General features: G+C 45.9%; 6 pseudogenes across 1 annotated transcript; all 6 read left to right on the top strand.

The window, feature by feature from the left end:
• The first annotated feature begins 1036 nt into the window (after positions 1-1036).
• LOC147650227 (uncharacterized) lies at positions 1037-2288 on the top strand (annotated as a pseudogene).
• A 10644-nt stretch (positions 2289-12932) lies between these two features.
• LOC147650226 (uncharacterized) lies at positions 12933-17995 on the top strand (annotated as a pseudogene). Its single transcript, XR_015277131.1, has one exon. The product of XR_015277131.1 is annotated as an uncharacterized LOC147650226 (transcript).
• A 6838-nt stretch (positions 17996-24833) lies between these two features.
• LOC147650225 (uncharacterized) lies at positions 24834-26428 on the top strand (annotated as a pseudogene).
• A 10312-nt stretch (positions 26429-36740) lies between these two features.
• On the top strand, positions 36741-37992 carry LOC147650224 (uncharacterized; annotated as a pseudogene).
• A 10647-nt stretch (positions 37993-48639) lies between these two features.
• Positions 48640-49891, top strand: LOC147650223 (uncharacterized; annotated as a pseudogene).
• Positions 49892-60526: 10635 nt separating this feature from the next.
• LOC147650222 (uncharacterized) lies at positions 60527-62121 on the top strand (annotated as a pseudogene).
• The last annotated feature ends 9428 nt before the right edge of the window (positions 62122-71549 follow it).

Genomic DNA, 71549 nt, shown 5'->3' with positions numbered 1-71549 from the left:
GCATGTTAGTGCTGATGAGCACTCAATAAAGTGTGTTTTGCTGTTTAAGTCCTTGGTTTAAGTCCCTGATAATCTTCTGTACACTGAGATCGAATGAAAGAACCACATCACGAATCCCACCTTGCGGATCGTGACACTCAGACTGATGAGTTTGGGAGACTAAAGCATGTACATGTCTATTTATTGATACTTTTCTCACTTTGCTATTGTAGCAACTGCACATGCAGGAGAAAAAGCTTTGGATGTTATTTGTCATTTTCAAAGAGCATTTGCAATTCTAGGAGTACCTCCAAAAATAAAAACTGATAATGGATCTTGTTATATATATCTCAGAAAACACAAGATTTTTTGGCTGCATGGGGAATTGTATATGATACAGGTATTCTTCATTCTTCTGCTGGACCAGCTATTGTTGAACATGCCTATGGCACTCTGAAGCATCAGCTTCAAAAAGAAAAAAGGGGAATGCAAGGAGAAACCCCCCAGGCACGACTGCACAAAGCAGTTTATGTGTTAAACGTTTTATCCTACAGGGAGAAAACTTCTTGCCCTCCTTTATTTCCTCATTTCTCTACTTTGATTTCAAAATCCGAGTTGCAAAAGCCTGCTCGGGTGCAGGTGAGGTGTTGCAATGCAGTTAGAAAGGATGGTATGATGCAAAGAATGTACCCCCAAAAATGTAGAATTGTAAGCTTCTTTCCCTTATCTCTTTCTCCCCAGTTCCCCTTATTGGTTGTGTGAATGTAAGGCAGCCTCTTCCCCCTGCCTTCAAGAAGGGGTGCTTATCGATAGCTCTTGCTCTTTCCCTCCTGCTCTTCTCCACGGGACCCCAAGAAATAATGCTGCACTTGCATCTCAGCTAAGGGAAAGGGCCTCGTTTTTAAGTTCTTCTTTTCTATGCTATACTATCTCCCCTGTTTCCCTGGCTGCAGCTGGGCGGACAGTGGTAACAGAGAAGCAGGGGACATAGAAATTATAGCAGAGAGGGATTTGGTAAGTGGCCAATGGAGTGGTGCTGTAGATTTAATAACCTGGGGAAAGGGTTATACTTGTGTTTGCACAGAAAACGGACCACGCTGGATTCCTGCTCATTGTGTCAAGCCTTCTTTGGAGCACACAGGAAGGAACAGGATGGATGGCTCCGCAGCCAAAACGGAACGTGTGAGTGACACTGGCTAAAGCCGTACATCAGGATACGCTGTGTTTAGCAATCGCCAATCCTGAAAAGCCATGCTCTACATGTCTTGTTGGTGCTCCTCCTAACAACTGGCCTTGTCCCTCACAAGCTTTTAATTGTAAATCAAGAAATCCTGTACATAATGTAGACTCCCGGGATAGCATTTAGGCCCTCTTGCCTCAGGTTACAGCTGAGCCACAAGAACTAGAATTGCTAGGATCATTGCAAATGGATGCTTGTGTAATGTCTAGTTACAGGGACAAAGACAAGACCACAAGGGGGTTACCTCCGAATGTAAATGCAGCCTTAGACGTATATAGAAATGCAAGCTGATGGTGTAACTCTACCTCATGCTGTACATCACGTGCCTCTCATGTGCCTTTGCAGCTGCCAAAGGGTGTGTTTTTAATCTGTGGTGATCGTGCTTGGTTTGGTATTCCAAGTAAAGTAACAGGAGGTCCCTGCAGGTTGGGGCGATTGACCTTATTGACACCCAACAGAACAATGATAGATCAAGAGGTAAGAAGAACATGATCACTTTGACACACATTTACTTCTCAGTGTCAGGATGCTGTGGCCTTTTGGGGACCTGGTTCTGTTATTTCTGCATCTGTTCTGGCACCTGGAGTGGCTGCAGCTCACACTTTAACCTCGACACATAGACTTGGTTGTTGGCTAGCCAAACAAAGCAATGACACATCTGTAGCTTTAAGTGGGTTATTAATGGATGTAGATAGCATTAGACATGCCACTTTGCAGAATGGAGCCACTATGATTTTCTGTTATTGGCACATGGTCATGGGTGTCAGGATTTTGAAGGAATGTGTTGTATGAATTTATCAGATCACAGTGAATCAATCTACAAAAGCACTGCAAACTTGAGAGTTAATTACACGTGAATGAAGGACGGATAGATGATCTTTTCAAGGGCTGGGCCATCACGGGGTGGCTTGGATCTTTGTTGAAGACTGGACTGCTAATCTCGTTAGTGATTGTAATTATTGCTTTGTGTCTCCCCTGCCTGCTTGGATTTTAGCAAAGGGCCCTGCAAAAACCCTTGACAGCTGTGTTTGTAGCTCAAATACAAAAAGGGAGAAGTGTGGCTGGACTTAGCAGCTGGTCTGCAGGCTCATCAATTGGGTTAGCAGAAGAAGAAATTGATAAAATACAAGTTTATCCATAGCAAGGAAGAAAGCAAGGCCTTTAGCATGCAAACCAATAAATTAGATACATAAGGGATATTTGCAGTTAGGGGACAGTTATGCCTTAGGAGAGCATATGTGCCTTAATAATCTGTTGTAAGCTCTTGCCAATTAATTATTGACATCAATTGCTTTGTACCAATAAAATACAATGAGCTATTGCTTTGTCCAATGAATATAATGAGCTGTTTCGATGTAACTAATGACTTCAGAGCACGTTTTGTTAAGGGCGTAAACTTGAGATAATGTAATAAAGAGGAGCCGTTGTTGTCTCTACTCAAGTGTGGGTGGGTGGGTGTGTGTGTGTTGTGTGTCTGTCTCTACAATGACCCAAGGTGACCTCCAGAAGTGCCTCCAAGCTCACCCAGCCTGAGATTCTGTGACTCTCAGAATAAAGCAGGTTGCAGTTTCCTAAGGACAAATGAAAAAGCTCCACACATGGCAGGGTTCTCCTGACCTCACCAAAGTGGATTATGGCACATGTCTCCCTTCTGCAGATTCCTCCCTGGAGTGATCATGTCCCTCAGTGTCACTCCTTGAGGCTGAGAGAAATCTTTGCCCACGATCATTGGTCTGGGTGATCAATCTCTAATTCAGAATTGGTTTTCCGGGCTTGAATAGAATTGCTTCAAAGCTCCTTCAAATACAATGCACTATACTGGAAGTTTTATATATAGCTATCTATCTATCTATCTATCTATCTATCTATCTATCTATCTATCTATCTATATATCTATATATCTATATATCTATATATCTATATCTATCTATCTTCGGAAGGTATATATAATTATATACCCTGTACTGGGTAGTAAGTAATTCTGATAAAGATCTTTTAGTTTAATCGTGATCATAACAACCTCTTTATTTGTCTATAAATACATCCTACATCCTATGGAACACTGTTGTATAAAGTTCACTTACACCTATAACTATCCTTTAAACATAAACTACTGACAAATTCTAAGGCTAATTCTACATCCAGCTGCATTCTGGCTCCTCTCTGAGAAGTTTAGGAAGCAAGGAGATCCCTTCTGCTCCCTGTGACTCGACGGGAGTGTCTCGTGCCTGCTCCCTGCACAGCTCTCCAGGTGGTGCTGTCGGTCTCGGGCCAGCTGTGACTGCAGCAGGGACACCTGAAAGAGGCACAAGGCCCGGCTCAGACAAGCCCACGCTGGCAGCAGCATCCACAGCCCCACGGTACCGGCTGTCAGGGCAGACACAGCCTCCAACTGCAGCCCTCACCAACACTCTGCCCTCGGGGAAGGGGAAAGGAACAGGCTCCCAGACTGGCCCTGAACAGAGCTCAGATGATCAACAAGTCCATTCCAAGGCTGCCAAACCCTTCCCACGTACATCCCTCAGCCCCCACAGGTCTAGCAGAGAGAGTTCCAACAGCAGTGAGGAACCCAACTCTCATTTCCAAAGGACACATTTGGGCCACTGACCCCTTGCTCCACAGGCTGTGCATCAGCAGGAGGGCTACTGCTGCTCCCCTGAGCTGCTGGAGAACTCTTCTCTTTGAGAAGTCAAGGTATTTTGCTGGTCAGACTTGGGGACACGCGACCTAAGAGAGTGTGGTGGGAACATTCTCCTAAAAATTCCGATTCCTCTCCCCTCAGGTTCCACCTCCACATTGGATGGGAGAAAAGGCCACAGAAATCCGTCAGCAAACATGGGGCAAAAGAACCTCTGGACATCAATGCAAGATCTCTGCTCTGAGATCCTGAATTGCACCAGACAACACTGGGGGCAAAAAGTTCTCGCTGGGGGCTGCACAAGAGAGGCCAGGGTGTGTCCAGGGACACGGGGCCAGGGAGGGAGACAGTGCAGTGAAGGCACCTTTGAGAAAGCCATGGGCTGCCGCAAGAGACAGAACAAAAGGCTGTGCCCAGAGCAGGGAAAGGGAGAGGCAAGGAAACAAGCAGGGCACTGCAAAGCATTGCCTGGGCAAACGTGCTGTGCTCCAGAGGAGCCTGAGGCTCCGTGGAGGCACAGAAAGCCCATTTTACCTGCTCAAAAGTTCTCCTGGGCTCAGTGGTTAGTTCAGGAGTCTCTGTCTTTTCCTGAGCTGATGCAACCGGCTGATTTGGTTCCAGCATGGTCTGTGAGACACGTAACAGCTGCTCTTCTTGTGCTCCAACAGCCTGCTGGGGATTCAGAGGGGAGATGATTGCCTTATTTCAAACACCACAAGAGCTGTCCCTCAGAAATCTCCATCTTGGCAAGCATCCTCGAGGCACCAGCAGTGCAGCTGCTGCTGCTCAGATCTCTTGGTACAAAACTCTGCTGGGTTTAGTCCATCGCCCTGCTCACCTGCTCCATTCCTTCCCACACCAAATCCAAATCCCCACGTGTTGCCATGATCTTGTGTGGGCACAGGAGAAGCAGCTCCCCATGCCCAGCATTTGGCCTGCAGCTGATTTGAACAGCAGACTCCAGAGCTGTAGCAGTCATTCTGGGCATGCCAGGAAACAATCTGCCAGTCAATGGTCTCTGGCTGGGGCCAGGCAGACAGACAAGGCTGCCTGCCGCAGCTTGGGCTGCTTTGGCCAAGCAGGCCTGGACTCACAGGGATATAGAGTCCCACTTCTTTATGGGAAATATCACTGGAATCCTTCAGGGACATTGGAGTGGACTGAAGGTCAGTGTCTCTGCCTACCTGGAGATGAGACTGGCCCATGCAGTTGTCAGGAGATTTTCTCTGCAGGATTACAAAGTTTTTCTTCAGAGTCCCTTTGGCCATTTCGCTCTTCCTCAGTGCAGCGCTCAGGAGTTGTCCATTCTCTGTCCCTTTGATTTCTTCTCTTCCTCTCTTCTTCAAGGCAGCAGCAGCAGTCCCATGGTCCAACTCTTCTTGCATGTCTTCCCTCTCTGCTTCCAATTCCTGGGTTATCTTCTTCCGACTCTGCGTGTCAGATGCAGCCGTTTCCATCTTCTTTTCCAGATCCCTCAGCTTCTGTTGGCACAATTCCCGTTCATGCTGCCAAAACAGGGAGAAGAAGACTCACCCATTGCCTCTCTTGGTTTGCTTCTCATACCAGATCTGGACTCCTGCTGCAGGGGCAGGCACGTGCTGCCCCCCTCTCTCTCTGCCTCTCGGGCTGCTGCAGACCTTGGCTGGGCCCCCCGTGACGCTGCCTCTTTCCCAGCTCGCTCAGCCCATCCCAGCTTCCTTTCTGCCCGTCCCCGACCTCTGGCAGCTCCACTCCTGTGTTCCTTTGGGCACGAGCTGCCAGAACTGCAGCCAGGATTTCAAGTCAATGCAAAGCAGGATTTAGGCAGTGCCATGAGGATGCGCTCTGCATCAGGAAGGAAGGAGACAGCAAACACCTTCAGCATTTCATTCCCTTGGCTTGGGGCAACAGGAGTGGTTTTCCAACACTCCTGTGTAGACTTTCCATGGCAGCATCCCCGAGAGCCCCACTGCCCTCTCTTGCAGCACCAATGGCCAGATCAGTCTGTCATTCCCTGCTGCCACTCAGGACGAGTTCTCCCATTTTCTTGTTTTTGCCAGGTTTTAGTGCACAAGCTGCCTTTTCAACCTTCCACTGTTTAAATGTAATGAAAAGATAGCCTGAAATATTTCATACTTATTGGAATTTATTCCATTTTTGTCAGCTTTGTTGAAATTTGGAGGAGGTTTTGAGGCTTTTCCCAGCCAGCCAATGACTGAGGGCAGTTTGGCAGAGGCGGGAACCCTCAGCCCCGCCCCCGTCTCGCCCAGCCAATCCCTGAGGGCACTTTTCCCGGCCCGCGGTTTGGGCGGGAGCCGCCCCCCCCATTGTCAATCACTGAGGGGCTTCGGCTGAGGCGGGAACTTCTCCCCGGCCTCCCCTCGCCGGTCACTGCCGCCCCTCCCCTGCCTCGCTCCCAGTGGCTCCTTGTGACTCTGAATTTTCCCCAGCTGCCCCAGTCTGGGCTGGTTTGTACTGGTTTCTTCTCCCCGCTCCCCAGGTAGAGGAGCTCCGCTACCCCCAGCGCCCAGAGCATACAAGTCATGTCGCTAGAGCTTCCTGACCACAAAGGAGACAGAGGAGTCCTGTAGAAGTCCTGTGATTCGAACAAAGGGAAAGAATCCATTAGGCGTGTCTCCAATGGGATCTCTCTGAATCAGTTGGAGCAAGTGGCCTTCTTTTCTTCTCATTCTTTTTCCCTGTTGGCCGGGGTACTTGGAAGGTGCTCGAGACATCCTGATCCACCTATCCATGTCCCTCTTATTATGCGCCCTCTGTAAAACACATGACCCATGATCATTGCAACTGGCTAAATCAATTGATATTTTTCAGTGAGCTTTACTAATGGACATGGGCTGCTCCTCAGCCAAGCTCATGCTAAACTGTTGAACTTTGGGAAGAAGAACAAAGACTTTATAGGATTGTGAGAGATGAGGTGATATTTTTTGCTGAAGCCAAAAGGTTATTAGGTGAAAGAATTATGAAAAACGAGGTTCACTCTCCTGTAACATTTTAAAAGGTTTAATAAAGACAATAAGAGACAGAAAATAAAGCAAAGAGTAAGGGCTGGATGCCTTGGCTCTCTGCCAAGAGCACACCTGGTGCTTTGGAAACACCCTTTATATACCATTTGTACAGTATGGACTATATGCATATTCAGACTTTTCTAGGAAATGTTTTGCATGGCCACTCTTTGGGTCCACCTTTCTAGAGCATGCGTGTTCCTTGACTTTGTGCATTTAATTTCTCTCTTATCGTCTTTGACTTTGGGCCATGGCTCGTTCTTCCACAGGCAGTAAGTGCTGAGAGCAGCCTGGGCCCCCTCATCTGTTCACTGGAGGTTATCCTGCCCGTTCTGACAGGACTTAAACCTAACGTCTAAAATTCTTCTGACCTACGCCTCAGTTCTAGTTAACAGCAGGAGAGTGAGAAAAAGACATCGCAAAAGCTATTCTAACATTATACATGCACCGTTCATCTTAATACTTGTGAAAAGCCAATAGCATAGTATGCATTTATAACAGAATGAAAGTTGCTGGTTCTGTGTGTTGCCATTTGTGGTTTGGATATGTTCTGCTTGGTTTGTTTGGTGCTGTTGTGGGCTCGGAGAGGGGAGGGGTTGAAGACCTGAAGACAAAGGAAGTAGAATGAGAGAGGAGGGCACAGAAAAGTAGGCAGCTGGGAGAGAATGTAAAGTCCAGTGTACCCAGCCGTGAGGGATTAGCATTTAAGAAAACAAAGGGAAACACCTAAGGAAGATCAGGCTGCTGGAGGCTGATGGGAGTTTTTCTCCTGGCCAATAACTGGCCATTTCTGACAGCTGACAGTAGTTTTCACCATTGAAAAGTGAGATCAACCTGTGAACACCACCTTAAGATCTAAGCCCGAGAATTTCTGGTTCTCTTTGGTTTCCGGCTTTTGAAGAAGTAACAGGGTTTCAGCTCAGCCTCCTCCTCCCCCGACCCAGGCCGGACAAGGCCGCAGGGGGGAGCAGGGCTGGCCAGAGTTCTGCGCTTCCCGGGGATGATGGAGAGTGTGAAGCGTCAGGAGCCCCTTCTCGGAGGGCTCGCTGGGCCTTGTACAGCAGGCCTGCTGGGCCAGGCCGGTCCCTGGCTCGGCTGCAGTTTCTGCCACTGCTGAGTTTCACCAGAGACTGCCAAGTAAAGAGAAGAAAGCCATTGACCTGCAGCACTCTGAGACAGTGGCCACACTCTCCAGAGCAGCCATGAAAAATCTTCCATCGCAGACAGCTCCAGCCGCCGCTCCGGCAGAGATCACAAGACCGTCTACAAGGCCTGGGCAAGATTTGAACCCTTTCACTACCCAGATGAGACTTGCTGGTTAATATTTTTTTTTTTTTTCCCCAGAGAGAGGGGAAGAGAGAGTGTGATCAACAGGTAAAGAGGCAACATAAACTATCAAAGACAGTGAAAAAAGGAATTAAGCTTCAGACGGGAGAGAGAAATAAGGAGATGCTTTAATAAGCTGAAATATTCTTTTGCTAAAACTATAGAGATGGACAATAAGTGTTCTGAAAAAACTCCTTTAATTCATGAAAGAGTATTTGCGGGGGGAGTAGAATATTTCAAAGTGTGGATTTAAGCAAATAGTGAAGTAGTTGTGATCTTATGTGATGCTGGAACAGAAATGGAGAAGTGAGAGTTGTTAAAAATTTGCAGCCTTTAAGAGGCAAAGAGAAAACTTCTGGTTCCAGAAATGCTTTCAGAGACAGATGAAGAGAACTTTTGCCTTTGAATAACTCATCCTTGAAATGACACCCCCTCTTGACTCATTAGCCCATAGCACACCTCAGAGTGGTGTGAAATGGGAGGAGAGAACTGATGGCAGAGTTCTCCGGGTGGCTTGCATCAGAAAAATAGAAAACCATTAGAAAACGTTTTTCTTCTGAAAAACTCCATAAATCAGCAGAAGAGAGCTTCTTTTTCTCTACAAAGACTGATGAAGAGACTATAGCAAAGTTGGGACTGTTTTAACCACCAAGGTTTTGTCTCTGTGTTGTCATGTGAACAAGACAATGGTTGTGTGGTAAAGAAAAAGGGTTCTAGAAGTTGCAGTCTGGTTTCTTATTCTTGTAGTTAGGTTAAGAAACCTTCTTTGTTCCTTGTAAGTTTTAAGAGTTTTAAGCCTGTTTTGCTCTTGTTCTAACCCATATCTCACAGCAAGAAATAAGTAAGTTTTCTAGTGATTTTTTAGCTGGTGCTTTAAAACCACGACAGGCTTAGAATGATAATGTGCAGTCACCATCATTGGCAACTATCATTGCAATATCTTTCCTTTTACCAGGGGGAACGGCTGCCATAAATGCAAAAAAATATAGCTCCTCTTGCCTGTTGGGGAGAAAAACAGCTTCATTAGATTTTGAAAATGTTGAGTGAGTTGCTAACTGATGTTGATAGTATTAGGCATGCTACCTTGCAAAATCACGCAGCTATGGATTTTTTGTTGTCAGCGCACAGACGCGGCTGTGAAGACTTTGAAGATTTCCGACTGGCTTGCTAGGTTAGGTTTAAAGGGTTGGTGGCAGACCTTGATCAAGGGGGCAATAATGTTACTGCTTGTATTTCTAAGTTTTATGCTGATTCTTCCTTGTTTTTTACAAGGCCTTCAACAAATGTTGCACCATTTAGTTACTCCAATTTTTAAGAAAAGAGTGGGAGCTGTAAGAGTCTGGGCTGTGTTAGAACAAATTTGACCATAAAGAGGAACACTTAAGAACAAGAGCAGGGTTATCAGACAGGGAAGGGGCAGTCGTGGTCAGCAAGAGAACACAAAGAAAGAGCTAAACAGGATGAGAAATAGAGAAATTGAACAAGTTGCGGTCCGATATACGCAAATGTAATTATCCAATAAGAATGCTTCTAAGGGTGTGTGAACAGCTGTCGCGCTATATCAGGAACGGCGAAGCCCTACGTGACTCTCTCAGCTGCATTGTCCAAGAGAGCAAAGTTAATTATTCTTAATCTTCTTTTATACACATGTTCGAGAAGGTCTGAGAGGTAAAACTCTCCTTGGCCATTAAAGCAACATACCCACCATCATTGGTTAAGTGGAACACCGCCCCTTGCCTAAACAACACCTGTAGATTGTTGTCCTTTACCAAGGACTGTTTGGACTCTTTCTCATGCTTTCTCAGGCGTGAGTGAGAAGCCTCTGTGACTTAGTTTTACACTTAGTTTCTGTTCCCTGCTTACTTTTTACAATTAAGTGACAACGAACAACACACATGCAGTCGATTGTAGAAGAAATACTTGTGTGTAGATTTGTGTACAGTATAAATGTACCCAAACTTAGAGAATAAATGAACGATCCAATCATCATATTGGTGCTGTGTCGTTCCTGTTCCCGCGTGAAGAAATGAAAGCCCTGGCAATCAATTAATTGGATAAGACCTTATTTGGGACTTACCAATTCACAATTGCAACCACATTTAGAAATGTTAAAGGGGTCAGAAAACACTACTGATACCCGTGAGTTGACCCCAGAAGCCCTTTTTGTTCCTGAATTGGTTGTCAAAGCTTTGCTTGAGAAATTTGTCTCTCGCATTGAGCTATTGGCACAAATAGTACGATTATTTGTTTTGAAATTCTTGTGCAATGGAGTGATCAGTGGGAAGATCCTTTACATATGTTAGAATGGCTATTTTTACCTTTTTGATCTATAAAAACTGCCCCTGGTCTTTTTGAATTAATTGCTGAACTTATTAAGTGTCCTAAACAATGTGTTGGATTGACTGGTCAAGATCCTGAAAGAATTGTTTTGCCTCTTCAGAACTGGTACTTTGAGTGGTGTTGTGCCAACAGTTACTGGCAAGCTGTGATAACTTACAAGCTGCTAGGCTTACATTACAAGCTGCTATGGCTGCTTTTACAGGGCAGGTGTCTTACCATTTACCAAGTCACTCTTCACTGAAATTTTTTCAGCAAGTACCAGTTGGCCAAAAGCAGTTAAGTATGGAAAGCCCTGTAGATGGACCCGGTGTTTTTACAGATGGCTCTGGAAAAACAGAAAAAACTGCAGTTGCATTGAAAATCAATGGTAATTGGCAACCTGTGGTAAAATATCAAACTGGTTCACTGCAAATTGTTGAACTGAAAGCCACGGCCACTGCATTTCAATTGTTCCCTCAAGCTGTAAATATTGTGACAGATTCTGCCTATGTAGCAAATTTGACTGGAAAATTAGATCAAGTTGTTTTATCTGAAATTGATCACCCACCTTTATTTGATGTGTTGGTGGAATTGTGGGATACAATTCAGCAACGCACTGAATCATATTTTGTGATGCATATTCACAGTCACACTTCTCTCCCGGGGTTTTTCACTGAAGGAAATGCTGATGCTCTTGATGATCATTGTTGCCAATGTTGCCTTAATGGTTCCTCACCACAGGCAACAAGGTATCTTATCCATTTGACCATCAAGGTTTTCAAGCATTACCACGACAATTTGGTCTTAGTAACAATGACGCTCGTTCAATGATTTGTTGTATGCCCTGACAGTCACGGTTCACGTGTTCCTATGTATTATGGGACCAAGCCCAGAGGGTTGCAAGCGTTGCAACTTTGGCAGACAGACACAACTCACAGTCACAACGTCACAACAGACGGTCCGAACATTCTCTCACCTGTCTCACAACCGTCTCAAGGACAGAGACTGAGATCCTGAATATCGCAAGGGACTTGGCTTAGGGGTTTGGGCCTAGCTGAGGTGGATGTTTGCTAAGTGATTGTTTGCAGGTGGTTGCACGGTACACTGCCCTCGTTCCTGCTGGTGAGCAAAGGCTTGCAAGACGTGGTTTGCTCTGGACCCTACACCTTCCCCCTGCGCAATGGAATTCATCATCAATCTCCTCTGGTTTTGGCCCTGTGCCCCTCGCTTTGTAAAAGACTAGAAAATCACACCCCAAATTTACCTTCCTTTGAGATCTCCCCAACAGACAGAAGACTCTGCGTCTTTGGACGGCCGAGTGGACTTCGACGTTGGTAACTATAATCCCCTTACTCTCTTTTTCTTATGCTTTGCTTTCTCCTCTTTTCCCTCTATCGCATGTTAGTGCTGACGAGCACTCAATAAAGTGTGTTTTGCTGTTTAAGTCCTTGGTTTAAGTCCCTGATAATCTTCTGTACACTGAGATCGAATGAAAGAACCACATCACGAATCCCACCTTGCGGATCGTGACACTCAGACTGATGAGTTTGGGAGACTAAAGCATGTACATGTCTATTGATACTTTTCTCACTTTGCTATTGTAGCAACTGCACATGCAGGAGAAAAAGCTTTGGATGTTATTTGTCATTTTCAAAGAGCATTTGCAATTCTAGGAGTACCTCCAAAAATAAAAACTGATAATGGATCTTGTTATATATATCTCAGAAAACACAAGATTTTTTGGCTGCATGGGGAATTGTATATGATACAGGTATTCTTCATTCTTCTGCTGGACCAGCTATTGTTGAACATGCCTATGGCACTCTGAAGCATCAGCTTCAAAAAGAAAAAAGGGGAATGCAAGGAGAAACCCCCCAGGCACGACTGCACAAAGCAGTTTATGTGTTAAACGTTTTATCCTACAGGGAGAAAACTTCTTGCCCTCCTTTATTTCCTCATTTCTCTACTTTGATTTCAAAATCCGAGTTGCAAAAGCCTGCTCGGGTGCAGGTGAGGTGTTGCAATGCAGTTAGAAAGGATGGTATGATGCAAAGAATGTACCCCCAGAAATGTAGAATTGTAAGCTTCTTTCCCTTATCTCTTTCTCCCCAGTTCCCCTTATTGGTTGTGTGAATGTAAGGCAGCCTCTTCCCCCTGCCTTCAAGAAGGGGTGCTTATCGATAGCTCTTGCTCTTTCCCTCCTGCTCTTCTCCACGGGACCCCAAGAAATAATGCTGCACTTGCATCTCAGCTAAGGGAAAGGGCCTCGTTTTTAAGTTCTTCTTTTCTATGCTATACTATCTCCCCTGTTTCCCTGGCTGCAGCTGGGCGGACAGTGGTAACAGAGAAGCAGGGGACATAGAAATTATAGCAGAGAGGGATTTGGTAAGTGGCCAATGGAGTGGTGCTGTAGATTTAATAACCTGGGGAAAGGGTTATACTTGTGTTTGCACAGAAAACGGACCACGCTGGATTCCTGCTCATTGTGTCAAGCCTTCTTTGGAGCACACAGGAAGGAACAGGATGGATGGCTCCGCAGCCAAAACGGAACGTGTGAGTGACACTGGCTAAAGCCGTACATCAGGATACGCTGTGTTTAGCAATCGCCAATCCTGAAAAGCCATGCTCTACATGTCTTGTTGGTGTTCCTCCTAACAACTGGCCTTGTCCCTCACAAGCTTTTAATTGTAAATCAAGAAATCCTGTACATAATGTAGACTCCTGGGATAGCATTTAGGCCCTCTTGCCTCAGGTTACAGCTGAGCCACAAGAACTAGAATTGCTAGGATCATTGCAAATGGATGCTTGTGTAATGTCTAGTTACAGGGACAAAGACAAGACCACAAGGGGGTTACCTCCGAATGTAAATGCAGCCTTAGACGTATATAGAAATGCAAGCTGATGGTGTAACTCTACCTCATGCTGTACATCACGTGCCTCTCATGTGCCTTTGCAGCTGCCAAAGGGTGTGTTTTTAATCTGTGGTGATCGTGCTTGGTTTGGTATTCCAAGTAAAGTAACAGGAGGTCCCTGCAGGTTGGGGCGATTGACCTTATTGACACCCAACAGAACAATGATAGATCAAGAGGTAAGAAGAACATGATCACTTTGACACACATTTACTTCTCAGTGTCAGGATGCTGTGGCCTTTTGGGGACCTGGTTCTGTTATTTCTGCATCTGTTCTGGCACCTGGAGTGGCTGCAGCTCACACTTTAACCTCGACACATAGACTTGGTTGTTGGCTAGCCAAACAAAGCAATGACACATCTGTAGCTTTAAGTGGGTTATTAATGGATGTAGATAGCATTAGACATGCCACTTTGCAGAATGGAGCCACTATGATTTTCTGTTATTGGCACATGGTCATGGGTGTCAGGATTTTGAAGGAATGTGTTGTATGAATTTATCAGATCACAGTGAATCAATCTACAAAAGCACTGCAAACTTGAGAGTTAATTACACGTGAATGAAGGACGGATAGATGATCTTTTCAAGGGCTGGGCCATCACGGGGTGGCTTGGATCTTTGTTGAAGACTGGACTGCTAATCTCGTTAGTGATTGTAATTATTGCTTTGTGTCTCCCCTGCCTGCTTGGATTTTAGCAAAGGGCCCTGCAAAAACCCTTGACAGCTGTGTTTGTAGCTCAAATACAAAAAGGGAGAAGTGTGGCTGGACTTAGCAGCTGGTCTGCAGGCTCATCAATTGGGTTAGCAGAAGAAGAAATTGATAAAATACAAGTTTATCCATAGCAAGGAAGAAAGCAAGGCCTTTAGCATGCAAACCAATAAATTAGATACATAAGGGATATTTGCAGTTAGGGGACAGTTATGCCTTAGGAGAGCATATGTGCCTTAATAATCTGTTGTAAGCTCTTGCCAATTAATTATTGACATCAATTGCTTTGTACCAATAAAATACAATGAGCTATTGCTTTGTCCAATGAATATAATGAGCTGTTTCGATGTAACTAATGACTTCAGAGCACGTTTTGTTAAGGGCGTAAACTTGAGATAATGTAATAAAGAGGAGCCGTTGTTGTCTCTACTCAAGTGTGGGTAGGTGGGTGGGTGTGTGTTGTGTGTCTGTCTCTACAATGACCCAAGGTGACCTCCAGAAGTGCCTCCAAGCTCACCCAGCCTGAGATTCTGTGACTCTCAGAATAAAGCAGGTTGCAGTTTCCTAAGGACAAATGAAAAAGCTCCACACATGGCAGGGTTCTCCTGACCTCACCAAAGTGGATTATGGCACATGTCTCCCTTCTGCAGATTCCTCCCTGGAGTGATCATGTCCCTCAGTGTCACTCCTTGAGGCTGAGAGAAATCTTTGCCCACGATCATTGGTCTGGGTGATCAATCTCTAATTCAGAATTGGTTTTCCGGGCTTGAATAGAATTGCTTCAAAGCTCCTTCAAATACAATGCACTATACTGGAAGTTTTATATATAGCTATCTATCTATCTATCTATCTATCTATCTATCTATCTATCTATCTATATATCTATATATCTATATATCTATATATCTATATATCTATATATCTATATCTATCTATCTTCGGAAGGTATATATAATTATATACCCTGTACTGGGTAGTAAGTAATTCTGATAAAGATCTTTTAGTTTAATCGTGATCATAACAACCTCTTTATTTGTCTATAAATACATCCTACATCCTATGGAACACTGTTGTATAAAGTTCACTTACACCTATAACTATCCTTTAAACATAAACTACTGACAAATTCTAAGGCTAATTCTACATCCAGCTGCATTCTGGCTCCTCTCTGAGAAGTTTAGGAAGCAAGGAGATCCCTTCTGCTCCCTGTGACTCGACGGGAGTGTCTCGTGCCTGCTCCCTGCACAGCTCTCCAGGTGGTGCTGTCGGTCTCGGGCCAGCTGTGACTGCAGCAGGGACACCTGAAAGAGGCACAAGGCCCGGCTCAGACAAGCCCACGCTGGCAGCAGCATCCACAGCCCCACGGTACCGGCTGTCAGGGCAGACACAGCCTCCAACTGCAGCCCTCACCAACACTCTGCCCTCGGGGAAGGGGAAAGGAACAGGCTCCCAGACTGGCCCTGAACAGAGCTCAGATGATCAACAAGTCCATTCCAAGGCTGCCAAACCCTTCCCACGTACATCCCTCAGCCCCCACAGGTCTAGCAGAGAGAGTTCCAACAGCAGTGAGGAACCCAACTCTCATTTCCAAAGGACACATTTGGGCCACTGACCCCTTGCTCCACAGGCTGTGCATCAGCAGGAGGGCTACTGCTGCTCCCCTGAGCTGCTGGAGAACTCTTCTCTTTGAGAAGTCAAGGTATTTTGCTGGTCAGACTTGGGGACACGCGACCTAAGAGAGTGTGGTGGGAACATTCTCCTAAAAATTCCGATTCCTCTCCCCTCAGGTTCCACCTCCACATTGGATGGGAGAAAAGGCCACAGAAATCCGTCAGCAAACATGGGGCAAAAGAACCTCTGGACATCAATGCAAGATCTCTGCTCTGAGATCCTGAATTGCACCAGACAACACTGGGGGCAAAAAGTTCTCGCTGGGGGCTGCACAAGAGAGGCCAGGGTGTGTCCAGGGACACGGGGCCAGGGAGGGAGACAGTGCAGTGAAGGCACCTTTGAGAAAGCCATGGGCTGCCGCAAGAGACAGAACAAAAGGCTGTGCCCAGAGCAGGGAAAGGGAGAGGCAAGGAAACAAGCAGGGCACTGCAAAGCATTGCCTGGGCAAACGTGCTGTGCTCCAGAGGAGCCTGAGGCTCCGTGGAGGCACAGAAAGCCCATTTTACCTGCTCAAAAGTTCTCCTGGGCTCAGTGGTTAGTTCAGGAGTCTCTGTCTTTTCCTGAGCTGATGCAACCGGCTGATTTGGTTCCAGCATGGTCTGTGAGACACGTAACAGCTGCTCTTCTTGTGCTCCAACAGCCTGCTGGGGATTCAGAGGGGAGATGATTGCCTTATTTCAAACACCACAAGAGCTGTCCCTCAGAAATCTCCATCTTGGCAAGCATCCTCGAGGCACCAGCAGTGCAGCTGCTGCTGCTCAGATCTCTTGGTACAAAACTCTGCTGGGTTTAGTCCATCGCCCTGCTCACCTGCTCCATTCCTTCCCACACCAAATCCAAATCCCCACGTGTTGCCATGATCTTGTGTGGGCACAGGAGAAGCAGCTCCCCATGCCCAGCATTTGGCCTGCAGCTGATTTGAACAGCAGACTCCAGAGCTGTAGCAGTCATTCTGGGCATGCCAGGAAACAATCTGCCAGTCAATGGTCTCTGGCTGGGGCCAGGCAGACAGACAAGGCTGCCTGCCGCAGCTTGGGCTGCTTTGGCCAAGCAGGCCTGGACTCACAGGGATATAGAGTCCCACTTCTTTATGGGAAATATCACTGGAATCCTTCAGGGACATTGGAGTGGACTGAAGGTCAGTGTCTCTGCCTACCTGGAGATGAGACTGGCCCATGCAGTTGTCAGGAGATTTTCTCTGCAGGATTACAAAGTTTTTCTTCAGAGTCCCTTTGGCCATTTCGCTCTTCCTCAGTGCAGCGCTCAGGAGTTGTCCATTCTCTGTCCCTTTGATTTCTTCTCTTCCTCTCTTCTTCAAGGCAGCAGCAGCAGTCCCATGGTCCAACTCTTCTTGCATGTCTTCCCTCTCTGCTTCCAATTCCTGGGTTATCTTCTTCCGACTCTGCGTGTCAGATGCAGCCGTTTCCATCTTCTTTTCCAGATCCCTCAGCTTCTGTTGGCACAATTCCCGTTCATGCTGCCAAAACAGGGAGAAGAAGACTCACCCATTGCCTCTCTTGGTTTGCTTCTCATACCAGATCTGGACTCCTGCTGCAGGGGCAGGCACGTGCTGCCCCCCTCTCTCTCTGCCTCTCGGGCTGCTGCAGACCTTGGCTGGGCCCCCCGTGACGCTGCCTCTTTCCCAGCTCGCTCAGCCCATCCCAGCTTCCTTTCTGCCCGTCCCCGACCTCTGGCAGCTCCACTCCTGTGTTCCTTTGGGCACGAGCTGCCAGAACTGCAGCCAGGATTTCAAGTCAATGCAAAGCAGGATTTAGGCAGTGCCATGAGGATGCGCTCTGCATCAGGAAGGAAGGAGACAGCAAACACCTTCAGCATTTCATTCCCTTGGCTTGGGGCAACAGGAGTGGTTTTCCAACACTCCTGTGTAGACTTTCCATGGCAGCATCCCCGAGAGCCCCACTGCCCTCTCTTGCAGCACCAATGGCCAGATCAGTCTGTCATTCCCTGCTGCCACTCAGGACGAGTTCTCCCATTTTCTTGTTTTTGCCAGGTTTTAGTGCACAAGCTGCCTTTTCAACCTTCCACTGTTTAAATGTAATGAAAAGATAGCCTGAAATATTTCATACTTATTGGAATTTATTCCATTTTTGTCAGCTTTGTTGAAATTTGGAGGAGGTTTTGAGGCTTTTCCCAGCCAGCCAATGACTGAGGGCAGTTTGGCAGAGGCGGGAACCCTCAGCCCCGCCCCCGTCCCGCCCAGCCAATCCCTGAGGGCACTTTTCCCGGCCCGCGGTTTGGGCGGGAGCCGCCCCCCCCATTGTCAATCACTGAGGGGCTTCGGCTGAGGCGGGAACTTCTCCCCGGCCTCCCCTCGCCGGTCACTGCCGCCCCTCCCCTGCCTCGCTCCCAGTGGCTCCTTGTGACTCTGAATTTTCCCCAGCTGCCCCAGTCTGGGCTGGTTTGTACTGGTTTCTTCTCCCCGCTCCCCAGGTAGAGGAGCTCCGCTACCCCCAGCGCCCAGAGCATACAAGTCATGTCGCTAGAGCTTCCTGACCACAAAGGAGACAGAGGAGTCCTGTAGAAGTCCTGTGATTCGAACAAAGGGAAAGAATCCATTAGGCGTGTCTCCAATGGGATCTCTCTGAATCAGTTGGAGCAAGTGGCCTTCTTTTCTTCTCATTCTTTTTCCCTGTTGGCCGGGGTACTTGGAAGGTGCTCGAGACATCCTGATCCACCTATCCATGTCCCTCTTATTATGCGCCCTCTGTAAAACACATGACCCATGATCATTGCAACTGGCTAAATCAATTGATATTTTTCAGTGAGCTTTATTAATGGACATGGGCTGCTCCTCAGCCAAGCTCATGCTAAACTGTTGAACTTTGGGAAGAAGAACAAAGACTTTATAGGATTGTGAGAGATGAGGTGATATTTTTTGCTGAAGCCAAAAGGTTATTAGGTGAAAGAATTATGAAAAACGAGGTTCACTCTCCTGTAACATTTTAAAAGGTTTAATAAAGACAATAAGAGACAGAAAATAAAGCAAAGAGTAAGGGCTGGATGCCTTGGCTCTCTGCCAAGAGCACACCTGGTGCTTTGGAAACACCCTTTATATACCATTTGTACAGTATGGACTATATGCATATTCAGACTTTTCTAGGAAATGTTTTGCATGGCCACTCTTTGGGTCCACCTTTCTAGAGCATGCGTGTTCCTTGACTTTGTGCATTTAATTTCTCTCTTATCGTCTTTGACTTTGGGCCATGGCTCGTTCTTCCACAGGCAGTAAGTGCTGAGAGCAGCCTGGGCCCCCTCATCTGTTCACTGGAGGTTATCCTGCCCGTTCTGACAGGACTTAAACCTAACGTCTAAAATTCTTCTGACCTACGCCTCAGTTCTAGTTAACAGCAGGAGAGTGAGAAAAAGACATCGCAAAAGCTATTCTAACATTATACATGCACCGTTCATCTTAATACTTGTGAAAAGCCAATAGCATAGTATGCATTTATAACAGAATGAAAGTTGCTGGTTCTGTGTGTTGCCATTTGTGGTTTGGATATGTTCTGCTTGGTTTGTTTGGTGCTGTTGTGGGCTGGGAGAGGGGAGGGGTTGAAGACCTGAAGACAAAGGAAGTAGAATGAGAGAGGAGGGCACAGAAAAGTAGGCAGCTGGGAGAGAATGTAAAGTCCAGTGTACCCAGCCGTGAGGGATTAGCATTTAAGAAAACAAAGGGAAACACCTAAGGAAGATCAGGCTGCTGGAGGCTGATGGGAGTTTTTCTCCTGGCCAATAACTGGCCATTTCTGACAGCTGACAGTAGTTTTCACCATTGAAAAGTGAGATCAACCTGTGAACACCACCTTAAGATCTAAGCCCGAGAATTTCTGGTTCTCTTTGGTTTCCGGCTTTTGAAGAAGTAACAGGGTTTCAGCTCAGCCTCCTCCTCCCCCGACCCAGGCCGGACAAGGCCGCAGGGGGGAGCAGGGCTGGCCAGAGTTCTGCGCTTCCCGGGGATGACGGAGAGTGTGAAGCGTCAGGAGCCCCTTCTCGGAGGGCTCGCTGGGCCTTGTACAGCAGGCCTGCTGGGCCAGGCCGGTCCCTGGCTCGGCTGCAGTTTCTGCCACTGCTGAGTTTCACCAGAGACTGCCAAGTAAAGAGAAGAAAGCCATTGACCTGCAGCACTCTGAGACAGTGGCCACACTCTCCAGAGCAGCCATGAAAAATCTTCCATCGCAGACAGCTCCAGCCGCCGCTCCGGCAGAGATCACAAGACCGTCTACAAGGCCTGGGCAAGATTTGAACCCTTTCACTACCCAGATGAGACTTGCTGGTTAATATTTTTTTTTTTTCCCCAGAGAGAGGGGAAGAGAGAGTGTGATCAACAGGTAAAGAGGCAACATAAACTATCAAAGACAGTGAAAAAAGGAATTAAGCTTCAGACGGGAGAGAGAAATAAGGAGATGCTTTAATAAGCTGAAATATTCTTTTGCTAAAACTATAGAGATGGACAATAAGTGTTCTGAAAAAACTCCTTTAATTCATGAAAGAGTATTTGCGGGGAGAATAGAATATTTCAAAGTGTGGATTTAAGCAAATAGTGAAGTAGTTGTGATCTTATGTGATGCTGGAACAGAAATGGAGAAGTGAGAGTTGTTAAAAATTTGCAGCCTTTAAGAGGCAAAGAGAAAACTTCTGGTTCCAGAAATGCTTTCAGAGACAGATGAAGAGAACTTTTGCCTTTGAATAACTCATCCTTGAAATGACACCCCCTCTTGACTCATTAGCCCATAGCACACCTCAGAGTGGTGTGAAATGGGAGGAGAGAACTGATGGCAGAGTTCTCCGGGTGGCTTGCATCAGAAAAATAGAAAACCATTAGAAAACGTTTTTCTTCTGAAAAACTCCATAAATCAGCAGAAGAGAGCTTCTTTTTCTCTACAAAGACTGATGAAGAGACTATAGCAAAGTTGGGACTGTTTTAACCACCAAGGTTTTGTCTCTGTGTTGTCATGTGAACAAGACAATGGTTGTGTGGTAAAGAAAAAGGGTTCTAGAAGTTGCAGTCTGGTTTCTTATTCTTGTAGTTAGGTTAAGAAACCTTCTTTGTTCCTTGTAAGTTTTAAGCCTGTTTTGCTCTTGTTCTAACCCATATCTCACAGCAAGAAATAAGTAAGTTTTCTAGTGATTTTTTAGCTGGTGCTTTAAAACCACGACAGGCTTAGAATGATAATGTGCAGTCACCATCATTGGCAACTATCATTGCAATATCTTTCCTTTTACCAGGGGGAACGGCTGCCATAAATGCAAAAAAATATAGCTCCTCTTGCCTGTTGGGGAGAAAAACAGCTTCATTAGATTTTGAAAATGTTGAGTGAGTTGCTAACTGATGTTGATAGTATTAGGCATGCTACCTTGCAAAATCACGCAGCTATGGATTTTTTGTTGTCAGCGCACAGACGCGGCTGTGAAGACTTTGAAGATTTCCGACTGGCTTGCTAGGTTAGGTTTAAAGGGTTGGTGGCAGACCTTGATCAAGGGGGCAATAATGTTACTGCTTGTATTTCTAAGTTTTATGCTGATTCTTCCTTGTTTTTTACAAGGCCTTCAACAAATGTTGCACCATTTAGTTACTCCAATTTTTAAGAAAAGAGTGGGAGCTGTAAGAGTCTGGGCTGTGTTAGAACAAATTTGACCATAAAGAGGAACACTTAAGAACAAGAGCAGGGTTATCAGACAGGGAAGGGGCAGTCGTGGTCAGCAAGAGAACACAAAGAAAGAGCTAAACAGGATGAGAAATAGAGAAATTGAACAAGTTGCGGTCCGATATACGCAAATGTAATTATCCAATAAGAATGCTTCTAAGGGTGTGTGAACAGCTGTCGCGCTATATCAGGAACGGCGAAGCCCTACGTGACTCTCTCAGCTGCATTGTCCAAGAGAGCAAAGTTAATTATTCTTAATCTTCTTTTATACACATGTTCGAGAAGGTCTGAGAGGTAAAACTCTCCTTGGCCATTAAAGCAACATACCTACCATCATTGGTTAAGTGGAACACCGCCCCTTGCCTAAACAACACCTGTAGATTGTTGTCCTTTACCAAGGGCTGTTTGGACTCTTTCTCATGCTTTCTCAGGCGTGAGTGAGAAGCCTCTGTGACTTAGTTTTACACTTAGTTTCTGTTCCCTACTTACTTTTTACAATTAAGTGACAACGAACAACACACATGCAGTCGATTGTAGAAGAAATACTTGTGTGTAGATTTGTGTACAGTATAAATGTACCCAAACTTAGAGAATAAATGAACGATCCAATCATCATATTGGTGCTGTGTCGTTCCTGTTCCCGCGTGAAGAAATGAAAGCCCTGGCAATCAATTAATTGGATAAGACCTTATTTGGGACTTACCAATTCACAATTGCAACCACATTTAGAAATGTTAAAGGGGTCAGAAAACACTACTGATACCCGTGAGTTGACCCCAGAAGCCCTTTTTGTTCCTGAATTGGTTGTCAAAGCTTTGCTTGAGAAATTTGTCTCTCGCATTGAGCTATTGGCACAAATAGTACGATTATTTGTTTTGAAATTCTTGTGCAATGGAGTGATCAGTGGGAAGATCCTTTACATATGTTAGAATGGCTATTTTTACCTTTTTGATCTATAAAAACTGCCCCTGGTCTTTTTGAATTAATTGCTGAACTTATTAAGTGTCCTAAACAATGTGTTGGATTGACTGGTCAAGATCCTGAAAGAATTGTTTTGCCTCTTCAGAACTGGTACTTTGAGTGGTGTTGTGCCAACAGTTACTGGCAAGCTGTGATAACTTACAAGCTGCTAGGCTTACATTACAAGCTGCTATGGCTGCTTTTACAGGGCAGGTGTCTTACCATTTACCAAGTCACTCTTCACTGAAATTTTTTCAGCAAGTACCAGTTGGCCAAAAGCAGTTAAGTATGGAAAGCCCTGTAGATGGACCCGGTGTTTTTACAGATGGCTCTGGAAAAACAGAAAAAACTGCAGTTGCATTGAAAATCAATGGTAATTGGCAACCTGTGGTAAAATATCAAACTGGTTCACTGCAAATTGTTGAACTGAAAGCCACGGCCACTGCATTTCAATTGTTCCCTCAAGCTGTAAATATTGTGACAGATTCTGCCTATGTAGCAAATTTGACTGGAAAATTAGATCAAGTTGTTTTATCTGAAATTGATCACCCACCTTTATTTGATGTGTTGGTGGAATTGTGGGATACAATTCAGCAACGCACTGAATCATATTTTGTGATGCATATTCACAGTCACACTTCTCTCCCGGGGTTTTTCACTGAAGGAAATGCTGATGCTCTTGATGATCATTGTTGCCAATGTTGCCTTAATGGTTCCTCACCACAGGCAACAAGGTATCTTATCCATTTGACCATCAAGGTTTTCAAGCATTACCACGACAATTTGGTCTTAGTAACAATGACGCTCGTTCAATGATTTGTTGTATGCCCTGACAGTCACGGTTCACGTGTTCCTATGTATTATGGGACCAAGCCCAGAGGGTTGCAAGCGTTGCAACTTTGGCAGACAGACACAACTCACAGTCACAACGTCACAACAGACGGTCCGAACATTCTCTCACCTGTCTCACAACCGTCTCAAGGACAGAGACTGAGATCCTGAATATCGCAAGGGACTTGGCTTAGGGGTTTGGGCCTAGCTGAGGTGGATGTTTGCTAAGTGATTGTTTGCAGGTGGTTGCACGGTACACTGCCCTCGTTCCTGCTGGTGAGCAAAGGCTTGCAAGACGTGGTTTGCTCTGGACCCTACACCTTCCCCCTGCGCAATGGAATTCATCATCAATCTCCTCTGGTTTTGGCCCTGTGCCCCTCGCTTTGTAAAAGACTAGAAAATCACACCCCAAATTTACCTTCCTTTGAGATCTCCCCAACAGACAGAAGACTCTGCGTCTTTGGACGGCCGAGTGGACTTCGACGTTGGTAACTATAATCCCCTTACTCTCTTTTTCTTATGCTTTGCTTTCTCCTCTTTTCCCTCTACCGCATGTTAGTGCTGATGAGCACTCAATAAAGTGTGTTTTGCTGTTTAAGTCCTTGGTTTAAGTCCCTGATAATCTTCTGTACACTGAGATCGAATGAAAGAACCACATCACGAATCCCACCTTGCGGATCGTGACACTCAGACTGATGAGTTTGGGAGACTAAAGCATGTACATGTCTATTTATTGATACTTTTCTCACTTTGCTATTGTAGCAACTGCACATGCAGGAGAAAAAGCTTTGGATGTTATTTGTCATTTTCAAAGAGCATTTGCAATTCTAGGAGTACCTCCAAAAATAAAAACTGATAATGGATCTTGTTATATATATCTCAGAAAACACAAGATTTTTTGGCTGCATGGGGAATTGTATATGATACAGGTATTCTTCATTCTTCTGCTGGACAAGCTATTGTTGAACATGCCTATGGCACTCTGAAGCATCAGCTTCAAAAAGAAAAAAGGGGAATGCAAGGAGAAACCCCCCAGGCACGACTGCACAAAGCAGTTTATGTGTTAAACGTTTTATCCTACAGGGAGAAAACTTCTTGCCCTCCTTTATTTCCTCATTTCTCTACTTTGATTTCAAAATCCGAGTTGCAAAAGCCTGCTCGGGTGCAGGTGAGGTGTTGCAATGCAGTTAGAAAGGATGGTATGATGCAAAGAATGTACCCCCAAAAATGTAGAACTGTAAGCTTCTTTCCCTTATCTCTTTCTCCCCAGTTCCCCTTATTGGTTGTGTGAATGTAAGGCAGCCTCTTCCCCCTGCCTTCAAGAAGGGCTGCTTATCGATAGCTCTTGCTCTTTCCCTCCTGCTCTTCTCCACGGGACCCCAAGAAATAATGCTGCACTTGCATCTCAGCTAAGGGAAAGGGCCTCGTTTTTAAGTTCTTCTTTTCTATGCTATACTATCTCCCCTGTTTCCCTGGCTGCAGCTGGGCGGACAGTGGTAACAGAGAAGCAGGGGACATAGAAATTATAGCAGAGAGGGATTTGGTAAGTGGCCAATGGAGTGGTGCTGTAGATTTAATAACCTGGGGAAAGGGTTATACTTGTGTTTGCACAGAAAACGGACCACGCTGGATTCCTGCTCATTGTGTCAAGCCTTCTTTGGAGCACACAGGAAGGAACAGGATGGATGGCTCCGCAGCCAAAACGGAACGTGTGAGTGACACTGGCTAAAGCCGTACATCAGGATACGCTGTGTTTAGCAATCGCCAATCCTGAAAAGCCATGCTCTACATGTCTTGTTGGTGTTCCTCCTAACAACTGGCCTTGTCCCTCACAAGCTTTTAATTGTAAATCAAGAAATCCTGTACATAATGTAGACTCCTGGGATAGCATTTAGGCCCTCTTGCCTCAGGTTACAGCTGAGCCACAAGAACTAGAATTGCTAGGATCATTGCAAATGGATGCTTGTGTAATGTCTAGTTACAGGGACAAAGACAAGACCACAAGGGGGTTACCTCCGAATGTAAATGCAGCCTTAGACGTATATAGAAATGCAAGCTGATGGTGTAACTCTACCTCATGCTGTACATCACGTGCCTCTCATGTGCCTTTGCAGCTGCCAAAGGGTGTGTTTTTAATCTGTGGTGATCGTGCTTGGTTTGGTATTCCAAGGAAAGTAACAGGAGGTCCCTGCAGGTTGGGGCGATTGACCTTATTGACACCCAACAGAACAATGATAGATCAAGAGGTAAGAAGAACATGATCACTTTGACACACATTTACTTCTCAGTGTCAGGATGCTGTGGCCTTTTGGGGACCTGGTTCTGTTATTTCTGCATCTGTTCTGGCACCTGGAGTGGCTGCAGCTCACACTTTAACCTCGACACATAGACTTGGTTGTTGGCTAGCCAAACAAAGCAATGACACATCTGTAGCTTTAAGTGGGTTATTAATGGATGTAGATAGCATTAGACATGCCACTTTGCAGAATGGAGCCACTATGATTTTCTGTTATTGGCACATGGTCATGGGTGTCAGGATTTTGAAGGAATGTGTTGTATGAATTTATCAGATCACAGTGAATCAATCTACAAAAGCACTGCAAACTTGAGAGTTAATTACACGTGAATGAAGGACGGATAGATGATCTTTTCAAGGGCTGGGCCATCACGGGGTGGCTTGGATCTTTGTTGAAGACTGGACTGCTAATCTCGTTAGTGATTGTAATTATTGCTTTGTGTCTCCCCTGCCTGCTTGGATTTTAGCAAAGGGCCCTGCAAAAACCCTTGACAGCTGTGTTTGTAGCTCAAATACAAAAAGGGAGAAGTGTGGCTGGACTTAGCAGCTGGTCTGCAGGCTCATCAATTGGGTTAGCAGAAGAAGAAATTGATAAAATACAAGTTTATCCATAGCAAGGAAGAAAGCAAGGCCTTTAGCATGCAAACCAATAAATTAGATACATAAGGGATATTTGCAGTTAGGGGACAGTTATGCCTTAGGAGAGCATATGTGCCTTAATAATCTGTTGTAAGCTCTTGCCAATTAATTATTGACATCAATTGCTTTGTACCAATAAAATACAATGAGCTATTGCTTTGTCCAATGAATATAATGAGCTGTTTCGATGTAACTAATGACTTCAGAGCACGTTTTGTTAAGGGCGTAAACTTGAGATAATGTAATAAAGAGGAGCCGTTGCTGTCTCTACTCAAGTGTGGGTGGGTGGGTGGGTGTGTGTTGTGTGTCTGTCTCTACAATAACCCAAGGTGACCTCCAGAAGTGCCTCCAAGCTCACCCAGCCTGAGATTCTGTGACTCTCAGAATAAAGCAGGTTGCAGTTTCCTAAGGACAAATGAAAAAGCTCCACACATGGCAGGGTTCTCCTGACCTCACCAAAGTGGATTATGGCACATGTCTCCCTTCTGCAGATTCCTCCCTGGAGTGATCATGTCCCTCAGTGTCACTCCTTGAGGCTGAGAGAAATCTTTGCCCACGATCATTGGTCTGGGTGATCAATCTCTAATTCAGAATTGGTTTTCCGGGCTTGAATAGAATTGCTTCAAAGCTCCTTCAAATACAATGCACTATACTGGAAGTTTTATATCTATCTATCTATCTATCTATCTATCTATCTATCTATCTATCTATCTATGTATATATCTATATATCTATATATCTATATATCTATATCTATCTATCTTTGGAAGGTATATATAATTATATACCCTGTACTGGGTAGTAAGTAATTCTGATAAAGATCTTTTAGTTTAATCGTGATCATAACAACCTCTTTATTTGTCTATAAATACATCCTACATCCTATGGAACACTGTTGTATAAAGTTCACTTACACCTATAACTATCCTTTAAACATAAACTACTGACAAATTCTAAGGCTAATTCTACATCCAGCTGCATCCTGGCTCCTCTCTGAGAAGTTTAGGAAGCAAGGAGATCCCTTCTGCTCCCTGTGACTCGACGGGAGTGTCTCGTGCCTGCTCCCTGCACAGCTCTCCAGGTGGTGCTGTCGGTCTCGGGCCAGCTGTGACTGCAGCAGGGACACCTGAAAGAGGCACAAGGCCCGGCTCAGACAAGCCCACGCTGGCAGCAGCATCCACAGCCCCACGGTACCGGCTGTCAGGGCAGACACAGCCTCCAACTGCAGCCCTCACCAACACTCTGCCCTCGGGGAAGGGGAAAGGAACAGGCTCCCAGACTGGCCCTGAACAGAGCTCAGATGATCAACAAGTCCATTCCAAGGCTGCCAAACCCTTCCCACGTACATCCCTCAGCCCCCACAGGTCTAGCAGAGCGAGTTCCAACAGCAGTGAGGAACCCAACTCTCATTTCCAAAGGACACATTTGGGCCACTGACCCCTTGCTCCACAGGCTGTGCATCAGCAGGAGGGCTACTGCTGCTCCCCTGAGCTGCTGGAGAACTCTTCTCTTTGAGAAGTCAAGGTATTTTGCTGGTCAGACTTGGGGACACGCGACCTAAGAGAGTGTGGTGGGAACACTCTCCTAAAAATTTTGATTCCTCTCCCCTCAGGTTCCACCTGCACATTGGATGAGAGAAAGGGCCACAGAAATCCGTCAGCAAACATGGGGCAAAAGAACCTCTGGACATCAATGCAAGATCTCTGCTCTGAGATCCTGAATTGCACCAGACGACACTGGGGGCAAAAAGTTCTCGCTGGGGGCTGCACAAGAGAGGCCAGGGTGTGTCCAGGGACGCAGGGCCAGGGAGGGAGACAGTGCAGTGAAGGCGCCTTTGAGAAAGCCATGGGCTGCCGCAAGAGACAGAACAAAAGGCTGTGCCCACAGCAGGGAAAGGGAGAGGCAAGGAAACAAGCAGGGCACTGCAAAGCATTGCCTGGGCAAACGTGCTGTGCTCCAGAGGAGCCTGAGGCTCCGTGGAGGCACAGAAAGCCCATTTTACCTGCTCAAAAGTTCTCCTGGGCTCAGTGGTTAGTTCAGGAGTCTCTGTCTTTTCCTGAGCTGATGCAACCGGCTGATTTGGTTCCAGCATGGTCTGTGAGACACGTAACAGCTGCTCTTCTTGTGCTCCAACAGCCTGCTGGGGATTCAGAGGGGAGATGATTGCCTTATTTCAAACACCACAAGAGCTGTCCCTCAGAAATCTCCATCTTGGCAAGCATCCTCGAGGCACCAGCAGTGCAGCTGCTGCTGCTCAGATCTCTTGGTACAAAACTCTGCTGGGTTTAGTCCATCGCCCTGCTCACCTGCTCCATTCGTTCCCACACCAAATCCAAATCCCCACGTGTTGCCATGATCTTGTGTGGGCACAGGAGAAGCAGCTCCCCATGCCCAGCATTTGGCCTGCAGCTGATCTGAACAGCAAACTCCAGAGCTGTAGCAGTCATTCTGGGCATGCCAGGAAACAATCTGCCAGTCAATGGTCTCTGGCTGGGGCCAGGCAGACAGACAAGGCTGCCTGCCGCAGCTTGGGCTGCTTTGGCCAAGCAGGCCTGGACTCACAGGGATATAGAGTCCCACTTCTTTATGGGAAATATCACTGGAATCCTTCAGGGACATTGGAGTGGACTGAAGGTCAGTGTCTCTGCCTACCTGGAGATGAGACTGGCCCATGCAGTTGTCAGGAGATTTTCTCTGCAGGATTACAAAGTTTTTCTTCAGAGTCCCTTTGGCCATTTCGCTCTTCCTCAGTGCAGCGCTCAGGAGTTGTCCATTCTCTCTGTCCCTTTGATTTCTTCTCTTCCTCTCTTCTTCAAGGCAGCAGCAGTCCCATGGTCCAACTCTTCTTGCATGTCTTCCCTCTCTGCTTCCAATTCCTGGGTTATCTTCTTCCGACTCTGCGTGTCAGATGCAGCCGTTTCCATCTTCTTTTCCAGACCCCTCAGCTTCTGTTGGCACAATTCCCGTTCATGCTGCCAAAACAGGGAGAAGAAGACTCACCCATTGCCTCTCTTGGTTTGCTTCTCATACCAGATCTGGACTCCTGCTGCAGGGGCAGGCACGTGCTGCCCCCCTCTCTCTCTGCCTCTCGGGCTGCTGCAGACCTTGGCTGGGCCCCCCGTGACGCTGCCTCTTTCCCAGCTCGCTCAGCCCATCCCAGCTTCCTTTCTGCCCGTCCCCGACCTCTGGCAGCTCCACTCCTGTGTTCCTTTGGGCACGAGCTGCCAGAACTGCAGCCAGGATTTCAAGTCAATGCAAAGCAGGATTTAGGCAGTGCCATGAGGATGCGCTCTGCATCAGGAAGGAAGGAGACAGCAAACACCTTCAGCATTTCATTCCCTTGGCTTGGGGCAACAGGAGTGGTTTTCCAACACTCCTGTGTAGACTTTCCATGGCAGCATCCCCGAGAGCCCCACTGCCCTCTCTTGCAGCACCAATGGCCAGATCAGTCTGTCATTCCCTGCTGCCACTCAGGACGAGTTCTCCCATTTTCTTGTTTTTGCCAGGTTTTAGTGCACAAGCTGCCTTTTCAACCTTCCACTGTTTAAATGTAATGAAAAGATAGCCTGAAATATTTCATACTTATTGGAATTTATTCCATTTTTGTCAGCTTTGTTGAAATTTGGAGGAGGTTTTGAGGCTTTTCCCAGCCAGCCAATGACTGAGGGCAGTTTGGCAAAGGCGGGAACCCTCAGCCCCGCCCCCGTCCCGCCCAGCCAATCCCTGAGGGCACTTTTCCCGGCCCGCGGTTTGGGCGGGAGCCGCCCCCCCCATTGTCAATCACTGAGGGGCTTCGGCTGAGGCGGGAACTTCTCCCCGGCCTCCCCTCGCCGGTCACTGCCGCCCCTCCCCTGCCTCGCTCCCAGTGGCTCCTTGTGACTCTGAATTTTCCCCAGCTGCCCCAGTCTGGGCTGGTTTGTACTGGTTTCTTCTCCCCGCTCCCCAGGTAGAGGAGCTCCGCTACCCCCAGCGCCCAGAGCATACAAGTCATGTCGCTAGAGCTTCCTGACCACAAAGGAGACAGAGGAGTCCTGTAGAAGTCCTGTGATTCGAACAAAGGGAAAGAGTCCATTAGGCGTGTCTCCAATGGGATCTCTCTGAATCAGTTGGAGCAAGTGGCCTTCTTTTCTTCTCATTCTTTTTCCCTGTTGGCTGGGGTACTTGGAAGGTGCTCGAGACATCCTGATCCACCTATCCATGTCCCTCTTATTATGCGCCCTCTGTAAAACACATGACCCATGATCATTACAACTGGCTAAATCAATTGATATTTTTCAGTGAGCTTTACTAATGGACATGGGCTGCTCCTCAGCCAAGCTCATGCTAAACTGCTGAACTTTGGGAAGAAGAACAAAGACTTTATAGGATTGTGAGAGATGAGGTGATATTTTTTGCTGAAGCCAAAAGGTTATTAGGTGAAAGAATTATGAAAAACGAGGTTCACTCTCCTGTAACATTTTAAAAGGTTTAATAAAGACAATAAGAGACAGAAAATAAAGCAAAGAGTAAGGGCTGGATGCCTTGGCTCTCTGCCAAGAGCACACCTGGTGCTTTGGAAACACCCTTTATATACCATTTGTACAGTATGGACTATATGCATATTCAGACTTTTCTAGGAAATGTTTTGCATGGCCACTCTTTGGGTCCACCTTTCTAGAGCATGCGTGTTCCTTGACTTTGTGCATTTAATTTCTCTCTTATCGTCTTTGACTTTGGGCCATGGCTCGTTCTTCCACAGGCAGTAAGTGCTGAGAGCAGCCTGGGCCCCCTCATCTGTTCACTGGAGGTTATCCTGCCCGTTCTGACAGGACTTAAACCTAACGTCTAAAATTCTTCTGACCTACGCCTCAGTTCTAGTTAACAGCAGGAGAGTGAGAAAAAGACATCGCAAAAGCTATTCTAACATTATACATGCACCGTTCATCTTAATACTTGTGAAAAGCCAATAGCATAGTATGCATTTATAACAGAATGAAAGTTGCTGGTTCTGTGTGTTGCCATTTGTGGTTTGGATATGTTCTGCTTGGTTTGTTTGGTGCTGTTGTGGGCTGGGAGAGGGGAGGGGTTGAAGACCTGAAGACAAAGGAAGTAGAATGAGAGAGGAGGGCACAGAAAAGTAGGCAGCTGGGAGAGAATGTAAAGTCCAGTGTACCCAGCCGTGAGGGATTAGCATTTAAGAAAACAAAGGGAAACACCTAAGGAAGATCAGGCTGCTGGAGGCTGATGGGAGTTTTTCTCCTGGCCAATAACTGGCCATTTCTGACAGCTGACAGTAGTTTTCACCATTGAAAAGTGAGATCAACCTGTGAACACCACCTTAAGATCTAAGCCCGAGAATTTCTGGTTCTCTTTGGTTTCCAGCTTTTGAAGAAGTAACAGGGTTTCAGTTCAGCCTCCTCCTCCCCCGACCCAGGCCGGACAAGGCCGCAGGGGGGAGCAGGGCTGGCCAGAGTTCTGCGCTTCCCGGGGATGACGGAGAGTGTGAAGCGTCAGGAGCCCCTTCTCGGAGGGCTCGCTGGGCCTTGTACAGCAGGCCTGCTGGGTCAGGCCGGTCCCTGGCTTGGCTGCAGTTTCTGCCACTGCTGAGTTTCACCAGAGACTGCCAAGTAAAGAGAAGAAAGCCATTGACCTGCAGCACTCTGAGACAGTGGCCACACTCTCCAGAGCAGCCATGAAAAATCTTCCATCGCAGACAGCTCCAGCCGCCGCTCCGGCAGAGATCACAAGACCGTCTACAAGGCCTGGGCAAGATTTGAACCCTTTCACTACCCAGATGAGACTTGCTGGTTAATATTTTTTTTTTTTCCCCAGAGAGAGGGGAAGAGAGAGTGTGATCAACAGGTAAAGAGGCAACATAAACTATCAAAGACAGTGAAAAAAGGAATTAAGCTTCAGACGGGAGAGAGAAATAAGGAGATGCTTTAATAAGCTGAAATATTCTTTTGCTAAAACTATAGAGATGGACAATAAGTGTTCTGAAAAAACTCCTTTAATTCATGAAAGAGTATTTGCGGGGGGAATAGAATATTTCAAAGTGTGGATTTAAGCAAATAGTGAAGTAGTTGTGATCTTATGTGATGCTGGAACAGAAATGGAGAAGTGAGAGTTGTTAAAAATTTGCAGCCTTTAAGAGGCAAAGAGAAAACTTCTGGTTCCAGAAATGCTTTCAGAGACAGATGAAGAGAACTTTTGCCTTTGAATAACTCATCCTTGAAATGACACCCGCTCTTGACTCATTAGCCCATAGCACACCTCAGAGTGGTGTGAAATGGGAGGAGAGAACTGATGGCAGAGTTCTCCGGGTGGCTTGCATCAGAAAAATAGAAAACCATTAGAAAACGTTTTTCTTCTGAAAAACTCCATAAATCAGCAGAAGAGAGCTTCTTTTTCTCTACAAAGACTGATGAAGAGACTATAGCAAAGTTGGGACTGTTTTAACCACCAAGGTTTTGTCTCTGTGTTGTCATGTGAACAAGACAATGGTTGTGTGGTAAAGAAAAAGGGTTCTAGAAGTTGCAGTCTGGTTTCTTATTCTTGTAGTTAGGTTAAGAAACCTTCTTTGTTCCTTGTAAGTTTTAAGCCTGTTTTGCTCTTGTTCTAACCCATATCTCACAGCAAGAAATAAGTAAGTTTTCTAGTGATTTTTTAGCTGGTGCTTTAAAACCACGACAGGCTTAGAATGATAATGTGCAGTCACCATCATTGGCAACTATCATTGCAATATCTTTCCTTTTACCAGGGGGAACGGCTGCCATAAATGCAAAAAAATATAGCTCCTCTTGCCTGTTGGGGAGAAAAACAGCTTCATTAGATTTTGAAAATGTTGAGTGAGTTGCTAACTGATGTTGATAGTATTAGGCATGCTACCTTGCAAAATCACGCAGCTATGGATTTTTTGTTGTCAGCACACAGACGCGGCTGTGAAGATTTTGAAGATTTCCGACTGGCTTGCTAGGTTAGGTTTAAAGGGTTGGTGGCAGACCTTGATCAAGGGGGCAATAATGTTACTGCTTGTATTTCTAAGTTTTATGCTGTTTCTTCCTTGTTTTTTACAAGGCCTTCAACAAATGTTGCACCATTTAGTTACTCCAATTTTTAAGAAAAGAGTGGGAGCTGTAAGAGTCTGGGCTGTGTTAGAACAAATTTGACCATAAAGAGGAACACTTAAGAACAAGAGCAGGGTTATCAGACAGGGAAGGGGCAGTCGTGGTCAGCAAGAGAACACAAAGAAAGAGCTAAACAGGATGAGAAATAGAGAAATTGAACAAGTTGCGGTCCGATATACGCAAATGTAATTATCCAATAAGAATGCTTCTAAGGGTGTGTGAACAGCTGTCGCGCTATATCAGGAACGGCGAAGCCCTACGTGACTCTCTCAGCTGCATTGTCCAAGAGAGCAAAGTTAATTATTCTTAATCTTCTTTTATACACATGTTCGAGAAGGTCTGAGAGGTAAAACTCTCCTTGGCCATTAAAGCAACATACCCACCATCATTGGTTAAGTGGAACACCGCCCCTTGCCTAAGCAACACCTGTAGATTGTTGTCCTTTACCAAGGGCTGTTTGGACTCTTTCTCATGCTTTCTCAGGCGTGAGTGAGAAGCCTCTGTGACTTAGTTTTACACTTAGTTTCTGTTCCCTGCTTACTTTTTACAATTAAGTGACAACGAACAACACACATGCAGTCGATTGTAGAAGAAATACTTGTGTGTAGATTTGTGTACAGTATAAATGTACCCAAACTTAGAGAATAAATGAACGATCCAATCATCATATTGGTGCTGTGTCGTTCCTGTTCCCGCGTGAAGAAATGAAAGCCCTGGCAATCAATTAATTGGATAAGACCTTACTTGGGACTTACCAATTCACAATTGCAACCACATTTAGAAATGTTAAAGGGGTCAGAAAACACTACTGATACCCGTGAGTTGACCCCAGAAGCCCTTTTTGTTCCTGAATTGGTTGTCAAAGCTTTGCTTGAGAAATTTGTCTCTCGCATTGAGCTATTGGCACAAATAGTACGATTATTTGTTTTGATTGGTAGCAATGACTTCTTTTGAAATTCTTGTGCAATGGAGTGATCAGTGGGAAGATCCTTTACATATGTTAGAATGGCTATTTTTACCTTTTTGATCTATAAAAACTGCCCCTGGTCTTTTTGAATTAATTGCTGAACTTATTAAGTGTCCTAAACAATGTGTTGGATTGACTGGTCAAGATCCTGAAAGAATTGTTTTGCCTCTTCAGAACTGGTACTTTGAGTGGTGTTGTGCCAACAGTTACTGGCAAGCTGTGATAACTTACAAGCTGCTAGGCTTACATTACAAGCTGCTATGGCTGCTTTTACAGGGCAGGTGTCTTACCATTTACCAAGTCACTCTTCACTGAAATTTTTTCAGCAAGTACCAGTTGGCCAAAAGCAGTTAAGTATGGAAAGCCCTGTAGATGGACCCGGTGTTTTTACAGATGGCTCTGGAAAAACAGAAAAAACTGCAGTTGCATTGAAAATCAATGGTAATTGGCAACCTGTGGTAAAATATCAAACTGGTTCACTGCAAATTGTTGAACTGAAAGCCACGGCCACTGCATTTCAATTGTTCCCTCAAGCTGTAAATATTGTGACAGATTCTGCCTATGTAGCAAATTTGACTGGAAAATTAGATCAAGTTGTTTTATCTGAAATTGATCACCCACCTTTATTTGATGTGTTGGTGGAATTGTGGGATACAATTCAGCAACGCACTGAATCATATTTTGTGATGCATATTCACAGTCACACTTCTCTCCCGGGGTTTTTCACTGAAGGAAATGCTGATGCTCTTGATGATCATTGTTGCCAATGTTGCCTTAATGGTTCCTCACCACAGGCAACAAGGTATCTTATCCATTTGACCATCAAGGTTTTCAAGCATTACCACGACAATTTGGTCTTAGTAACAATGACGCTCGTTCAATGATTTGTTGTATGCCCTGACAGTCACGGTTCACGTGTTCCTATGTATTATGGGACCAAGCCCAGAGGGTTGCAAGCGTTGCAACTTTGGCAGACAGACACAACTCACAGTCACAACGTCACAACAGACGGTCCGAACATTCTCTCACCTGTCTCACAACCGTCTCAAGGACAGAGACTGAGATCCTGAATATCGCAAGGGACTTGGCTTAGGGGTTTGGGCCTAGCTGAGGTGGATGTTTGCTAAGTGATTGTTTGCAGGTGGTTGCACGGTACACTGCCCTCGTTCCTGCTGGTGAGCAAAGGCTTGCAAGACGTGGTTTGCTCTGGACCCTACACCTTCCCCCTGCGCAATGGAATTCATCATCAATCTCCTCTGGTTTTGGCCCTGTGCCCCTCGCTTTGTAAAAGACTAGAAAATCACACCCCAAATTTACCTTCCTTTGAGATCTCCCCAACAGACAGAAGACTCTGCGTCTTTGGACGGCTGAGTGGACTTCGACGTTGGTAGCTATAATCCCCTTACTCTCTTTTTCTTATGCTTTGCTTTCTCCTCTTTTCCCTCTATCGCATGTTAGTGCTAATGAACACTCAATAAAGTGTGTTTTGCTGTTTAAGTCCTTGGTTTAAGTCCCTGATAATCTTCTGTACACTGAGATCGAATGAAAGAACCACATCACGAATCCCACCTTGCGGATCGTGACACTCAGACTGATGAGTTTGGGAGACTAAAGCATGTACATGTCTATTTATTGATACTTTTCTCACTTTGCTATTGTAGCAACTGCACATGCAGGAGAAAAAGCTTTGGATGTTATTTGTCATTTTCAAAGAGCATTTGCAATTCTAGGAGTACCTCCAAAAATAAAAACTGATAATGGATCTTGTTATATATATCTCAGAAAACACAAGATTTTTTGGCTGCATGGGGAATTGTATATGATACAGGTATTCTTCATTCTTCTGCTGGACAAGCTATTGTTGAACATGCCTATGGCACTCTGAAGCATCAGCTTCAAAAAGAAAAAAGGGGAATGCAAGGAGAAACCCCCCAGGCACGACTGCACAAAGCAGTTTATGTGTTAAACGTTTTATCCTACAGGGAGAAAACTTCTTGCCCTCCTTTATTTCCTCATTTCTCTACTTTGATTTCAAAATCCGAGTTGCAAAAGCCTGCTCGGGTGCAGGTGAGGTGTTGCAATGCAGTTAGAAAGGATGGTATGATGCAAAGAATGTACCCCCAAAAATGTAGAATTGTAAGCTTCTTTCCCTTATCTCTTTCTCCCCAGTTCCCCTTATTGGTTGTGTGAATGTGAGGCAGCCTCTTCCCCCTGCCTTCAAGAAGGGGTGCTTATCGATAGCTCTTGCTCTTTCCCTCCTGCTCTTCTCCACGGGACCCCAAGAAATAATGCTGCACTTGCATCTCAGCTAAGGGAAAGGGCCTCGTTTTTAAGTTCTTCTTTTCTATGCTATACTATCTCCCCTGTTTCCCTGGCTGCAGCTGGGCGGACAGTGGTAACAGAGAAGCAGGGGACATAGAAATTATAGCAGAGAGGGATTTGGTAAGTGGCCAATGGAGTGGTGCTGTAGATTTAATAACCTGGGGAAAGGGTTATACTTGTGTTTGCACAGAAAACGGACCACGCTGGATTCCTGCTCATTGTGTCAAGCCTTCTTTGGAGCACACAGGAAGGAACAGGATGGATGGCTCCACAGCCAAAACGGAACGTGTGAGTGACACTGGCTAAAGCCGTACATCAGGATACGCTGTGTTTAGCAATCGCCAATCCTGAAAAGCCATGCTCTACATGTCTTGTTGGTGTTCCTCCTAACAACTGGCCTTGTCCCTCACAAGCTTTTAATTGTAAATCAAGAAATCCTGTACATAATGTAGACTCCCAGGATAGCATTTAGGCCCTCTTGCCTCAGGTTACAGCTGAGCCACAAGAACTAGAATTGCTAGGATCATTGCAAATGGATGCTTGTGTAATGTCTAGTTACAGGGACAAAGACAAGACCACAAGGGGGTTACCTCCGAATGTAAATGCAGCCTTAGACGTATATAGAAATGCAAGCTGATGGTGTAACTCTACCTCATGCTGTACATCACGTGCCTCTCATGTGCCTTTGCAGCTGCCAAAGGGTGTGTTTTTAATCTGTGGTGATCGTGCTTGGTTTGGTATTCCAAGTAAAGTAACAGGAGGTCCCTGCAGGTTGGGGCGATTGACCTTATTGACACCCAACAGAACAATGATAGATCAAGAGGTAAGAAGAACATGATCACTTTGACACACATTTACTTCTCAGTGTCAGGATGCTGTGGCCTTTTGGGGACCTGGTTCTGTTATTTCTGCATCTGTTCTGGCACCTGGAGTGGCTGCAGCTCACACTTTAACCTCGACACATAGACTTGGTTGTTGGCTAGCCAAACAAAGCAATGACACATCTGTAGCTTTAAGTGGGTTATTAATGGATGTAGATAGCATTAGACATGCCACTTTGCAGAATGGAGCCACTATGATTTTCTGTTATTGGCACATGGTCATGGGTGTCAGGATTTTGAAGGAATGTGTTATATGAATTTATCAGATCACAGTGAATCAATCTACAAAAGCACTGCAAACTTGAGAGTTAATTACACGTGAATGAAGGACGGATAGATGATCTTTTCAAGGGCTGGGCCATCACGGGGTGGCTTGGATCTTTGTTGAAGACTGGACTGCTAATCTCGTTAGTGATTGTAATTATTGCTTTGTGTCTCCCCTGCCTGCTTGGATTTTAGCAAAGGGCCCTGCAAAAACCCTTGACAGCTGTGTTTGTAGCTCAAATACAAAAAGGGAGAAGTGTGGCTGGACTTAGCAGCTGGTCTGCAGGCTCATCAATTGGGTTAGCAGAAGAAGAAATTGATAAAATACAAGTTTATCCATAGCAAGGAAGAAAGCAAGGCCTTTAGCATGCAAACCAATAAATTAGATACATAAGGGATATTTGCAGTTAGGGGACAGTTATGCCTTAGGAGAGCATATGTGCCTTAATAATCTGTTGTAAGCTCTTGCCAATTAATTATTGACATCAATTGCTTTGTACCAATAAAATACAATGAGCTATTGCTTTGTCCAATGAATATAATGAGCTGTTTCGATGTAACTAATGACTTCAGAGCACGTTTTGTTAAGGGCGTAAACTTGAGATAATGTAATAAAGAGGAGCCGTTGCTGTCTCTACTCAAGTGTGGGTGGGTGGGTGGGTGTGTGTTGTGTGTCTGTCTCTACAATGACCCAAGGTGACCTCCAGAAGTGCCTCCAAGCTCACCCAGCCTGAGATTCTGTGACTCTCAGAATAAAGCAGGTTGCAGTTTCCTAAGGACAAATGAAAAAGCTCCACACATGGCAGGGTTCTCCTGACCTCACCAAAGTGGATTATGGCACATGTCTCCCTTCTGCAGATTCCTCCCTGGAGTGATCATGTCCCTCAGTGTCACTCCTTGAGGCTGAGAGAAATCTTTGCCCACGATCATTGGTCTGGGTGATCAATCTCTAATTCAGAATTGGTTTTCCGGGCTTGAATAGAATTGCTTCAAAGCTCCTTCAAATACAATGCACTATACTGGAAGTTTTATATATAGCTATCTATCTATCTATCTATCTATCTATCTATCTATCTATCTATCTATCTATATATCTATATATCTATATCTATCTATCTTTGGAAGGTATATATAATTATATACCCTGTACTGGGTAGTAAGTAATTCTGATAAAGATCTTTTAGTTTAATCGTGATCATAACAACCTCTTTATTTGTCTATAAATACATCCTACATCCTATGGAACACTGTTGTATAAAGTTCACTTACACCTATAACTATCCTTTAAACATAAACTACTGACAAATTCTAAGGCTAATTCTACATCCAGCTGCATCCTGGCTCCTCTCTGAGAAGTTTAGGAAGCAAGGAGATCCCTTCTGCTCCCTGTGACTCGACGGGAGCGTCTCGTGCCTGCTCCCTGCACAGCTCTCCAGGTGGTGCTGTCGGTCTCGGGCCAGCTGTGACTGCAGCAGGGACACCTGAAAGAGGCACAAGGCCCGGCTCAGACAAGCCCACGCTGGCAGCAGCATCCACAGCCCCACGGTACCGGCTGTCAGGGCAGACACAGCCTCCAACTGCAGCCCTCACCAACACTCTGCCCTCGGGGAAGGGGAAAGGAACAGGCTCCCAGACTGGCCCTGAACAGAGCTCAGATGATCAACAAGTCCATTCCAAGGCTGCCAAACCCTTCCCACGTACATCCCTCAGCCCCCACAGGTCTAGCAGAGAGAGTTCCAGCAGCAGTGAGGAACCCAACTCTCATTTCCAAAGGACACATTTGGGCCACTGACCCCTTGCTCCACAGGCTGTGCATCAGCAGGAGGGCTACTGCTGCTCCCCTGAGCTGCTGGAGAACTCTTCTCTTTGAGAAGTCAAGGTATTTTGCTGGTCAGACTTGGGGACACGCGACCTAAGAGAGTGTGGTGGGAACATTCTCCTAAAAATTCCGATTCCTCTCCCCTCAGGTTCCACCTGCACATTGGATGGGAGAAAGGGCCACAGAAATCCGTCAGCAAACATGGGGCAAAAGAACCTCTGGACATCAATGCAAGATCTCTGCTCTGAGATCCTGAATTGCACCAGACAACACTGGGGGCAAAAAGTTCTCGCTGGGGGCTGCACAAGAGAGGCCAGGGTGTGTCCAGGGACACAGGGCCAGGGAGGGAGACAGTGCAGTGAAGGCACCTTTGAGAAAGCCATGGGCTGCCGCAAGAGACAGAACAAACAAAAGGCTGTGCCCACAGCAGGGAAAGGGAGAGGCAAGGAAACAAGCAGGGCACTGCAAAGCATTGCCTGGGCAAACGTGCTGTGCTCCAGAGGAGCCTGAGGCTCCGTGGAGGCACAGAAAGCCCATTTTACCTGCTCAAAAGTTCTCCTGGGCTCAGTGGTTAGTTCAGGAGTCTCTGTCTTTTCCTGAGCTGATGCAACCGGCTGATTTGGTTCCAGCATGGTCTGTGAGACACGTAACAGCTGCTCTTCTTGTGCTCCAACAGCCTGCTGGGGATTCAGAGGGGAGATGATTGCCTTATTTCAAACACCACAAGAGCTGTCCCTCAGAAATCTCCATCTTGGCAAGCATCCTCGAGGCACCAGCAGTGCAGCTGCTGCTGCTCAGATCTCTTGGTACAAAACTCTGCTGGGTTTAGTCCATCGCCCTGCTCACCTGCTCCATTCCTTCGCACACCAAATCCAAATCCCCACGTGTTGCCATGATCTTGTGTGGGCACAGGAGAAGCAGCTCCCCATGCCCAGCATTTGGCCTGCAGCTGATTTGAACAGCAAACTCCAGAGCTGTAGCAGTCATTCTGGGCATGCCAGGAAACAATCTGCCAGTCAATGGTCTCTGGCTGGGGCCAGGCAGACAGACAAGGCTGCCTGCCGCAGCTTGGGCTGCTTTGGCCAAGCAGGCCTGGACTCACAGGGATATAGAGTCCCACTTCTTTATGGGAAATATCACTGGAATCCTTCAGGGACATTGGAGTGGACTGAAGGTCAGTGTCTCTGCCTACCTGGAGATGAGACTGGCCCATGCAGTTGTCAGGAGATTTTCTCTGCAGGATTACAAAGTTTTTCTTCAGAGTCCCTTTGGCCATTTCGCTCTTCCTCAGTGCAGCGCTCAGGAGTTGTCCATTCTCTGTCCCTTTGATTTCTTCTCTTCCTCTCTTCTTCAAGGCAGCAGCAGCAGTCCCATGGTCCAACTCTTCTTGCATGTCTTCCCTCTCTGCTTCCAATTCCTGGGTTATCTTCTTCCGACTCTGCGTGTCAGATGCAGCCGTTTCCATCTTCTTTTCCAGATCCCTCAGCTTCTGTTGGTACAATTCCCGTTCATGCTGCCAAAACAGGGAGAAGAAGACTCACCCATTGCCTCTCTTGGTTTGCTTCTCATACCAGATCTGGACTCCTGCTGCAGGGGCAGGCACGTGCTGCCCCCCCTCTCTCTCTGCCTCTCGGGCTGCTGCAGACCTTGGCTGGGCCCCCCGTGACGCTGCCTCTTTCCCAGCTCGCTCAGCCCATCCCAGCTTCCTTTCTGCCCGTCCCCGACCTCTGGCAGCTCCACTCCTGTGTTCCTTTGGGCACGAGCTGCCAGAACTGCAGCCAGGATTTCAAGTCAATGCAAAGCAGGATTTAGGCAGTGCCATGAGGATGCGCTCTGCATCAGGAAGGAAGGAGACAGCAAACACCTTCAGCATTTCATTCCCTTGGCTTGGGGCAACAGGAGTGGTTTTCCAACACTCCTGTGTAGACTTTCCATGGCAGCATCCCCGAGAGCCCCACTGCCCTCTCTTGCAGCACCAATGGCCAGATCAGTCTGTCATTCCCTGCTGCCACTCAGGACGAGTTCTCCCATTTTCTTGTTTTTGCCAGGTTTTAGTGCACAAGCTGCCTTTTCAACCTTCCACTGTTTAAATGTAATGAAAAGATAGCCTGAAATATTTCATACTTATTGGAATTTATTCCATTTTTGTCAGCTTTGTTGAAATTTGGAGGAGGTTTTGAGGCTTTTCCCAGCCAGCCAATGACTGAGGGCAGTTTGGCAGAGGCGGGAACCCTCAGCCCCGCCCCCGTCCCGCCCAGCCAATCCCTGAGGGCACTTTTCCCGGCCCGCGGTTTGGGCGGGAGCCGCCCCCCCCATTGTCAATCACTGAGGGGCTTCGGCTGAGGCGGGAACTTCTCCCCGGCCTCCCCTCGCCGGTCACTGCCGCCCCTCCCCTGCCTCGCTCCCAGTGGCTCCCTGTGACTCTGAATTTTCCCCAGCTGCCCCAGTCTGGGCTGGTTTGTACTGGTTTATTCTCCCCGCTCCCCAGGTAGAGGAGCTCCGCTACCCCCAGCGCCCAGAGCATACAAGTCATGTCGCTAGAGCTTCCTGACCACAAAGGAGACAGAGGAGTCCTGTAGAAGTCCTGTGATTCGAACAAAGGGAAAGAGTCCATTAGGCGTGTCTCCAATGGGATCTCTCTGAATCAGTTGGAGCAAGTGGCCTTCTTTTCTTCTCATTCTTTTTCCCTGTTGGCTGGGGTACTTGGAAGGTGCTCGAGACATCCTGATCCACCTATCCATGTCCCTCTTATTATGCGCCCTCTGTAAAACACATGACCCATGATCATTACAACTGGCTAAATCAATTGATATTTTTCAGTGAGCTTTACTAATGGACATGGGCTGCTCCTCAGCCAAGCTCATGCTAAACTGCTGAACTTTGGGAAGAAGAACAAAGACTTTATAGGATTGTGAGAGATGAGGTGATATTTTTTGCTGAAGCCAAAAGGTTATTAGGTGAAAGAATTATGAAAAACGAGGTTCACTCTCCTGTAACATTTTAAAAGGTTTAATAAAGACAATAAGAGACAGAAAATAAAGCAAAGAGTAAGGGCTGGATGCCTTGGCTCTCTGCCAAGAGCACACCTGGTGCTTTGGAAACACCCTTTATATACCATTTGTACAGTATGGACTATATGCATATTCAGACTTTTCTAGGAAATGTTTTGCATGGCCACTCTTTGGGTCCACCTTTCTAGAGCATGCGTGTTCCTTGACTTTGTGCATTTAATTTCTCTCTTATCGTCTTTGACTTTGGGCCATGGCTCGTTCTTCCACAGGCAGTAAGTGCTGAGAGCAGCCTGGGCCCCCTCATCTGTTCACTGGAGGTTATCCTGCCCGTTCTGACAGGACTTAAACCTAACGTCTAAAATTCTTCTGACCTACGCCTCAGTTCTAGTTAACAGCAGGAGAGTGAGAAAAAGACATCGCAAAAGCTATTCTAACATTATACATGCACCGTTCATCTTAATACTTGTGAAAAGCCAATAGCATAGTATGCATTTATAACAGAATGAAACTTGCTGGTTCTGTGTGTTGCCATTTGTGGTTTGGATATGTTCTGCTTGGTTTGTTTGGTGCTGTTGTGGGCTGGGAGAGGGGAGGGGTTGAAGACCTGAAGACAAAGGAAGTAGAATGAGAGAGGAGGGCACAGAAAAGTAGGCAGTTGGGAGAGAATGTAAAGTCCAGTGTACCCAGCCGTGAGGGATTAGCATTTAAGAAAACAAAGGGAAACACCTAAGGAAGATCAGGCTGCTGGAGGCTGCTGGGAGTTTTTCTCCTGGCCAATAACTGGCCATTTCTGACAGCTGACAGTAGTTTTCACCATTGAAAAGTGAGATCAACCTGTGAACACCACCTTAAGATCTAAGCCCGAGAATTTCTGGTTCTCTTTGGTTTCCGGCTTTTGAAGAAGTAACAGGGTTTCAGTTCAGCCTCCTCCTCCCCCGACCCAGGCCGGACAAGGCCGCAGGGGGGAGCAGGGCTGGCCAGAGTTCTGCGCTTCCCGGGGATGACGGAGAGTGTGAAGCGTCAGGAGCCCCTTCTCGGAGGGCTCGCTGGGCCTTGTACAGCAGGCCTGCTGGGCCAGGCCGGTCCCTGGCTCGGCTGCAGTTTCTGCCACTGCTGAGTTTCACCAGAGACTGCCAAGTAAAGAGAAGAAAGCCATTGACCTGCAGCACTCTGAGACAGTGGCCACACTCTCCAGAGCAGCCATGAAAAATCTTCCATCGCAGACAGCTCCAGCCGCCGCTCCGGCAGAGATCACAAGACCGTCTACAAGGCCTGGGCAAGATTTGAACCCTTTCACTACCCAGATGAGACTTGCTGGTTAATATTTTTTTTTTTTTTCCCCAGAGAGAGGGGAAGAGAGAGTGTGATCAACAGGTAAAGAGGCAACATAAACTATCAAAGACAGTGAAAAAAGGAATTAAGCTTCAGACGGGAGAGAGAAATAAGGAGATGTTTTAATAAGCTGAAATATTCTTTTGCTAAAACTATAGAGATGGACAATAAGTGTTCTGAAAAGACTCCTTTAATTCATGAAAGAGTATTTGCGGGGGGAATAGAATATTTCAAAGTGTGGATTTAAGCAAATAGTGAAGTAGTTGTGATCTTATGTGATGCTGGAACAGAAATGGAGAAGTGAGAGTTGTTAAAAATTTGCAGCCTTTAAGAGGCAAAGAGAAAACTTCTGGTTCCAGAAATGCTTTCAGAGACAGATGAAGAGAACTTTTGCCTTTGAATAACTCATCCTTGAAATGACACCCGCTCTTGACTCATTAGCCCATAGCACACCTCAGAGTGGTGTGAAATGGGAGGAGAGAACTGATGGCAGAGTTCTCCGGGTGGCTTGCATCAGAAAAATAGAAAACCATTAGAAAACGTTTTTCTTCTGAAAAACTCCATAAATCAGCAGAAGAGAGCTTCTTTTTCTCTACAAAGACTGATGAAGAGACTATAGCAAAGTTGGGACTGTTTTAACCACCAAGGTTTTGTCTCTGTGTTGTCATGTGAACAAGACAATGGTTGTGTGGTAAAGAAAAAGGGTTCTAGAAGTTGCAGTCTGGTTTCTTATTCTTGTAGTTAGGTTAAGAAACCTTCTTTGTTCCTTGTAAGTTTTAAGCCTGTTTTGCTCTTGTTCTAACCCATATCTCACAGCAAGAAATAAGTAAGTTTTCTAGTGATTTTTTAGCTGGTGCTTTAAAACCACGACAGGCTTAGAATGATAATGTGCAGTCACCATCATTGGCAACTATCATTGCAATATCTTTCCTTTTACCAGGGGGAACGGCTGCCATAAATGCAAAAAAATATAGCTCCTCTTGCCTGTTGGGGAGAAAAACAGCTTCATTAGATTTTGAAAATGTTGAGTGAGTTGCTAACTGATGTTGATAGTATTAGGCATGCTACCTTGCAAAATCACGCAGCTATGGATTTTTTGTTGTCAGCACACAGATGCGGCTGTGAAGATTTTGAAGATTTCCGACTGGCTTGCTAGGTTAGGTTTAAAGGGTTGGTGGCAGACCTTGATCAAGGGGGCAATAATGTTACTGCTTGTATTTCTAAGTTTTATGCTGTTTCTTCCTTGTTTTTTACAAGGCCTTCAACAAATGTTGCACCATTTAGTTACTCCAATTTTTAAGAAAAGAGTGGGAGCTGTAAGAGTCTGGGCTGTGTTAGAACAAATTTGACCATAAAGAGGAACACTTAAGAACAAGAGCAGGGTTATCAGACAGGGAAGGGGCAGTCGTGGTCAGCAAGAGAACACAAAGAAAGAGCTAAACAGGATGAGAAATAGAGAAATTGAACAAGTTGCGGTCCGATATACGCAAATGTAATTATCCAATAAGAATGCTTCTAAGGGTGTGTGAACAGCTGTCGCGCTATATCAGGAACGGCGAAGCCCTACGTGACTCTCTCAGCTGCATTGTCCAAGAGAGCAAAGTTAATTATTCTTAATCTTCTTTTATACACATGTTCGAGAAGGTCTGAGAGGTAAAACTCTCCTTGGCCATTAAAGCAACATACCCACCATCATTGGTTAAGTGGAACACCGCCCCTTGCCTAAACAACACCTGTAGATTGTTGTCCTTTACCAAGGGCTGTTTGGACTCTTTCTCATGCTTTCTCAGGCGTGAGTGAGAAGCCTCTGTGACTTAGTTTTACACTTAGTTTCTGTTCCCTGCTTACTTTTTACAATTAAGTGACAACGAACAACACACATGCAGTCGATTGTAGAAGAAATACTTGTGTGTAGATTTGTGTACAGTATAAATGTACCCAAACTTAGAGAATAAATGAACGATCCAATCATCATATTGGTGCTGTGTCGTTCCTGTTCCCGCGTGAAGAAATGAAAGCCCTGGCAATCAATTAATTGGATAAGACCTTACTTGGGACTTACCAATTCACAATTGCAACCACATTTAGAAATGTTAAAGGGGTCAGAAAACACTACTGATACCCGTGAGTTGACCCCAGAAGCCCTTTTTGTTCCTGAATTGGTTGTCAAAGCTTTGCTTGAGAAATTTGTCTCTCGCATTGAGCTATTGGCACAAATAGTACGATTATTTGTTTTGATTGGTAGCAATGACTTCTTTTGAAATTCTTGTGCAATGGAGTGATCAGTGGGAAGATCCTTTACATATGTTAGAATGGCTATTTTTACCTTTTTGATCTATAAAAACTGCCCCTGGTCTTTTTGAATTAATTGCTGAACTTATTAAGTGTCCTAAACAATGTGTTGGATTGACTGGTCAAGATCCTGAAAGAATTGTTTTGCCTCTTCAGAACTGGTACTTTGAGTGGTGTTGTGCCAACAGTTACTGGCAAGCTGTGATAACTTACAAGCTGCTAGGCTTACATTACAAGCTGCTATGGCTGCTTTTACAGGGCAGGTGTCTTACCATTTACCAAGTCACTCTTCACTGAAATTTTTTCAGCAAGTACCAGTTGGCCAAAAGCAGTTAAGTATGGAAAGCCCTGTAGATGGACCCGGTGTTTTTACAGATGGCTCTGGAAAAACAGAAAAAACTGCAGTTGCATTGAAAATCAATGGTAATTGGCAACCTGTGGTAAAATATCAAACTGGTTCACTGCAAATTGTTGAACTGAAAGCCACGGCCACTGCATTTCAATTGTTCCCTCAAGCTGTAAATATTGTGACAGATTCTGCCTATGTAGCAAATTTGACTGGAAAATTAGATCAAGTTGTTTTATCTGAAATTGATCACCCACCTTTATTTGATGTGTTGGTGGAATTGTGGGATACAATTCAGCAACGCACTGAATCATATTTTGTGATGCATATTCACAGTCACACTTCTCTCCCGGGGTTTTTCACTGAAGGAAATGCTGATGCTCTTGATGATCATTGTTGCCAATGTTGCCTTAATGGTTCCTCACCACAGGCAACAAGGTATCTTATCCATTTGACCATCAAGGTTTTCAAGCATTACCACGACAATTTGGTCTTAGTAACAATGACGCTCGTTCAATGATTTGTTGTATGCCCTGACAGTCACGGTTCACGTGTTCCTATGTATTATGGGACCAAGCCCAGAGGGTTGCAAGCGTTGCAACTTTGGCAGACAGACACAACTCACAGTCACAACGTCACAACAGACGGTCCGAACATTCTCTCACCTGTCTCACAACCGTCTCAAGGACAGAGACTGAGATCCTGAATATCGCAAGGGACTTGGCTTAGGGGTTTGGGCCTAGCTGAGGTGGATGTTTGCTAAGTGATTGTTTGCAGGTGGTTGCACGGTACACTGCCCTCGTTCCTGCTGGTGAGCAAAGGCTTGCAAGACGTGGTTTGCTCTGGACCCTACACCTTCCCCCTGCGCAATGGAATTCATCATCAATCTCCTCTGGTTTTGGCCCTGTGCCCCTCGCTTTGTAAAAGACTAGAAAATCACACCCCAAATTTACCTTCCTTTGAGATCTCCCCAACAGACAGAAGACTCTGCGTCTTTGGACGGCCGAGTGGACTTCGACGTTGGTAACTATAATCCCCTTACTCTCTTTTTCTTATGCTTTGCTTTCTCCTCTTTTCCCTCTATCGCATGTTAGTGCTGATGAGCACTCAATAAAGTGTGTTTTGCTGTTTAAGTCCTTGGTTTAAGTCCCTGATAATCTTCTGTACACTGAGATCGAATGAAAGAACCACATCACGAATCCCACCTTGCGGATCGTGACACTCAGACTGATGAGTTTGGGAGACTAAAGCATGTACATGTCTATTGATACTTTTCTCACTTTGCTATTGTAGCAACTGCACATGCAGGAGAAAAAGCTTTGGATGTTATTTGTCATTTTCAAAGAGCATTTGCAATTCTAGGAGTACCTCCAAAAATAAAAACTGATAATGGATCTTGTTATATATATCTCAGAAAACACAAGATTTTTTGGCTGCATGGGGAATTGTATATGATACAGGTATTCTTCATTCTTCTGCTGGACAAGCTATTGTTGAACATGCCTATGGCACTCTGAAGCATCAGCTTCAAAAAGAAAAAAGGGGAATGCAAGGAGAAACCCCCCAGGCACGACTGCACAAAGCAGTTTATGTGTTAAACGTTTTATCCTACAGGGAGAAAACTTCTTGCCCTCCTTTATTTCCTCATTTCTCTACTTTGATTTCAAAATCCGAGTTGCAAAAGCCTGCTCGGGTGCAGGTGAGGTGTTGCAATGCAGTTAGAAAGGATGGTATGATGCAAAGAATGTACCCCCAAAAATGTAGAATTGTAAGCTTCTTTCCCTTATCTCTTTCTCCCCAGTTCCCCTTATTGGTTGTGTGAATGTAAGGCAGCCTCTTCCCCCTGCCTTCAAGAAGGGGTGCTTATCGATAGCTCTTGCTCTTTCCCTCCTGCTCTTCTCCACGGGACCCCAAGAAATAATGCTGCACTTGCATCTCAGCTAAGGGAAAGGGCCTCGTTTTTAAGTTCTTCTTTTCTATGCTATACTATCTCCCCTGTTTCCCTGGCTGCAGCTGGGCGGACAGTGGTAACAGAGAAGCAGGGGACATAGAAATTATAGCAGAGAGGGATTTGGTAAGTGGCCAATGGAGTGGTGCTGTAGATTTAATAACCTGGGGAAAGGGTTATACTTGTGTTTGCACAGAAAACGGACCACGCTGGATTCCTGCTCATTGTGTCAAGCCTTCTTTGGAGCACACAGGAAGGAACAGGATGGATGGCTCCGCAGCCAAAACGGAACGTGTGAGTGACACTGGCTAAAGCCGTACATCAGGATACGCTGTGTTTAGCAATCGCCAATCCTGAAAAGCCATGCTCTACATGTCTTGTTGGTGTTCCTCCTAACAACTGGCCTTGTCCCTCACAAGCTTTTAATTGTAAATCAAGAAATCCTGTACATAATGTAGACTCCCAGGATAGCATTTAGGCCCTCTTGCCTCAGGTTACAGCTGAGCCACAAGAACTAGAATTGCTAGGATCATTGCAAATGGATGCTTGTGTAATGTCTAGTTACAGGGACAAAGACAAGACCACAAGGGGGTTACCTCCGAATGTAAATGCAGCCTTAGACGTATATAGAAATGCAAGCTGATGGTGTAACTCTACCTCATGCTGTACATCACGTGCCTCTCATGTGCCTTTGCAGCTGCCAAAGGGTGTGTTTTTAATCTGTGGTGATCGTGCTTGGTTTGGTATTCCAAGGAAAGTAACAGGAGGTCCCTGCAGGTTGGGGCGATTGACCTTATTGACACCCAACAGAACAATGATAGATCAAGAGGTAAGAAGAACATGATCACTTTGACACACATTTACTTCTCAGTGTCAGGATGCTGTGGCCTTTTGGGGACCTGGTTCTGTTATTTCTGCATCTGTTCTGGCACCTGGAGTGGCTGCAGCTCACACTTTAACCTCGACACATAGACTTGGTTGTTGGCTAGCCAAACAAAGCAATGACACATCTGTAGCTTTAAGTGGGTTATTAATGGATGTAGATAGCATTAGACATGCCACTTTGCAGAATGGAGCCACTATGATTTTCTGTTATTGGCACATGGTCATGGGTGTCAGGATTTTGAAGGAATGTGTTGTATGAATTTATCAGATCACAGTGAATCAATCTACAAAAGCACTGCAAACTTGAGAGTTAATTACACGTGAATGAAGGACGGATAGATGATCTTTTCAAGGGCTGGGCCATCACGGGGTGGCTTGGATCTTTGTTGAAGACTGGACTGCTAATCTCGTTAGTGATTGTAATTATTGCTTTGTGTCTCCCCTGCCTGCTTGGATTTTAGCAAAGGGCCCTGCAAAAACCCTTGACAGCTGTGTTTGTAGCTCAAATACAAAAAGGGAGAAGTGTGGCTGGACTTAGCAGCTGGTCTGCAGGCTCATCAATTGGGTTAGCAGAAGAAGAAATTGATAAAATACAAGTTTATCCATAGCAAGGAAGAAAGCAAGGCCTTTAGCATGCAAACCAATAAATTAGATACATAAGGGATATTTGCAGTTAGGGGACAGTTATGCCTTAGGAGAGCATATGTGCCTTAATAATCTGTTGTAAGCTCTTGCCAATTAATTATTGACATCAATTGCTTTGTACCAATAAAATACAATGAGCTATTGCTTTGTCCAATGAATATAATGAGCTGTTTCGATGTAACTAATGACTTCAGAGCACGTTTTGTTAAGGGCGTAAACTTGAGATAATGTAATAAAGAGGAGCCGTTGCTGTCTCTACTCAAGTGTGGGTGGGTGGGTGGGTGTGTGTTGTGTGTCTGTCTCTACAATGACCCAAGGTGACCTCCAGAAGTGCCTCCAAGCTCACCCAGCCTGAGATTCTGTGACTCTCAGAATAAAGCAGGTTGCAGTTTCCTAAGGACAAATGAAAAAGCTCCACACATGGCAGGGTTCTCCTGACCTCACCAAAGTGGATTATGGCACATGTCTCCCTTCTGCAGATTCCTCCCTGGAGTGATCATGTCCCTCAGTGTCACTCCTTGAGGCTGAGAGAAATCTTTGCCCACGATCATTGGTCTGGGTGATCAATCTCTAATTCAGAATTGGTTTTCCGGGCTTGAATAGAATTGCTTCAAAGCTCCTTCAAATACAATGCACTATACTGGAAGTTTTATATATAGCTAGCTATCTATCTATCTATCTATCTATCTATCTATCTATCTATATATCTATATATCTATATCTATCTATCTTTGGAAGGTATATATAATTATATACCCTGTACTGGGTAGTAAGTAATTCTGATAAAGATCTTTTAGTTTAATCGTGATCATAACAACCTCTTTATTTGTCTATAAATACATCCTACATCCTATGGAACACTGTTGTATAAAGTTCACTTACACCTATAACTATCCTTTAAACATAAACTACTGACAAATTCTAAGGCTAATTCTACATCCAGCTGCATCCTGGCTCCTCTCTGAGAAGTTTAGGAAGCAAGGAGATCCCTTCTGCTCCCTGTGACTCGACGGGAGTGTCTCGTGCCTGCTCCCTGCACAGCTCTCCAGGTGGTGCTGTCGGTCTCGGGCCAGCTGTGACTGCAGCAGGGACACCTGAAAGAGGCACAAGGCCCGGCTCAGACAAGCCCACGCTGGCAGCAGCATCCACAGCCCCACGGTACCGGCTGTCAGGGCAGACACAGCCTCCAACTGCAGCCCTCACCAACACTCTGCCCTCGGGGAAGGGGAAAGGAACAGGCTCCCAGACTGGCCCTGAACAGAGCTCAGATGATCAACAAGTCCATTCCAAGGCTGCCAAACCCTTCCCACGTACATCCCTCAGCCCCCACAGGTCTAGCAGAGCGAGTTCCAACAGCAGTGAGGAACCCAACTCTCATTTCCAAAGGACACATTTGGGCCACTGACCCCTTGCTCCACAGGCTGTGCATCAGCAGGAGGGCTACTGCTGCTCCCCTGAGCTGCTGGAGAACTCTTCTCTTTGAGAAGTCAAGGTATTTTGCTGGTCAGACTTGGGGACACGCGACCTAAGAGAGTGTGGTGGGAACACTCTCCTAAAAATTTTGATTCCTCTCCCCTCAGGTTCCACCTGCACATTGGATGAGAGAAAGGGCCACAGAAATCCGTCAGCAAACATGGGGCAAAAGAACCTCTGGACATCAATGCAAGATCTCTGCTCTGAGATCCTGAATTGCACCAGACGACACTGGGGGCAAAAAGTTCTCGCTGGGGGCTGCACAAGAGAGGCCAGGGTGTGTCCAGGGACGCAGGGCCAGGGAGGGAGACAGTGCAGTGAAGGCGCCTTTGAGAAAGCCATGGGCTGCCGCAAGAGACAGAACAAAAGGCTGTGCCCACAGCAGGGAAAGGGAGAGGCAAGGAAACAAGCAGGGCACTGCAAAGCATTGCCTGGGCAAACGTGCTGTGCTCCAGAGGAGCCTGAGGCTCCGTGGAGGCACAGAAAGCCCATTTTACCTGCTCAAAAGTTCTCCTGGGCTCAGTGGTTAGTTCAGGAGTCTCTGTCTTTTCCTGAGCTGATGCAACTGGCTGATTTGGTTCCAGCATGGTCTGTGAGACACGTAACAGCTGCTCTTCTTGTGCTCCAACAGCCTGCTGGGGATTCAGAGGGGAGATGATTGCCTTATTTCAAACACCACAAGAGCTGTCCCTCAGAAATCTCCATCTTGGCAAGCATCCTCGAGGCACCAGCAGTGCAGCTGCTGCTGCTCAGATCTCTTGGTACAAAACTCTGCTGGGTTTAGTCCATCGCCCTGCTCACCTGCTCCATTCCTTCCCACACCAAATCCAAATCCCCACGTGTTGCCATGATCTTGTGTGGGCACAGGAGAAGCAGCTCCCCATGCCCAGCATTTGGCCTGCAGCTGATCTGAACAGCAAACTCCAGAGCTGTAGCAGTCATTCTGGGCATGCCAGGAAACAATCTGCCAGTCAATGGTCTCTGGCTGGGGCCAGGCAGACAGACAAGGCTGCCTGCCGCAGCTTGGGCTGCTTTGGCCAAGCAGGCCTGGACTCACAGGGATATAGAGTCCCACTTCTTTATGGGAAATATCACTGGAATCCTTCAGGGACATTGGAGTGGACTGAAGGTCAGTGTCTCTGCCTACCTGGAGATGAGACTGGCCCATGCAGTTGTCAGGAGATTTTCTCTGCAGGATTACAAAGTTTTTCTTCAGAGTCCCTTTGGCCATTTCGCTCTTCCTCAGTGCAGCGCTCAGGAGTTGTCCATTCTCTCTGTCCCTTTGATTTCTTCTCTTCCTCTCTTCTTCAAGGCAGCAGCAGTCCCATGGTCCAACTCTTCTTGCATGTCTTCCCTCTCTGCTTCCAATTCCTGGGTTATCTTCTTCCGACTCTGCGTGTCAGATGCAGCCGTTTCCATCTTCTTTTCCAGACCCCTCAGCTTCTGTTGGCACAATTCCCGTTCATGCTGCCAAAACAGGGAGAAGAAGACTCACCCATTGCCTCTCTTGGTTTGCTTCTCATACCAGATCTGGACTCCTGCTGCAGGGGCAGGCACGTGCTGCCCCCCTCTCTCTCTGCCTCTCGGGCTGCTGCAGACCTTGGCTGGGCCCCCCGTGACGCTGCCTCTTTCCCAGCTCGCTCAGCCCATCCCAGCTTCCTTTCTGCCCGTCCCCGACCTCTGGCAGCTCCACTCCTGTGTTCCTTTGGGCACGAGCTGCCAGAACTGCAGCCAGGATTTCAAGTCAATGCAAAGCAGGATTTAGGCAGTGCCATGAGGATGCGCTCTGCATCAGGAAGGAAGGAGACAGCAAACACCTTCAGCATTTCATTCCCTTGGCTTGGGGCAACAGGAGTGGTTTTCCAACACTCCTGTGTAGACTTTCCATGGCAGCATCCCCGAGAGCCCCACTGCCCTCTCTTGCAGCACCAATGGCCAGATCAGTCTGTCATTCCCTGCTGCCACTCAGGACGAGTTCTCCCATTTTCTTGTTTTTGCCAGGTTTTAGTGCACAAGCTGCCTTTTCAACCTTCCACTGTTTAAATGTAATGAAAAGATAGCCTGAAATATTTCATACTTATTGGAATTTATTCCATTTTTGTCAGCTTTGTTGAAATTTGGAGGAGGTTTTGAGGCTTTTCCCAGCCAGCCAATGACTGAGGGCAGTTTGGCAGAGGCGGGAACCCTCAGCCCCGCCCCCGTCCCGCCCAGCCAATCCCTGAGGGCACTTTTCCCGGCCCGCGGTTTGGGCGGGAGCCGCCCCCCCCATTGTCAATCACTGAGGGGCTTCGGCTGAGGCGGGAACTTCTCCCCGGCCTCCCCTCGCCGGTCACTGCCGCCCCTCCCCTGCCTCGCTCCCAGTGGCTCCTTGTGACTCTGAATTTTCCCCAGCTGCCCCAGTCTGGGCTGGTTTGTACTGGTTTCTTCTCCCCGCTCCCCAGGTAGAGGAGCTCCGCTACCCCCAGCGCCCAGAGCATACAAGTCATGTCGCTAGAGCTTCCTGACCACAAAGGAGACAGAGGAGTCCTGTAGAAGTCCTGTGATTCGAACAAAGGGAAAGAGTCCATTAGGCGTGTCTCCAATGGGATCTCTCTGAATCAGTTGGAGCAAGTGGCCTTCTTTTCTTCTCATTCTTTTTCCCTGTTGGCTGGGGTACTTGGAAGGTGCTCGAGACATCCTGATCCACCTATCCATGTCCCTCTTATTATGCGCCCTCTGTAAAACACATGACCCATGATCATTACAACTGGCTAAATCAATTGATATTTTTCAGTGAGCTTTACTAATGGACATGGGCTGCTCCTCAGCCAAGCTCATGCTAAACTGCTGAACTTTGGGAAGAAGAACAAAGACTTTATAGGATTGTGAGAGATGAGGTGATATTTTTTGCTGAAGCCAAAAGGTTATTAGGTGAAAGAATTATGAAAAACGAGGTTCACTCTCCTGTAACATTTTAAAAGGTTTAATAAAGACAATAAGAGACAGAAAATAAAGCAAAGAGTAAGGGCTGGATGCCTTGGCTCTCTGCCAAGAGCACACCTGGTGCTTTGGAAACACCCTTTATATACCATTTGTACAGTATGGACTATATGCATATTCAGACTTTTCTAGGAAATGTTTTGCATGGCCACTCTTTGGGTCCACCTTTCTAGAGCATGCGTGTTCCTTGACTTTGTGCATTTAATTTCTCTCTTATCGTCTTTGACTTTGGGCCATGGCTCGTTCTTCCACAGGCAGTAAGTGCTGAGAGCAGCCTGGGCCCCCTCATCTGTTCACTGGAGGTTATCCTGCCCGTTCTGACAGGACTTAAACCTAACGTCTAAAATTCTTCTGACCTACGCCTCAGTTCTAGTTAACAGCAGGAGAGTGAGAAAAAGACATCGCAAAAGCTATTCTAACATTATACATGCACCGTTCATCTTAATACTTGTGAAAAGCCAATAGCATAGTATGCATTTATAACAGAATGAAAGTTGCTGGTTCTGTGTGTTGCCATTTGTGGTTTGGATATGTTCTGCTTTGTTTGTTTGGTGCTGTTGTGGGCTGGGAGAGGGGAGGGGTTGAAGACCTGAAGACAAAGGAAGTAGAATGAGAGAGGAGGGCACAGAAAAGTAGGCAGCTGGGAGAGAATGTAAAGTCCAGTGTACCCAGCCGTGAGGGATTAGCATTTAAGAAAACAAAGGGAAACACCTAAGGAAGATCAGGCTGCTGGAGGCTGATGGGAGTTTTTCTCCTGGCCAATAACTGGCCATTTCTGACAGCTGACAGTAGTTTTCACCATTGAAAAGTGAGATCAACCTGTGAACACCACCTTAAGATCTAAGCCCGAGAATTTCTGGTTCTCTTTGGTTTCCAGCTTTTGAAGAAGTAACAGGGTTTCAGTTCAGCCTCCTCCTCCCCCGACCCAGGCCGGACAAGGCCGCAGGGGGGAGCAGGGCTGGCCAGAGTTCTGCGCTTCCCGGGGATGACGGAGAGTGTGAAGCGTCAGGAGCCCCTTCTCGGAGGGCTCGCTGGGCCTTGTACAGCAGGCCTGCTGGGTCAGGCCGGTCCCTGGCTTGGCTGCAGTTTCTGCCACTGCTGAGTTTCACCAGAGACTGCCAAGTAAAGAGAAGAAAGCCATTGACCTGCAGCACTCTGAGACAGTGGCCACACTCTCCAGAGCAGCCATGAAAAATCTTCCATCGCAGACAGCTCCAGCCGCCGCTCCGGCAGAGATCACAAGACCGTCTACAAGGCCTGGGCAAGATTTGAACCCTTTCACTACCCAGATGAGACTTGCTGGTTAATATTTTTTTTTTTTCCCCAGAGAGAGGGGAAGAGAGAGTGTGATCAACAGGTAAAGAGGCAACATAAACTATCAAAGACAGTGAAAAAAGGAATTAAGCTTCAGACGGGAGAGAGAAATAAGGAGATGCTTTAATAAGCTGAAATATTCTTTTGCTAAAACTATAGAGATGGACAATAAGTGTTCTGAAAAAACTCCTTTAATTCATGAAAGAGTATTTGCGGGGGGAATAGAATATTTCAAAGTGTGGATTTAAGCAAATAGTGAAGTAGTTGTGATCTTATGTGATGCTGGAACAGAAATGGAGAAGTGAGAGTTGTTAAAAATTTGCAGCCTTTAAGAGGCAAAGAGAAAACTTCTGGTTCCAGAAATGCTTTCAGAGACAGATGAAGAGAACTTTTGCCTTTGAATAACTCATCCTTGAAATGACACCCGCTCTTGACTCATTAGCCCATAGCACACCTCAGAGTGGTGTGAAATGGGAGGAGAGAACTGATGGCAGAGTTCTCCGGGTGGCTTGCATCAGAAAAATAGAAAACCATTAGAAAACGTTTTTCTTCTGAAAAACTCCATAAATCAGCAGAAGAGAGCTTCTTTTTCTCTACAAAGACTGATGAAGAGACTATAGCAAAGTTGGGACTGTTTTAACCACCAAGGTTTTGTCTCTGTGTTGTCATGTGAACAAGACAATGGTTGTGTGGTAAAGAAAAAGGGTTCTAGAAGTTGCAGTCTGGTTTCTTATTCTTGTAGTTAGGTTAAGAAACCTTCTTTGTTCCTTGTAAGTTTTAAGCCTGTTTTGCTCTTGTTCTAACCCATATCTCACAGCAAGAAATAAGTAAGTTTTCTAGTGATTTTTTAGCTGGTGCTTTAAAACCACGACAGGCTTAGAATGATAATGTGCAGTCACCATCATTGGCAACTATCATTGCAATATCTTTCCTTTTACCAGGGGGAACGGCTGCCATAAATGCAAAAAAATATAGCTCCTCTTGCCTGTTGGGGAGAAAAACAGCTTCATTAGATTTTGAAAATGTTGAGTGAGTTGCTAACTGATGTTGATAGTATTAGGCATGCTACCTTGCAAAATCACGCAGCTATGGATTTTTTGTTGTCAGCACACAGACGCGGCTGTGAAGATTTTGAAGATTTCCGACTGGCTTGCTAGGTTAGGTTTAAAGGGTTGGTGGCAGACCTTGATCAAGGGGGCAATAATGTTACTGCTTGTATTTCTAAGTTTTATGCTGTTTCTTCCTTGTTTTTTACAAGGCCTTCAACAAATGTTGCACCATTTAGTTACTCCAATTTTTAAGAAAAGAGTGGGAGCTGTAAGAGTCTGGGCTGTGTTAGAACAAATTTGACCATAAAGAGGAACACTTAAGAACAAGAGCAGGGTTATCAGACAGGGAAGGGGCAGTCGTGGTCAGCAAGAGAACACAAAGAAAGAGCTAAACAGGATGAGAAATAGAGAAATTGAACAAGTTGCGGTCCGATATACGCAAATGTAATTATCCAATAAGAATGCTTCTAAGGGTGTGTGAACAGCTGTCGCGCTATATCAGGAACGGCGAAGCCCTACGTGACTCTCTCAGCTGCATTGTCCAAGAGAGCAAAGTTAATTATTCTTAATCTTCTTTTATACACATGTTCGAGAAGGTCTGAGAGGTAAAACTCTCCTTGGCCATTAAAGCAACATACCCACCATCATTGGTTAAGTGGAACACCGCCCCTTGCCTAAGCAACACCTGTAGATTGTTGTCCTTTACCAAGGGCTGTTTGGACTCTTTCTCATGCTTTCTCAGGCGTGAGTGAGAAGCCTCTGTGACTTAGTTTTACACTTAGTTTCTGTTCCCTGCTTACTTTTTACAATTAAGTGACAACGAACAACACACATGCAGTCGATTGTAGAAGAAATACTTGTGTGTAGATTTGTGTACAGTATAAATGTACCCAAACTTAGAGAATAAATGAACGATCCAATCATCATATTGGTGCTGTGTCGTTCCTGTTCCCGCGTGAAGAAATGAAAGCCCTGGCAATCAATTAATTGGATAAGACCTTACTTGGGACTTACCAATTCACAATTGCAACCACATTTAGAAATGTTAAAGGGGTCAGAAAACACTACTGATACCCGTGAGTTGACCCCAGAAGCCCTTTTTGTTCCTGAATTGGTTGTCAAAGCTTTGCTTGAGAAATTTGTCTCTCGCATTGAGCTATTGGCACAAATAGTACGATTATTTGTTTTGATTGGTAGCAATGACTTCTTTTGAAATTCTTGTGCAATGGAGTGATCAGTGGGAAGATCCTTTACATATGTTAGAATGGCTATTTTTACCTTTTTGATCTATAAAAACTGCCCCTGGTCTTTTTGAATTAATTGCTGAACTTATTAAGTGTCCTAAACAATGTGTTGGATTGACTGGTCAAGATCCTGAAAGAATTGTTTTGCCTCTTCAGAACTGGTACTTTGAGTGGTGTTGTGCCAACAGTTACTGGCAAGCTGTGATAACTTACAAGCTGCTAGGCTTACATTACAAGCTGCTATGGCTGCTTTTACAGGGCAGGTGTCTTACCATTTACCAAGTCACTCTTCACTGAAATTTTTTCAGCAAGTACCAGTTGGCCAAAAGCAGTTAAGTATGGAAAGCCCTGTAGATGGACCCGGTGTTTTTACAGATGGCTCTGGAAAAACAGAAAAAACTGCAGTTGCATTGAAAATCAATGGTAATTGGCAACCTGTGGTAAAATATCAAACTGGTTCACTGCAAATTGTTGAACTGAAAGCCACGGCCACTGCATTTCAATTGTTCCCTCAAGCTGTAAATATTGTGACAGATTCTGCCTATGTAGCAAATTTGACTGGAAAATTAGATCAAGTTGTTTTATCTGAAATTGATCACCCACCTTTATTTGATGTGTTGGTGGAATTGTGGGATACAATTCAGCAACGCACTGAATCATATTTTGTGATGCATATTCACAGTCACACTTCTCTCCCGGGGTTTTTCACTGAAGGAAATGCTGATGCTCTTGATGATCATTGTTGCCAATGTTGCCTTAATGGTTCCTCACCACAGGCAACAAGGTATCTTATCCATTTGACCATCAAGGTTTTCAAGCATTACCACGACAATTTGGTCTTAGTAACAATGACGCTCGTTCAATGATTTGTTGTATGCCCTGACAGTCACGGTTCACGTGTTCCTATGTATTATGGGACCAAGCCCAGAGGGTTGCAAGCGTTGCAACTTTGGCAGACAGACACAACTCACAGTCACAACGTCACAACAGACGGTCCGAACATTCTCTCACCTGTCTCACAACCGTCTCAAGGACAGAGACTGAGATCCTGAATATCGCAAGGGACTTGGCTTAGGGGTTTGGGCCTAGCTGAGGTGGATGTTTGCTAAGTGATTGTTTGCAGGTGGTTGCACGGTACACTGCCCTCGTTCCTGCTGGTGAGCAAAGGCTTGCAAGACGTGGTTTGCTCTGGACCCTACACCTTCCCCCTGCGCAATGGAATTCATCATCAATCTCCTCTGGTTTTGGCCCTGTGCCCCTCGCTTTGTAAAAGACTAGAAAATCACACCCCAAATTTACCTTCCTTTGAGATCTCCCCAACAGACAGAAGACTCTGCGTCTTTGGACGGCTGAGTGGACTTCGACGTTGGTAGCTATAATCCCCTTACTCTCTTTTTCTTATGCTTTGCTTTCTCCTCTTTTCCCTCTATCGCATGTTAGTGCTAATGAACACTCAATAAAGTGTGTTTTGCTGTTTAAGTCCTTGGTTTAAGTCCCTGATAATCTTCTGTACACTGAGATCGAATGAAAGAACCACATCACGAATCCCACCTTGCGGATCGTGACACTCAGACTGATGAGTTTGGGAGACTAAAGCATGTACATGTCTATTTATTGATACTTTTCTCACTTTGCTATTGTAGCAACTGCACATGCAGGAGAAAAAGCTTTGGATGTTATTTGTCATTTTCAAAGAGCATTTGCAATTCTAGGAGTACCTCCAAAAATAAAAACTGATAATGGATCTTGTTATATATATCTCAGAAAACACAAGATTTTTTGGCTGCATGGGGAATTGTATATGATACAGGTATTCTTCATTCTTCTGCTGGACAAGCTATTGTTGAACATGCCTATGGCACTCTGAAGCATCAGCTTCAAAAAGAAAAAAGGGGAATGCAAGGAGAAACCCCCCAGGCACGACTGCACAAAGCAGTTTATGTGTTAAACGTTTTATCCTACAGGGAGAAAACTTCTTGCCCTCCTTTATTTCCTCATTTCTCTACTTTGATTTCAAAATCCGAGTTGCAAAAGCCTGCTCGGGTGCAGGTGAGGTGTTGCAATGCAGTTAGAAAGGATGGTATGATGCAAAGAATGTACCCCCAAAAATGTAGAATTGTAAGCTTCTTTCCCTTATCTCTTTCTCCCCAGTTCCCCTTATTGGTTGTGTGAATGTGAGGCAGCCTCTTCCCCCTGCCTTCAAGAAGGGGTGCTTATCGATAGCTCTTGCTCTTTCCCTCCTGCTCTTCTCCACGGGACCCCAAGAAATAATGCTGCACTTGCATCTCAGCTAAGGGAAAGGGCCTCGTTTTTAAGTTCTTCTTTTCTATGCTATACTATCTCCCCTGTTTCCCTGGCTGCAGCTGGGCGGACAGTGGTAACAGAGAAGCAGGGGACATAGAAATTATAGCAGAGAGGGATTTGGTAAGTGGCCAATGGAGTGGTGCTGTAGATTTAATAACCTGGGGAAAGGGTTATACTTGTGTTTGCACAGAAAACGGACCACGCTGGATTCCTGCTCATTGTGTCAAGCCTTCTTTGGAGCACACAGGAAGGAACAGGATGGATGGCTCCGCAGCCAAAACGGAACGTGTGAGTGACACTGGCTAAAGCCGTACATCAGGATACGCTGTGTTTAGCAATCGCCAATCCTGAAAAGCCATGCTCTACATGTCTTGTTGGTGTTCCTCCTAACAACTGGCCTTGTCCCTCACAAGCTTTTAATTGTAAATCAAGAAATCCTGTACATAATGTAGACTCCCAGGATAGCATTTAGGCCCTCTTGCCTCAGGTTACAGCTGAGCCACAAGAACTAGAATTGCTAGGATCATTGCAAATGGATGCTTGTGTAATGTCTAGTTACAGGGACAAAGACAAGACCACAAGGGGGTTACCTCCGAATGTAAATGCAGCCTTAGACGTATATAGAAATGCAAGCTGATGGTGTAACTCTACCTCATGCTGTACATCACGTGCCTCTCATGTGCCTTTGCAGCTGCCAAAGGGTGTGTTTTTAATCTGTGGTGATCGTGCTTGGTTTGGTATTCCAAGTAAAGTAACAGGAGGTCCCTGCAGGTTGGGGCGATTGACCTTATTGACACCCAACAGAACAATGATAGATCAAGAGGTAAGAAGAACATGATCACTTTGACACACATTTACTTCTCAGTGTCAGGATGCTGTGGCCTTTTGGGGACCTGGTTCTGTTATTTCTGCATCTGTTCTGGCACCTGGAGTGGCTGCAGCTCACACTTTAACCTCGACACATAGACTTGGTTGTTGGCTAGCCAAACAAAGCAATGACACATCTGTAGCTTTAAGTGGGTTATTAATGGATGTAGATAGCATTAGACATGCCACTTTGCAGAATGGAGCCACTATGATTTTCTGTTATTGGCACATGGTCATGGGTGTCAGGATTTTGAAGGAATGTGTTATATGAATTTATCAGATCACAGTGAATCAATCTACAAAAGCACTGCAAACTTGAGAGTTAATTACACGTGAATGAAGGACGGATAGATGATCTTTTCAAGGGCTGGGCCATCACGGGGTGGCTTGGATCTTTGTTGAAGACTGGACTGCTAATCTCGTTAGTGATTGTAATTATTGCTTTGTGTCTCCCCTGCCTGCTTGGATTTTAGCAAAGGGCCCTGCAAAAACCCTTGACAGCTGTGTTTGTAGCTCAAATACAAAAAGGGAGAAGTGTGGCTGGACTTAGCAGCTGGTCTGCAGGCTCATCAATTGGGTTAGCAGAAGAAGAAATTGATAAAATACAAGTTTATCCATAGCAAGGAAGAAAGCAAGGCCTTTAGCATGCAAACCAATAAATTAGATACATAAGGGATATTTGCAGTTAGGGGACAGTTATGCCTTAGGAGAGCATATGTGCCTTAATAATCTGTTGTAAGCTCTTGCCAATTAATTATTGACATCAATTGCTTTGTACCAATAAAATACAATGAGCTATTGCTTTGTCCAATGAATATAATGAGCTGTTTCGATGTAACTAATGACTTCAGAGCACGTTTTGTTAAGGGCGTAAACTTGAGATAATGTAATAAAGAGGAGCCGTTGCTGTCTCTACTCAAGTGTGGGTGGGTGGGTGGGTGTGTGTTGTGTGTCTGTCTCTACAATGACCCAAGGTGGCCTCCAGAAGTGCCTCCAAGCTCACCCAGCCTGAGATTCTGTGACTCTCAGAATAAAGCAGGTTGCAGTTTCCTAAGGACAAATGAAAAAGCTCCACACATGGCAGGGTTCTCCTGACCTCACCAAAGTGGATTATGGCACATGTCTCCCTTCTGCAGATTCCTCCCTGGAGTGATCATGTCCCTCAGTGTCACTCCTTGAGGCTGAGAGAAATCTTTGCCCACGATCATTGGTCTGGGTGATCAATCTCTAATTCAGAATTGGTTTTCCGGGCTTGAATAGAATTGCTTCAAAGCTCCTTCAAATACAATGCACTATACTGGAAGTTTTATATATAGCTATCTATCTATCTATCTATCTATCTATCTATCTATCTATCTATCTATCTATATATCTATATATCTATATCTATCTATCTTTGGAAGGTATATATAATTATATACCCTGTACTGGGTAGTAAGTAATTCTGATAAAGATCTTTTAGTTTAATCGTGATCATAACAACCTCTTTATTTGTCTATAAATACATCCTACATCCTATGGAACACTGTTGTATAAAGTTCACTTACACCTATAACTATCCTTTAAACATAAACTACTGACAAATTCTAAGGCTAATTCTACATCCAGCTGCATCCTGGCTCCTCTCTGAGAAGTTTAGGAAGCAAGGAGATCCCTTCTGCTCCCTGTGACTCGACGGGAGCGTCTCGTGCCTGCTCCCTGCACAGCTCTCCAGGTGGTGCTGTCGGTCTCGGGCCAGCTGTGACTGCAGCAGGGACACCTGAAAGAGGCACAAGGCCCGGCTCAGACAAGCCCACGCTGGCAGCAGCATCCACAGCCCCACGGTACCGGCTGTCAGGGCAGACACAGCCTCCAACTGCAGCCCTCACCAACACTCTGCCCTCGGGGAAGGGGAAAGGAACAGGCTCCCAGACTGGCCCTGAACAGAGCTCAGATGATCAACAAGTCCATTCCAAGGCTGCCAAACCCTTCCCACGTACATCCCTCAGCCCCCACAGGTCTAGCAGAGAGAGTTCCAGCAGCAGTGAGGAACCCAACTCTCATTTCCAAAGGACACATTTGGGCCACTGACCCCTTGCTCCACAGGCTGTGCATCAGCAGGAGGGCTACTGCTGCTCCCCTGAGCTGCTGGAGAACTCTTCTCTTTGAGAAGTCAAGGTATTTTGCTGGTCAGACTTGGGGACACGCGACCTAAGAGAGTGTGGTGGGAACATTCTCCTAAAAATTCCGATTCCTCTCCCCTCAGGTTCCACCTGCACATTGAATTGGAGAAAGGGCCACAGAAATCCGTCAGCAAACATGGGGCAAAAGAACCTCTGGACATCAATGCAAGATCTCTGCTCTGAGATCCTGAATTGCACCAGACAACACTGGGGGCAAAAAGTTCTCGCTGGGGGCTGCACAAGAGAGGCCAGGGTGTGTCCAGGGACACAGGGCCAGGGAGGGAGACAGTGCAGTGAAGGCACCTTTGAGAAAGCCATGGGCTGCCGCAAGAGACAGAACAAACAAAAGGCTGTGCCCACAGCAGGGAAAGGGAGAGGCAAGGAAACAAGCAGGGCACTGCAAAGCATTGCCTGGGCAAACGTGCTGTGCTCCAGAGGAGCCTGAGGCTCCGTGGAGGCACAGAAAGCCCATTTTACCTGCTCAAAAGTTCTCCTGGGCTCAGTGGTTAGTTCAGGAGTCTCTGTCTTTTCCTGAGCTGATGCAACCGGCTGATTTGGTTCCAGCATGGTCTGTGAGACACGTAACAGCTGCTCTTCTTGTGCTCCAACAGCCTGCTGGGGATTCAGAGGGGAGATGATTGCCTTATTTCAAACACCACAAGAGCTGTCCCTCAGAAATCTCCATCTTGGCAAGCATCCTCGAGGCACCAGCAGTGCAGCTGCTGCTGCTCAGATCTCTTGGTACAAAACTCTGCTGGGTTTAGTCCATCGCCCTGCTCACCTGCTCCATTCCTTCGCACACCAAATCCAAATCCCCACGTGTTGCCATGATCTTGTGTGGGCACAGGAGAAGCAGCTCCCCATGCCCAGCATTTGGCCTGCAGCTGATTTGAACAGCAAACTCCAGAGCTGTAGCAGTCATTCTGGGCATGCCAGGAAACAATCTGCCAGTCAATGGTCTCTGGCTGGGGCCAGGCAGACAGACAAGGCTGCCTGCCGCAGCTTGGGCTGCTTTGGCCAAGCAGGCCTGGACTCACAGGGATATAGAGTCCCACTTCTTTATGGGAAATATCACTGGAATCCTTCAGGGACATTGGAGTGGACTGAAGGTCAGTGTCTCTGCCTACCTGGAGATGAGACTGGCCCATGCAGTTGTCAGGAGATTTTCTCTGCAGGATTACAAAGTTTTTCTTCAGAGTCCCTTTGGCCATTTCGCTCTTCCTCAGTGCAGCGCTCAGGAGTTGTCCATTCTCTGTCCCTTTGATTTCTTCTCTTCCTCTCTTCTTCAAGGCAGCAGCAGCAGTCCCATGGTCCAACTCTTCTTGCATGTCTTCCCTCTCTGCTTCCAATTCCTGGGTTATCTTCTTCCGACTCTGCGTGTCAGATGCAGCCGTTTCCATCTTCTTTTCCAGATCCCTCAGCTTCTGTTGGTACAATTCCCGTTCATGCTGCCAAAACAGGGAGAAGAAGACTCACCCATTGCCTCTCTTGGTTTGCTTCTCATACCAGATCTGGACTCCTGCTGCAGGGGCAGGCACGTGCTGCCCCCCCTCTCTCTCTGCCTCTCGGGCTGCTGCAGACCTTGGCTGGGCCCCCCGTGACGCTGCCTCTTTCCCAGCTCGCTCAGCCCATCCCAGCTTCCTTTCTGCCCGTCCCCGACCTCTGGCAGCTCCACTCCTGTGTTCCTTTGGGCACGAGCTGCCAGAACTGCAGCCAGGATTTCAAGTCAATGCAAAGCAGGATTTAGGCAGTGCCATGAGGATGCGCTCTGCATCAGGAAGGAAGGAGACAGCAAACACCTTCAGCATTTCATTCCCTTGGCTTGGGGCAACAGGAGTGGTTTTCCAACACTCCTGTGTAGACTTTCCATGGCAGCATCCCCGAGAGCCCCACTGCCCTCTCTTGCAGCACCAATGGCCAGATCAGTCTGTCATTCCCTGCTGCCACTCAGGACGAGTTCTCCCATTTTCTTGTTTTTGCCAGGTTTTAGTGCACAAGCTGCCTTTTCAACCTTCCACTGTTTAAATGTAATGAAAAGATAGCCTGAAATATTTCATACTTATTGGAATTTATTCCATTTTTGTCAGCTTTGTTGAAATTTGGAGGAGGTTTTGAGGCTTTTCCCAGCCAGCCAATGACTGAGGGCAGTTTGGCAGAGGCGGGAACCCTCAGCCCCGCCCCCGTCCCGCCCAGCCAATCCCTGAGGGCACTTTTCCCGGCCCGCGGTTTGGGCGGGAGCCGCCCCCCCCATTGTCAATCACTGAGGGGCTTCGGCTGAGGCGGGAACTTCTCCCCGGCCTCCCCTCGCCGGTCACTGCCGCCCCTCCCCTGCCTCGCTCCCAGTGGCTCCCTGTGACTCTGAATTTTCCCCAGCTGCCCCAGTCTGGGCTGGTTTGTACTGGTTTATTCTCCCCGCTCCCCAGGTAGAGGAGCTCCGCTACCCCCAGCGCCCAGAGCATACAAGTCATGTCGCTAGAGCTTCCTGACCACAAAGGAGACAGAGGAGTCCTGTAGAAGTCCTGTGATTCGAACAAAGGGAAAGAGTCCATTAGGCGTGTCTCCAATGGGATCTCTCTGAATCAGTTGGAGCAAGTGGCCTTCTTTTCTTCTCATTCTTTTTCCCTGTTGGCTGGGGTACTTGGAAGGTGCTCGAGACATCCTGATCCACCTATCCATGTCCCTCTTATTATGCGCCCTCTGTAAAACACATGACCCATGATCATTACAACTGGCTAAATCAATTGATATTTTTCAGTGAGCTTTACTAATGGACATGGGCTGCTCCTCAGCCAAGCTCATGCTAAACTGCTGAACTTTGGGAAGAAGAACAAAGACTTTATAGGATTGTGAGAGATGAGGTGATATTTTTTGCTGAAGCCAAAAGGTTATTAGGTGAAAGAATTATGAAAAACGAGGTTCACTCTCCTGTAACATTTTAAAAGGTTTAATAAAGACAATAAGAGACAGAAAATAAAGCAAAGAGTAAGGGCTGGATGCCTTGGCTCTCTGCCAAGAGCACACCTGGTGCTTTGGAAACACCCTTTATATACCATTTGTACAGTATGGACTATATGCATATTCAGACTTTTCTAGGAAATGTTTTGCATGGCCACTCTTTGGGTCCACCTTTCTAGAGCATGCGTGTTCCTTGACTTTGTGCATTTAATTTCTCTCTTATCGTCTTTGACTTTGGGCCATGGCTCGTTCTTCCACAGGCAGTAAGTGCTGAGAGCAGCCTGGGCCCCCTCATCTGTTCACTGGAGGTTATCCTGCCCGTTCTGACAGGACTTAAACCTAACGTCTAAAATTCTTCTGACCTACGCCTCAGTTCTAGTTAACAGCAGGAGAGTGAGAAAAAGACATCGCAAAAGCTATTCTAACATTATACATGCACCGTTCATCTTAATACTTGTGAAAAGCCAATAGCATAGTATGCATTTATAACAGAATGAAACTTGCTGGTTCTGTGTGTTGCCATTTGTGGTTTGGATATGTTCTGCTTGGTTTGTTTGGTGCTGTTGTGGGCTGGGAGAGGGGAGGGGTTGAAGACCTGAAGACAAAGGAAGTAGAATGAGAGAGGAGGGCACAGAAAAGTAGGCAGTTGGGAGAGAATGTAAAGTCCAGTGTACCCAGCCGTGAGGGATTAGCATTTAAGAAAACAAAGGGAAACACCTAAGGAAGATCAGGCTGCTGGAGGCTGCTGGGAGTTTTTCTCCTGGCCAATAACTGGCCATTTCTGACAGCTGACAGTAGTTTTCACCATTGAAAAGTGAGATCAACCTGTGAACACCACCTTAAGATCTAAGCCCGAGAATTTCTGGTTCTCTTTGGTTTCCGGCTTTTGAAGAAGTAACAGGGTTTCAGTTCAGCCTCCTCCTCCCCCGACCCAGGCCGGACAAGGCCGCAGCGGGGAGCAGGGCTGGCCAGAGTTCTGCGCTTCCCGGGGATGACGGAGAGTGTGAAGCGTCAGGAGCCCCTTCTCGGAGGGCTCGCTGGGCCTTGTACAGCAGGCCTGCTGGGCCAGGCCGGTCCCTGGCTCGGCTGCAGTTTCTGCCACTGCTGAGTTTCACCAGAGACTGCCAAGTAAAGAGAAGAAAGCCATTGACCTGCAGCACTCTGAGACAGTGGCCACACTCTCCAGAGCAGCCATGAAAAATCTTCCATCGCAGACAGCTCCAGCCGCCGCTCCGGCAGAGATCACAAGACCGTCTACAAGGCCTGGGCAAGATTTGAACCCTTTCACTACCCAGATGAGACTTGCTGGTTAATATTTTTTTTTTTTTTCCCCAGAGAGAGGGGAAGAGAGAGTGTGATCAACAGGTAAAGAGGCAACATAAACTATCAAAGACAGTGAAAAAAGGAATTAAGCTTCAGACGGGAGAGAGAAATAAGGAGATGTTTTAATAAGCTGAAATATTCTTTTGCTAAAACTATAGAGATGGACAATAAGTGTTCTGAAAAGACTCCTTTAATTCATGAAAGAGTATTTGCAGGGGGAATAGAATATTTCAAAGTGTGGATTTAAGCAAATAGTGAAGTAGTTGTGATCTTATGTGATGCTGGAACAGAAATGGAGAAGTGAGAGTTGTTAAAAATTTGCAGCCTTTAAGAGGCAAAGAGAAAACTTCTGGTTCCAGAAATGCTTTCAGAGACAGATGAAGAGAACTTTTGCCTTTGAATAACTCATCCTTGAAATGACACCCGCTCTTGACTCATTAGCCCATAGCACACCTCAGAGTGGTGTGAAATGGGAGGAGAGAACTGATGGCAGAGTTCTCCGGGTGGCTTGCATCAGAAAAATAGAAAACCATTAGAAAACGTTTTTCTTCTGAAAAACTCCATAAATCAGCAGAAGAGAGCTTCTTTTTCTCTACAAAGACTGATGAAGAGACTATAGCAAAGTTGGGACTGTTTTAACCACCAAGGTTTTGTCTCTGTGTTGTCATGTGAACAAGACAATGGTTGTGTGGTAAAGAAAAAGGGTTCTAGAAGTTGCAGTCTGGTTTCTTATTCTTGTAGTTAGGTTAAGAAACCTTCTTTGTTCCTTGTAAGTTTTAAGCCTGTTTTGCTCTTGTTCTAACCCATATCTCACAGCAAGAAATAAGTAAGTTTTCTAGTGATTTTTTAGCTGGTGCTTTAAAACCACGACAGGCTTAGAATGATAATGTGCAGTCACCATCATTGGCAACTATCATTGCAATATCTTTCCTTTTACCAGGGGGAACGGCTGCCATAAATGCAAAAAAATATAGCTCCTCTTGCCTGTTGGGGAGAAAAACAGCTTCATTAGATTTTGAAAATGTTGAGTGAGTTGCTAACTGATGTTGATAGTATTAGGCATGCTACCTTGCAAAATCACGCAGCTATGGATTTTTTGTTGTCAGCACACAGATGCGGCTGTGAAGATTTTGAAGATTTCCGACTGGCTTGCTAGGTTAGGTTTAAAGGGTTGGTGGCAGACCTTGATCAAGGGGGCAATAATGTTACTGCTTGTATTTCTAAGTTTTATGCTGTTTCTTCCTTGTTTTTTACAAGGCCTTCAACAAATGTTGCACCATTTAGTTACTCCAATTTTTAAGAAAAGAGTGGGAGCTGTAAGAGTCTGGGCTGTGTTAGAACAAATTTGACCATAAAGAGGAACACTTAAGAACAAGAGCAGGGTTATCAGACAGGGAAGGGGCAGTCGTGGTCAGCAAGAGAACACAAAGAAAGAGCTAAACAGGATGAGAAATAGAGAAATTGAACAAGTTGCGGTCCGATATACGCAAATGTAATTATCCAATAAGAATGCTTCTAAGGGTGTGTGAACAGCTGTCGCGCTATATCAGGAACGGCGAAGCCCTACGTGACTCTCTCAGCTGCATTGTCCAAGAGAGCAAAGTTAATTATTCTTAATCTTCTTTTATACACATGTTCGAGAAGGTCTGAGAGGTAAAACTCTCCTTGGCCATTAAAGCAACATACCCACCATCATTGGTTAAGTGGAACACCGCCCCTTGCCTAAACAACACCTGTAGATTGTTGTCCTTTACCAAGGGCTGTTTGGACTCTTTCTCATGCTTTCTCAGGCGTGAGTGAGAAGCCTCTGTGACTTAGTTTTACACTTAGTTTCTGTTCCCTGCTTACTTTTTACAATTAAGTGACAACGAACAACACACATGCAGTCGATTGTAGAAGAAATACTTGTGTGTAGATTTGTGTACAGTATAAATGTACCCAAACTTAGAGAATAAATGAACGATCCAATCATCATATTGGTGCTGTGTCGTTCCTGTTCCCGCGTGAAGAAATGAAAGCCCTGGCAATCAATTAATTGGATAAGACCTTACTTGGGACTTACCAATTCACAATTGCAACCACATTTAGAAATGTTAAAGGGGTCAGAAAACACTACTGATACCCGTGAGTTGACCCCAGAAGCCCTTTTTGTTCCTGAATTGGTTGTCAAAGCTTTGCTTGAGAAATTTGTCTCTCGCATTGAGCTATTGGCACAAATAGTACGATTATTTGTTTTGATTGGTAGCAATGACTTCTTTTGAAATTCTTGTGCAATGGAGTGATCCGTGGGAAGATCCTTTACATATGTTAGAATGGCTATTTTTACCTTTTTGATCTATAAAAACTGCCCCTGGTCTTTTTGAATTAATTGCTGAACTTATTAAGTGTCCTAAACAATGTGTTGGATTGACTGGTCAAGATCCTGAAAGAATTGTTTTGCCTCTTCAGAACTGGTACTTTGAGTGCTGTTGTGCCAACAGTTACTGGCAAGCTGTGATAACTTACAAGCTGCTAGGCTTACATTACAAGCTGCTATGGCTGCTTTTACAGGGCAGGTGTCTTACCATTTACCAAGTCACTCTTCACTGAAATTTTTTCAGCAAGTACCAGTTGGCCAAAAGCAGTTAAGTATGGAAAGCCCTGTAGATGGACCCGGTGTTTTTACAGATGGCTCTGGAAAAACAGAAAAAACTGCAGTTGCATTGAAAATCAATGGTAATTGGCAACCTGTGGTAAAATATCAAACTGGTTCACTGCAAATTGTTGAACTGAAAGCCACGGCCACTGCATTTCAATTGTTCCCTCAAGCTGTAAATATTGTGACAGATTCTGCCTATGTAGCAAATTTGACTGGAAAATTAGATCAAGTTGTTTTATCTGAAATTGATCACCCACCTTTATTTGATGTGTTGGTGGAATTGTGGGATACAATTCAGCAACGCACTGAATCATATTTTGTGATGCATATTCACAGTCACACTTCTCTCCCGGGGTTTTTCACTGAAGGAAATGCTGATGCTCTTGATGATCATTGTTGCCAATGTTGCCTTAATGGTTCCTCACCACAGGCAACAAGGTATCTTATCCATTTGACCATCAAGGTTTTCAAGCATTACCACGACAATTTGGTCTTAGTAACAATGACGCTCGTTCAATGATTTGTTGTATGCCCTGACAGTCACGGTTCACGTGTTCCTATGTATTATGGGACCAAGCCCAGAGGGTTGCAAGCGTTGCAACTTTGGCAGACAGACACAACTCACAGTCACAACGTCACAACAGACGGTCCGAACATTCTCTCACCTGTCTCACAACCGTCTCAAGGACAGAGACTGAGATCCTGAATATCGCAAGGGACTTGGCTTAGGGGTTTGGGCCTAGCTGAGGTGGATGTTTGCTAAGTGATTGTTTGCAGGTGGTTGCACGGTACACTGCCCTCGTTCCTGCTGGTGAGCAAAGGCTTGCAAGACGTGGTTTGCTCTGGACCCTACACCTTCCCCCTGCGCAATGGAATTCATCATCAATCTCCTCTGGTTTTGGCCCTGTGCCCCTCGCTTTGTAAAAGACTAGAAAATCACACCCCAAATTTACCTTCCTTTGAGATCTCCCCAACAGACAGAAGACTCTGCGTCTTTGGACGGCTGAGTGGACTTCGACGTTGGTAGCTATAATCCCCTTACTCTCTTTTTCTTATGCTTTGCTTTCTCCTCTTTTCCCTCTACCGCATGTTAGTGCTAATGAACACTCAATAAAGTGTGTTTTGCTGTTTAAGTCCTTGGTTTAAGTCCCTGATAATCTTCTGTACACTGAGATCGAATGAAAGAACCACATCACGAATCCCACCTTGCGGATCGTGACACTCAGACTGATGAGTTTGGG

Source organism: Cyanistes caeruleus, chromosome 16 (assembly GCF_971803275.1).
Source record: "Cyanistes caeruleus chromosome 16, bCyaCae1.hap1.1, whole genome shotgun sequence".
In the NCBI taxonomy this organism is placed as follows: Eukaryota; Metazoa; Chordata; class Aves; order Passeriformes; family Paridae; genus Cyanistes; species Cyanistes caeruleus.
The sequence above is the reverse complement of the archived record's forward strand: the minus strand, read 5'-3'. Positions and strand labels throughout refer to the sequence as shown.